General features: G+C 47.0%; 8 protein-coding genes across 15 annotated transcripts in view; 2 read left to right on the forward strand and 6 right to left on the reverse strand.

Annotated features, from left to right (window-relative positions):
- Window positions 1-3544: 3544 nt before the first annotated feature.
- Window positions 3545-9992, forward strand: il7r (interleukin 7 receptor). Of its 3 annotated transcripts, none has more exons than XM_047570758.1 (8): window positions 3545-3733; window positions 5050-5188; window positions 5289-5443; window positions 5523-5668; window positions 6235-6391; window positions 6458-6569; window positions 6648-6720; window positions 7774-9992. In XM_047570758.1, the coding sequence occupies exons 1-8, from the start codon at window positions 3625-3627 to the stop codon at window positions 8164-8166; spliced, it is 1284 nt and encodes a 427-aa protein (XP_047426714.1). In that variant the 5' UTR covers window positions 3545-3624; the 3' UTR covers window positions 8167-9992. The 3 variants fall into 3 exon arrangements, with proteins under 3 accessions (XP_047426714.1, XP_047426715.1, XP_047426713.1); XM_047570759.1 differs by having other exon boundaries at window positions 6464-6569; XM_047570757.1 differs by having other exon boundaries at window positions 6235-6569.
- capslb (calcyphosine-like b) lies at window positions 9993-18164 on the reverse strand. The gene is made up of 6 exons (XM_047570760.1): window positions 17282-18164; window positions 14748-14934; window positions 13006-13142; window positions 12374-12551; window positions 11046-11255; window positions 9993-10134 (listed from the first exon to the last, which is right to left on the reverse strand). The coding sequence occupies exons 3-6, from the start codon at window positions 13140-13142 to the stop codon at window positions 10033-10035; spliced, it is 627 nt and encodes a 208-aa protein (XP_047426716.1). The 5' UTR covers window positions 14748-14934; window positions 17282-18164; the 3' UTR covers window positions 9993-10032.
- Window positions 18165-19474: 1310 nt separating this feature from the next.
- hsdl2 (hydroxysteroid dehydrogenase like 2) lies at window positions 19475-24377 on the forward strand. 2 transcript variants are annotated; one of them, XM_047570579.1, is made up of 11 exons: window positions 19503-19807; window positions 20536-20699; window positions 21225-21323; window positions 21412-21526; window positions 21599-21702; window positions 22127-22225; window positions 22314-22508; window positions 22581-22652; window positions 22722-22871; window positions 23799-23927; window positions 24011-24377. In XM_047570579.1, the coding sequence occupies exons 1-11, from the start codon at window positions 19791-19793 to the stop codon at window positions 24124-24126; spliced, it is 1260 nt and encodes a 419-aa protein (XP_047426535.1). In that variant the 5' UTR covers window positions 19503-19790; the 3' UTR covers window positions 24127-24377. The 2 variants fall into 2 exon arrangements, with proteins under 2 accessions (XP_047426536.1, XP_047426535.1); XM_047570580.1 differs by lacking the exons at window positions 23799-23927; window positions 24011-24377 and adding an exon at window positions 23006-23145 and having other exon boundaries at window positions 19475-19807.
- Window positions 24378-28278: 3901 nt separating this feature from the next.
- Window positions 28279-34701, reverse strand: ugcg (UDP-glucose ceramide glucosyltransferase). Its single transcript, XM_047569914.1, has 10 exons — window positions 33674-34701; window positions 32208-32352; window positions 31543-31645; window positions 31359-31460; window positions 31123-31235; window positions 30410-30588; window positions 30233-30319; window positions 30042-30149; window positions 29589-29667; window positions 28279-29294 (listed from the first exon to the last, which is right to left on the reverse strand). The coding sequence occupies exons 1-10, from the start codon at window positions 33769-33771 to the stop codon at window positions 29124-29126; spliced, it is 1185 nt and encodes a 394-aa protein (XP_047425870.1). The 5' UTR covers window positions 33772-34701; the 3' UTR covers window positions 28279-29123.
- Window positions 34702-34850: 149 nt separating this feature from the next.
- On the reverse strand, window positions 34851-37966 carry LOC124996668 (molybdopterin synthase catalytic subunit-like). Of its 4 annotated transcripts, none has more exons than XM_047569917.1 (5): window positions 36597-37090; window positions 35906-36201; window positions 35606-35762; window positions 35218-35341; window positions 34851-34995 (listed from the first exon to the last, which is right to left on the reverse strand). In XM_047569917.1, the coding sequence occupies exons 2-5, from the start codon at window positions 36015-36017 to the stop codon at window positions 34963-34965; spliced, it is 426 nt and encodes a 141-aa protein (XP_047425873.1). In that variant the 5' UTR covers window positions 36018-36201; window positions 36597-37090; the 3' UTR covers window positions 34851-34962. The 4 variants fall into 4 exon arrangements, with proteins under 4 accessions (XP_047425873.1, XP_047425872.1, XP_047425871.1 ...); XM_047569916.1 differs by having other exon boundaries at window positions 34851-34949; window positions 36597-37084; XM_047569915.1 differs by lacking the exon at window positions 36597-37090 and having other exon boundaries at window positions 35107-35341.
- A 6721-nt stretch (window positions 37967-44687) lies between these two features.
- LOC124996804 lies at window positions 44688-46193 on the reverse strand. 2 transcript variants are annotated; one of them, XM_047570123.1, is made up of 3 exons: window positions 46035-46177; window positions 45013-45958; window positions 44688-44890 (listed from the first exon to the last, which is right to left on the reverse strand). In XM_047570123.1, the coding sequence occupies exon 2, from the start codon at window positions 45928-45930 to the stop codon at window positions 45109-45111; it is 822 nt and encodes a 273-aa protein (XP_047426079.1). In that variant the 5' UTR covers window positions 45931-45958; window positions 46035-46177; the 3' UTR covers window positions 44688-44890; window positions 45013-45108. The 2 variants fall into 2 exon arrangements, with proteins under 2 accessions (XP_047426079.1, XP_047426078.1); XM_047570122.1 differs by having other exon boundaries at window positions 45013-46193.
- Window positions 46194-50587: 4394 nt separating this feature from the next.
- Window positions 50588-63187, reverse strand: man2a1 (mannosidase, alpha, class 2A, member 1). Its single transcript, XM_047570435.1, has 24 exons — window positions 62971-63187; window positions 61813-61946; window positions 61451-61675; window positions 61233-61377; window positions 61062-61149; window positions 60763-60846; window positions 59332-59459; window positions 59054-59227; window positions 58788-58974; window positions 58279-58456; window positions 57845-58035; window positions 57576-57773; window positions 55836-55950; window positions 55651-55718; window positions 54158-54326; window positions 53845-54081; window positions 53628-53756; window positions 53029-53143; window positions 52816-52949; window positions 52256-52397; window positions 52049-52182; window positions 51726-51920; window positions 51284-51394; window positions 50588-51207 (listed from the first exon to the last, which is right to left on the reverse strand). Exons 2-24 carry the CDS (start codon window positions 61942-61944, stop codon window positions 51055-51057), a joined length of 3432 nt encoding a protein of 1143 aa, XP_047426391.1. The 5' UTR covers window positions 61945-61946; window positions 62971-63187; the 3' UTR covers window positions 50588-51054.
- Window positions 63188-65123: 1936 nt separating this feature from the next.
- Window positions 65124-67063, reverse strand: part of wdr36 (WD repeat domain 36) — a 7349-nt gene continuing 5409 nt past the window's right edge. The window contains exons 18-22 of the mRNA XM_047570413.1: window positions 66993-67063; window positions 66484-66603; window positions 66329-66404; window positions 65425-65612; window positions 65124-65330 (exon numbers count right to left, since the gene is read on the reverse strand). The exon at window positions 66993-67063 is cut by the window's right edge and continues 161 nt beyond it. Of these exons, the coding sequence (XP_047426369.1) occupies window positions 65181-65330; window positions 65425-65612; window positions 66329-66404; window positions 66484-66603; window positions 66993-67063 (605 nt within the window). The 3' untranslated portion in view covers window positions 65124-65180. The remainder of the gene's footprint in view (window positions 65331-65424; window positions 65613-66328; window positions 66405-66483; window positions 66604-66992) is intronic.

Genomic DNA, 67063 nt, shown 5'->3' on the forward strand with positions numbered 1-67063 from the left:
CCATCTCTACCACCATGATTTCATCCACCCTCTCTCCTGAAAACATGCTAACCACAGCCACCGCCCACGAACGCTGTTGAGTTCAGCTCTACACCCTCCAACCCCCTCCACCCTCCTCCTCCTCCCTACACCACCCTCCACCCCCCTCCCTCCACCAACCCTCATCCGCTCATGTACTCAACACATCACATCATTTAAAACATGATCCCAGTAGCTACCAAACCAGACGGAGCTGGTGGAAGGGTGTTAGCTAACCTCAGATAATGCTAATTTACGTTTTATTTCCTGTCAATAATGAACTTTTTTTTATTATCCCAGTTGAATACAGCGGTAGATGAATCTTGAAAGAAGATAACAGGAGAAGATTTAGCCGCTAAAAGCTAAACTTAGCACAAGCAGATGCTATCAACCTCTTTACAACGTGATTTAGCGAAACCACATTTTAACCACATCGTTCATCGTCTTTGAAATATTGATACAGAAAAAAAAACAACAGAAAACAGATTGAAGTGTTAGTGTGTTTTAGGTGGTTAAAGTTATCTGGTCAGATAGCCAGAGTTAGCCTTAGCTAAAGCTAATTTACATTAATCTCACCCAGATCAGATACATATTCATATGTAGTTTATTATATTAATATATACTCGTATATAATACAGAAGCTTCATCTCCACACAAAAAAACATATGATCATTAAATTTGTCCTGCTAACTAGCTAACTAACTAGCCTAGCTTAGAAGAGTAGCTGCTGAGAATGTCTAAACTCTTAGCCCTAAACGTTCAAACAAATATAAATAGAGCTAAGACCACGTTTAGCCTTAGCTAGGGCTAATCTAACTTCATCAATTATTATAAGAAAACTAGACGTGCTAGATGCTAACTAGCCTAGCTCATCAGACAGGTTGTCTCTCAGTGTGGACTCACAATAACCAGGTCCTTGTATTTATTATAGACTTCATCCACAGAGAAATGGCTCAGTCACAGTATCTCAACAAAATAAATAAATTCATTTTAATTCTCTTATTAACAGGTTTTATTAGTGGTAGTATTATTTCTGTATTTATGTGGCAGCTGACTGAGGGTCAGAGGTCGATGACGTCATCAGGATCCAGACGTTTGTTCATTTTAGTTTCTGAAATAAATGATAATAAGAGTCGGAGTCCAGTCAGACGGATCTCTGCCTCATCTGCTGACGTTCTTCTACTGGAACCTCCTCCTCCTCCTCCTCCTCCTCCTTCACCTCCTCCTCCTCCTCCTTCTTCTTCAACTCCTCCTCCTCCTCCTCCTTCTCCTTCACCTCCTCCTCCTCCTCCTTCTCCTCCTCCTGCTCCTTCACCTCCTCCTCCTCCTCCTTCTTCTTCAACTCCTCCTCCTCCTCCTCCTGCTCCTTCACCTCCTCCTCCTCCTCCTCCTTCTCTTTCACCTTCTCCTTCTCCTTCTCCTTCACCTTCACCTCCTCCTCCTGCTCCTCCTCCTCCTCCATGCTCTGCTCCTCTGCAGTACTCCTGTAGTGAGACGAGGAAGCAGAGCCGCTAACCTCAGAAACTACTCGCTGCTGCACATGTGCAGAAGCAGCGTCGCTGTGGTTCAAACCGTCAGAGGCGGCGGCGGCGAGGAGCTGACAGACGTCCTGCTGCTGCTCGATGGCCTCGTTTCCAACAAACCAGATCAGTCAGGCGTCAGGAAGTGGTTTGGAGGGCAGACTTTCAGCCTCAGGGTGAAAACATGAGGGCAGCTCTCTGAGATGGTTGTAAGAGATAAAGCCAGAGCTCTGACCTCCTGGTTCTTTACGGACTAAACCAGAACCAGAACCAGAACCCCTCCACCCCCACCCCTTTCCATGGCTCACAGAGGTCCAACACAACTGGGTCCTTTCATATATATATACTAGATTTATTAGAATTTGATCTGTTCTTTAGGTCTGAACATGAATCTGGATCAACAGTCGGATGTTCAGACTCCACTCCAGGGATCTGGATTCGTCTCTGAGTTTGTCTGGAGAAGAACCAGGTTTGTTTAGACCTGGACCTGAGTGGACCAGAGTGGACCAGTGTGGACCAGAGTGGACCAGAGTGGACCCTGGAGGACGGCTCATCCCGTTTCATAATTTAACGTCTCATCTACAACATGAAGCTTAGAAACAGTTCATTAATTTAAGTCGATTCAAATGTTCTCACAATGAAACTGTTTCCAGATAGAGTCAGAGAACCAGAGGGACCAGAACCAGAGGGACCAGAGGGACCAGAACCAGAGGGACCAGAGGAACCAGAGGAACCAGAGGAACCAGAACCAGAACAACCAGGTTTTCAGGTGAACATGTGATTCAAGTCTATTGGTTTAGTGCCTCAGAGTGTCTCTCAGTCTCTCAGTGTCTCAAAGTGTCTCTCAGTGTCTCAGAGTGTCTCTCAGTCTCTCAGTGTCTCTCAGTGTGTCTCTCAGAGTTTCTCAGAGTGTCTCAGTGTTTCTCAGTCTCTCAGTGTCTCAGAGTGTCTCTCAGTCTCTCAGTCTCTCAGTCTCTCAGTGTCTCAGAGTGTCTCAGAGTGTCTCAGTGTCTCTCAGAGTGTCTCAGAGTGTCTCAGTGTCTCTCAGAGTGTCTCTCAGAGTGTCTCAGAGTGTCTCAGTGTTTCTCAGTGTCTCTCATTGTCTCAGAGTGTCTCAGAGTGTCTCTCAGTCTCTCAGTGTCTCAGAGTGTCTCAGTGTCTCTCAGAGTGTCTCAGAGTGTCTCAGTGTTTCTCAGAGTGTCTCTCAGAGTGTCTCAGAGTGTCTCAGTGTCTCTCAGAACGTCTCAGAGTGTCTCAGTGTCTCTCAGAGTGTCTCAGTGTCTCAGAGTGTCTCAGAGTGTCTCAGTGTCTCTCAGAGTGTCTCTCAGAGTGTCTCAGAGTGTCTCAGTGTTTCTCAGTGTCTCTCATTGTCTCAGAGTGTCTCAGAGTGTCTCTCAGTCTCTCAGTCTCTCAGTGTCTCAGAGTGTCTCAGTGTCTCTCAGAGTGTCTCAGTGTGTCAGTGTCTCAGAGTGTCTCAGTGTCTCTCAGTGTCTCTCAGAGTGTCTCAGAGTGTCTCAGTGTCTCTCAGAGTGTCTCAGTGTCTCAGAGTGTCTCAGAGTGTCTCAGTGTCTCAGAGTGTCTCTCAGTCTCTCAGTCTCTCAGTGTCTCAGTGTTTCTCAGTCTCTCAGTCTCTCAGTGTCTCAGAGTGTCTCAGAGTGTCTCAGTGTCTCTCAGTGTCTCAGTGTCTCAGTGTCTCAGAGTGTCTCAGAGTGTCTCAGTGTCTCAGAGTGTCTCTCAGTCTCTCAGTGTCTCAGTGTTTCTCAGTCTCTCAGTGTCTCTCAGAGTGTCTCAGTGTCTCTCAGAGTGTCTCAGTGTCTCTTATTTCTGTGGAAACTTAACCTGCTGATGTTTTGTGATTTACATCCTGTGACACCTCCACTAACCAACAACACCTCCTCCTCCCCCTCCTCCTGTGGCCCCTCCCTCTTCTTCTGGTGGCCCCTCCCTCTTCCTCCTCTGGACCCTCCCCCTTCCTCCTCCACCTCTGACTAGAAACCCTCGGAGGAGTCGAGGCGGCAGCTCAGTGAGCCGAGGACCAGATGTTGAGCAGCTGGCCGGAGGAGACGGGTCTGGCTGGAGGCTCGCCATGACGACCACCATGATGCTGATGATGCTGATGATGGTGGTGATGATGATGTCGGCCGGAGCCGAGGCCGAGAGTGGAGACGGAGACGGAGATGGAGACCGGGACGAGGGTGAGGACATGTTCTAAAATAAATAGTTTAGATCCAGATCCACCAGGAGGACATGGGTTCTCTTAGACTTTGACTTGTTACAGTTTAACTCTCGTACAGATTCACAGTGAGTCAGAGGATCTGGTTCTCCTTCTGGTTCCGGTCCTCCTTCTGGTTCTCCTTCTGGTTCTGGTTCTCCTTCTCCTTCTGATTCTGGTTCAGGTTCTCCTTCTAGTTCTCCTTCTGGTTGTAGTTCTCCTTCTGGTTCTGGTTCTCCTTCTAGTTCTTCTACTTCTTCATCATTTCATTTCGTTTCGTCTGCGTGCAGCTCAAACTCATAACCCAGATCTTAACTTCCTGTTGTTTCCTGTGAAACGACTCGTTGACACCGATCAGCCACAACATTAAAACCACCAAAACTCATGACCTCATTAATGTTTTTGCTGGTGAAGCTGAACTCTCTGGTTCTGGTTCTTCAGACCAGGATCATGTAAATCACGTTCTGATGAAAGTGAATTAAATTTAAATTCAATTCAATTCAATTCAGTTTAATTTCTATAGTGTCAATAACAATAAAAATTGTCTCAAGACTTTTTACAAAACCTGGTCCAGAGCAGCATGAAGGAAAAACTCCAGAACCAGAACCAGTGTTCACACCTGGACGTCTAGAGAGACGTGGTCGGTCTCTAGTCTCCAGCCATCATCAACATGGCTTAAAAAAACAATAAAATTACTTTTAAAAAGCAGCAGCAGCTTACAGACACACAAACTTACAAACACAATGCAAGAACAGAAGAGACACAGTCAAGAAACAACACACACAGAGTGTGGAGGTGTGTTTCATATCAGAGCCATGAAACACACACCAGCTTCCCCAGCAGTACCACAACCACAATCACATGCTGCACATGACTACGCACAAACACAAACAGTTCCACATGAGACCAATAACAACACAACCAGATAGAAAACAAATCCACAGTTAATGTGAGCAGTGAAAGTGGAGAAGGTCTGGCTGGTTCTGGGTTCTAGTCCTGAGCTGCTGCTTCTCCTGAGGGGGACTAGCAGGCCCCCCATGTGGTCCACCTCGAGGTCCAACTCTTACTATTTCATTGCATTATGAGTGAGTTACGGAGGGCAGGAGCTGTACTGTGGCAGACTTTGTGGACAAGACAAAAGTTCCTGTATTTTATTAAATGTTCTCTGTTTAAGGCAATGAAATCAAATGAAATGTGACGTCTGTCCGGCCTTTAGCTCATAGCTGCTTCTAGAGACCAGATCAGTGGTCATAATGTATTGGCTGATGATCCTCTGTAAATGACCATGTTTCCTCTCAGAACCCAGAATCAGTTGCAGCTCTGACATCACGACCCATGAATGCAGTCTGACCTGCAGGCTGGTCCCCGAGGACCCTGAGGACCCTGAGGACCCCGAGGACCCCGAGGAGGAGGAGGACATTAAGAAGATGACTCTGTGGTAAATCTTGAAGCGTCTGGTAGCAGCTTCCTGCCGCTCAGAGGAGACTCTGACTCAGACCTCCGATGTCTCTGATGTCTCCGATGTCTCTGATGTTCAGTTACAGAGACTACTTCAGCGGTGACATGTTGAAATGTCTGGAGGCTCCAGGAGACACGATCCGGTCCAACCTGAGCGTCCTGTTGGACCTGAACGTGACGGTCTACCTGAAGACAGGAGAGCGGGTCTCATTCTGGGTCGACATGAAGAAGATCGGTGAGTTTGGCCGACGTGTCCTCCAGGGGGATGTGGTTCTGTTGGATAGGAGCTGACGTGTTTCTGGTTCTTTGCTCAGTCAAACCCAGACGTCCTCAGGTGTGGAACATCACCCTGGACCAGAACCAGGCCCTGATCCGGATCAAGACCCCGTATGACAAGGACTACCTGACCCTAGAGAACCAGCTGTTCCAGCTCCACATCAGCACCACAGGGAAAGACACGGTAACACAACACACTCACTCATTCACTCATTCACACATTCACCCTACACACACACACCGGTGCATTCTGGGTAGTTATTAGGTCCTCAGTCCTCCAGGTCCTGGTTTATATCCAAAAAGGTTTTAAAAACCATCTGGACCTGTAGAGTCTAGAGGAGACATAACTACTACACAACTACTACACAACTACATCCTGTGGTCTCTGGGGTTCAGCTGTTATTTAACAGTGGGACGGCTGAAGGAATAAAAGAGACGCAGACCTGTTGGTTCTGCTCACGGAGGTGTAACAGCGCCACCCAGAGGGCATCAACACAAACCTCATGATCCTCCATCCATTAAAACCATATAAAACAAAAAACAGTCTTTAAACTCTGGGGGTAAAACCACCAGAACCTGACTGGACCAGTTCCTGTTAATGAGTCTAGATCCTGACCTGGAGTTAAAGAGGGGGGGCTGTTTGTCCCTGTCCTTTGTCCCTATGGATGGTCTAGACCCATTATCAGTCCTAGGCTCCACGAGGTGGACCCACCACTCTCTAGGGTGTGACTGTCTCCTCCTGGTCCTCAGGTCCAGAACATCTCGTCCGGTGACGTCCTGCAGATCGACATGGACCACCTCCAGAGACCGTCCCGCTACCTGGTCCGAGTACGAGCCATCCCTCAGAGCGACTACTTCCAGGGAACCTGGAGCGAATGGAGCGAACCCATCCCCTTCAACACTCCTGGTAAGAACTTCGGGTCTAGAACCGCTCCAGAACCCAGAAGGCCTTGGTCAACTCATCCTCTTTCAGCTCCAGCCCTGAAGACCAAGGACAGCCCAGAACTGATGATGGTGGTGGTGGTGGTGTGCCTGGTCTCTGTGGTGGTGGTGACGTCCAGCGCCGTCTTCTTCTGGAAGAACAAGTAGGACATCTCTGGGGGACGACACGAGGATCTGAAGATGTTTCATTCACTCATTCATTCTTTTCTCCTCCCTTCCAGGATATTCACCTACGTCTGGCCCAGCATCCCTCACCCCAAACAGACCCTGGTCCAGATCTGCAAACCCAATAAAGTAAGAACCAAACTACTGCTGTGATCCAGGTCTGGTCTGACCCAGATCCGAGTTAAACATTTACTCTCGTTCTGAGCTGTAGGTGAGACTAGAGAGGGAGGAGCCAATCAGATCATCACAGCAGACAGGAAGTAAAGACAGGCTTACTAATAGTCCTGGTCCTGAGGTTAACCCTCTGGTCCACATCCCACAACCGGTTTAAGACGACATAGCATCAGGACTCTTCTCACTAGACTGGTTCTAAATAACTGAGTCTTTCTCCTGAATATTGTCGTCATGTTTGGTTCACAGAGGAAAACGGTAGCAAGAGGAGAGAGCTAGCAGGAGGAGAGAGCTAGCCAGAGGAGAGAGCTAGCAGGAGGAGGGAGCTAGCCAGAGGAGAGAGCTAGCAGGAGGAGAGAGCTAGCCAGAGGAGAGAGCTAGCAGGAGGAGAGAGCTAGCCAGAGGAGAGAGCTAGCATGAGGAGGGAGCTAGCCAGAGGAGAGAGCCAAGAGGAGAGAGCTAGCCAGAGGAGAGAGCTAGCAGGAGGAGAGAGCTAGCAGGAGGAGAGAGCTAGCAAGAGGAGAGAGCTAGCAGGAGGAGAGAGCTAGCCAGCTACACATGATAGAAAGAAACACAACATGACAGCCCCTTTCCTATTGGTGGAAACATGCATCCATCAGGACATGATGTGTCAGTGGTTGCTAAGCAACAGTGAGGCTATATTCAGTCTATGGAGACAGGAGACAGTTTAGAGACATTTAGACATTATTACTGGTTGGACACCTGATAGTTTTGGACATGGTCCTAAATAGTTTTAATGGAAATAGCTGAGCTGAAAAGAATGAAATCAAACAAAAACCAAGGTGAAACAGTTTTCACCAGGAAGTAGAGTCAGACTCTGGGACACTAGACTCTGGACCAGTAGACTCTGGGACCACTAGACTCTAGGACCAGTAGACTCTGGACCAGTAGACTCTGGGACCAGTAGACTCTGGACCAGTAGACTCTGGGACCAGTAGACTCTGGTCTCTGAGGGTCGAGGTCACATCTCGTCTCTCTGGTTCTTTTCAGGGTCTCTTGTTGAACTTCAAGCCCGAGGTGTTCAGTTCTCTCAACGTCTACCCTCTGGAGAAGACCAACCTGATTGTTCCTTCCGTGTCAGCTCCACCCCCATATGACCATAGCCCCGCCCATAGCTCCACCCCTAGCTCTGCCCACAGCTCTGACTGCAGCAGCGCCACCACCGAGGAGCTGGAGCTCTCCGCCCTCCTGAGTCAGAGCTCTGATGGCGAGGACGGCCTCCGGAGCGCCGGCCCCTCCCCCGACGACACCCCCCGGCTCCAGGAGAGGCCGGTGCCGCCCCGGCCGGCAGAGGGTGCCACAGGGGGTGAGGGGGAGGCATGTGGACCAAGTCCTCAGGAGGAGGCCTACGTCACCATGTCCAGCTTCTATCAGATCAAGTAAGGACAGAGATATCAAACTTCTAGACCAGGGGGGTCAGACTCATCTCAGTCCAGGGGCCACATTCAGACCGGTTTAGTCTCTAGGGGCCAGACCAGTAACACAACAGACTAATAACCTGTAAGTAACGACACTTTCACCACTTCATTATCAAAATGTTTTTACGTTTAATGAACTAGCCTTTTAAAAATATTTCATCCAGAACCTGAAATTTCTTCAGAAAAACCAGTGCTGCCACTTGCTGTTGAGTTCTGGTCTCAGTGTTGTGTTCTGTCCGTGACCCCTGGTGGAAAAACTCCAAATAGACCCCAGTTCCACAGAAAAATTCCTCTTAATAACTTCTCATTTCCAAACTCATGCGGGGGCCAGATTAGACCCTCTGGTGGGCCGGTTTTGGCCCACGGGCCGTATGTTTGACCCCCCTGCTCACAGACTCTAGTGCCACCATGAGGTCAACTCTCTTCCTTAAACATTTACTATCAGGACTCTGGGTCCAGCGCCTCCATCAGGTTGTTTGAATGTACTGACCATAGTTAACACCTGGACTTTATTATTATTATTTTGACTCTGAAAATGTTCTGTGAGTATAAATGTTACAGAAACCTGGAACTTTAATATGTCACATTCATCTGTTTATAACTTACTGGATGTTGTAACTGTTGCTAGTGAAAGGACTGTAATGACGCCATCTTGGCTCTAAGGAGAGCCGTCTCTGGTTTCTGGTAGTTACAGTAATCCAGAGAGAACTTCATGTGTGTTCCCACATTCACACTAACGACATGGAACCAATCAGAAACAAGGAAGATATGTCACATGTTCTTTGAAACGCTAACGGTGGCGTTAGAACCATCTGACAAGTCTTCATACGTCCTCCTGGATGAGAACCACACTTCAAACGAGAACCTCCCGAAGAACCACAACCATGTTTTTACACATTCACATATACACACATACACAGTGTACATGTACAGTGGTGTCACCGTGTTCCTCCTTCCTGGTTCCTTATCTTTTTACATGTTTGTCTCAGATCATCAAACTAATTTAAATATTAGTCAAAGTCTGTGATCGATTCATTTAAATGAAGTTTTTTATTATTGAAGAGAAACTAAATCCAGACCTTCGTGGTCCTGAAGTCCAGTTCCTCCAGCCCCACCCAGACCTGTTCTCAGTGTAGAAACCACCTCAACAGGACCTGGTCCTAGAGAGACCCTCCACAGCGAGACCTCAGGCCCAGATCCAGAGACATTCAGGAACACATGAGAAAGAACGTCAAAGAATGAGTCTGGAAAAGGTTCTAAAGCCATTTCTAAAGCTTTGGGACTCCAGAGAGTGAGAACCTGAAAAAAATAAGACCTCAGGAAGAACCGACACTTTGTCACACGCTGTACGATGGTAGAACCTCAAAAGAACCTCTGTAGCACAAAAGGTATTAACAGTCACTGCCTTCACTCTATAACGTGGAACCACTGTAGCATATAGCATGTAGCATGTTAGCTCTGAGCTCGTTGTTTAGAACCACCCAAAGGATCCTTTAGATAAAACTCCATTAGAACCCAAAGACGTCTGTAGGGAAGTGTTCTCCTCTGTTCTATAACTAACCTCCGTCTTTAGAGGAAGGAACCTTGACCCGACTGGTTTGTGTTTGCTGTCGTCATGGAGACGCCGACCACAAAATGCTGCTTCTCATGTTTCCTCTCCGCGAACCCAGGAATGTAGCTTCGTTTCACCCACGAACTGTATATAGACCTCACTATATAAGATAATATATCAGTATATATGTATGAATGTATCAGCATGTTTCATCTCATTAATAAACCTCATCATCCAGACACGTCTCCATGTTTCATTTATTTAATAAATTTCATCCAGTCACAGTCTCCAGGCGTTTGTCATCATCAGGATGAAGTAGACGTCGCTGTCAATGGAGGCGCTGACTCCACAGTAATAGTTGAGGAACTCCTCTTTGGTCACCTGGAGGAGGAGGAGGAGGGAACAGGAGGAGGAGGAGGAGGAGGAGGAGGAACAGGAGGAGGAGGAGGAGGAGGAGGAGGAGGAGGAGGAGGAGGAGGAGGAGGAAGAGGAGGAGGAGGAGGAGGTCAGTGAATCAGAACCAGCTGATTTCAATCCAAACAAGCACAAAGAGGAAAAACTGAGGAAATGAATCATGGAACTAGAATAAATGATTAATTAATCAATAATTCACAATTAACGATTAATGATCAATAATTAAAGATTAATAATTAACAATTAAAGGTGGAACAGACGCTCATCACAGAGACAGGACTTGATTGGATACAGGATGGAGACTGTGGACAGGAAGACATCACTTCTGACCTCTGACCCCATCACCTCTGACCTCTGACCCCATCACCTCTGACCCCATCACCTCTGACCTCTGACCCCATCACCTCTGACCCACCAGAACTCTTTACCAGGCTCAGTCACAGTTTCCAGGCGTTTCTCATCATCACTATGAAGTAGACGTCAGTATCGATGGAGGCGCTGACTCCACAGTAATAGTTAAGAAACTCCTCCTGGGTCACCTTCATCATCATCATCATCATCATCATCTTCATCATCATCATCATCATCATCTTCATCATCATCATCATCATCATCATCATCATTAGTCTCTCATCACATCTAATCATATCATCACCATCATCATCATCATCTACATCATCATCATTCATCATCATCATCATCATCATCTTCATCATCATCATCATCATCATCATCACCTTCATCATCATCATCATCACCTTCATCATCATCATCATCATTATCATCTTCATCATCATCATCATCATCATCATCATCACCTTCATCATCATCATCATCACCTTCATCATCATCATCATCATCATCATCTTCATCCTGACCTGTCCATCTTTGTCGTATGGGGAGTCAAAGTTCTCCAGGAACTTCCTGAACACCTGGTCCTCGGTCCACTCCCCGTTCTGGTACTTGGGGTGGTTCTTGGCGTTGTAAACCCCCCTCAGGTCCTCGATGGTGATCACCCCGTCCCCCGTCTTATCCAGCTTCCTGAACGCCTGCATCACCACCTCCTTCCTGGCCTGGGACATCTGTGGCTGCAGAGAGAACAGGGGAATAAAGATGGCCGCTCCAGCCTGAAGTGGTTCTGCCCGGTAGGAGTGAGAAGCCCCATAACACCACTTAGACCAGCTGACATTTAGCCAGAGCTAGCTAGCTCGTAGCTAGTTCCCTTGCTTGTTAGCTACATAAACTTATCATGCTTTTAGCTTGCTAGCTCCAATATTAGTGTTTCCTTAATGAAAGTCGAACACAATCACAGCTTCATGGTTTAAGAAGCATCAAGAATCAAGAGTCCATCACTGTGGTTATGTGAGAACTAACATTTTAAGCAGAAGCTCCTGGTTTAAAAGGAAATGAAACGTAACTCTGTTGGTCCTTGTACTGAACTCTATCTGAAATAATAAGAAGACGTCTGCTAAAGTAAAATATTAAACAGATTGAGTTGGTTTATTTCTGGGCCTTTCCTCCTGGCTGACCCTCCTAGAGAGTCTCATTTAGACGTGAGCCGATGGAACAGGTCACAGGGTCCTGTTGGTTCTGCTTTAGAACCGACAGGAAACAGAGCAGTGGAACCACTGACACAGGAAGACGTGGAGAAAGGAGGCGGTGGTTTGGAGTGGACCGTCTAGTCCACCGTCTGTCCTCTACTGTCTTCATTATATGTTGGACGTGTCAATGCTTTCACTGAAAGAAGCCTGAGCAGAAACACTGCAACAACCTGTGAGCAGCTAAGCTAAGCTAAGCTAAGCTAAGCTAAGCTAAGCTAAGCTAAGCTAGCTGGAACCACCACGCTACATGGTGTTGGACAGATGTCTCTGTCTCTGTCCAGCTCTAAGTGAATCCCCAACCAAGCCAGTGATGTCACAGTACGACCAGATGGCAGCGTCCATGCTAATAAACACATAACAGCTGCATTTCCTCCTAATGTGCGAACTTCGGTCTGTGTAGTTCAGATGTTGTTGATAAGAGCAGAACTTACTGGACTGAGAGCTTCGTCCTCTTTAATGAGTCCAGAGACGCTACCAGTCCAAAGGACACATTAGAATGAATGAGAACGTGTGTCCAAACGTTTCACTGGTAGCGTCTACAAACAACAGAATGAGCTCTTCGGTTTCTTTGGTGAGGGGGCGGAGCTTATGAGGCGTGACCTCACCCTCAGGGTGATGAGGAACTCGTCAAAGTCGATGGTTCCGTTGCCGTCGCGGTCGAAGCGTCGAAACAAGGCGGAGGCCTCGTCCCTCTCCACCAGCAGACCGTAGTCATTCAGGCCTTTTAAGAACTCCTTGAAGTCCAGAGAGCGGCTGTTGTTGTCATCCATTATTTTGAAGGTCCTGACAAACAGGAATCAACATCATTACAAACTGAAGGAAACTAAGAGCTGAAGGAAACTGAGTCCGGCCAGAATCTGATCTATGAGACTGAAGAGAAATAAATAGTAGATCTACTTTAGAACCATTGTTGCTCTTCATCCATGTGGTATTAACCAGGTAAAATGATTCCTGCTCCATCCAATCATTCAGTGTTTGGAGAACATCTCTCCTCCTCTTCTTTCCACCATGTTCTCCTCTCTAAGCCTCTTAAAGTTCTCCTCCCTGCTCTCAGCACATCTCACTGCAGAACCTTCTTTAGGAACCTTTCATCTTTACCTCCATCTAGGAACAACTCTGAGAGAACATCAGGGTTCTGATCTTAGAGTTCGTCCACTAGGAGCAGCTCTTCATACTAAGAGTCTTTAGGACCACGGCCCAGGTGTTAATCCAGGTGTGTGAGGTGGGCGGGGCTCACCTGCTCAGCCCTTTGATCCCAGAAGATCCTCTGGCCAGACACTGTAGCCTGAGTCTCTCCACTGGGTCTGAACACTGAGTCAGTCTCTGCTTAGCGCTCGCAGCCATGTCTCTGTCATGTCTCGATGTCCCAGCCATCTGTCACAGAGACACGCAGAGACACACAGAGACACACAGAGACACGCAAAGACACACAGAGACACACAGAGACACAAACAGACACAAACAGACACACAGAGACACACAGAGACACGCAAAGACACACAGAGACACACAGAGACACACAGAGACACACAGAGACACACAGAGACACGCAAAGACACACAGAGACACACAGAGACACGCAAAGACACGCAGAGACACGCAGAGACACACAGAGACATACACAGAGACACACAAAGACACACAGAGACACACAGAGACACACAAAGACACACAGAGATACACAGAGACACACAGAGACACGCAGAGACACGCAGAGACACAAAAAGACACGCAAAGACACAAAAAGACACGCAGAGACACACAGAGACACGCAAAGACACACAGAGACACGCAAAGACACGCAGAGACACGCAAAGACACGCAAAGACACAAAAAGACACGCAAAGACATGCAGAGACACGCAGAGACACGCAAAGACACAAAAAGACACGCAGAGACACACAGAGACACGCAAAGACACACAGAGACACGCAAAGACACGCAGAGACACGCAGAGACACACAGAGATACACAGAGACACACAGAGACACGCAGAGACACGCAAAGACACAAAAAGACACGCAAAGACACGCAGAGACACGCAGAGACACGCAAAGACACAAAAAGACACGCAGAGACACACAGAGACACGCAAAGACACAAAAAGACACGCAGAGACACACAGAGACACGCAAAGACACACAAAGACACGCAAAGACACACAGAGACACGCAGAGACACGCAGAGACACGCAAAGACACACAAAGACACGCAGAGACACGCAAAGACACACAGAGACACACAGAGACACGCAAAGACACACAAAGACACGCAAAGAAACGCAGAGACACGCAAAGACACGCAGAGACACGCAGAGACACGCAAAGACACGCAGAGACACACAGAGACACGCAAAGACACACAGAGACACACAAAGACACACAGAGACACGCAAAGACACCAGAAAAACACACAAAAACACACAAAGACACGCAGAGACACACAGAGACACGCAAAGACACGCAAAGACACACAGAGACACACAGAGACACGCAAAGACACCAGAAAAACACACAAAGACACACAGAGACACACAGAGACACACAAAGACACACAGAGACACGCAGAGACACGCAAAGACACACAAAGACACACAGAGACACGCAGAGACACACAGAGACACACAGAGACACACAGAGACACACAACGTCACAGCTCCATCCTGAGAGACTCAGAGCTGCATCAACAACAACCACTACTACTACTACTAATAATAATAATAATAATAATAATAATAATAATAATAACAACAACAATAATTATAATAATAATAATAATAATTTGATGCAATAATCCAGTCTTATGCACCTTATCACTCTATCTATCTATCTATCTATCTATCTATCTATCTATCTATCTATCTATCTATCTGTTTATCTATCTATCTATCTATCTATCTATCTATCTATCTATCTATCTATCTATCTATCTATCTATCTATCCATCTATCTTTCTAATAATAATAATAACTTTTCTCACCGTCTAAACCTCGGAGTTTGTCGTTTTTGTTTTTCTTCTTCACTCCCCTGTGGCCCCGCCCCCAACGAGACGCCGTTACCATGGGGACCCGCAGCCCTGCGCTGTGATTGGTTGCTTGGTTCCTCTACCGGAAGTAAACAGGAGCTACGTGGTCAGGTGACCACAGGGCGGGGTCTGCAGCAGGTGTCTCGGTTTATTAAGACAGGAGGAATTATTATATGGCCTCAAATTTAATACAATTTGTGCATAAATTTGACTTAATTGATACATGGAGAGAAAAAACCCTGGTGTGAGTTCTTATACTTGGAGCAATAAAACAAATACTAATTTATCACGCACAGACTTTTGGTTGATTTCTAACTGTTCTGACCTTCTTCTGCTCCTTTTACAGACCACAGAGCGTCAATGCAAATCCCTCTGAATCCTGATACCACAGAACTGAACAGCTCTATTCTGAAACATGACACCGCCTCTAAAACTGTCCAATCATTAACTGAACACAATTTACTGCTTACTTTTCAGACACAACACAAAAATGAAATATTGACGGAGACATTACAGTAAAATAGATAAATATTGTTCAGATTTTTATTCCAAATTATATGAATCTAAATACTGTGAAGAATCAACCTGACAATTTTTAGGGTCTCTCACAGAAACAAAGTCAACTGATATTGACTTAAAAGAATCTTGTGACAAACAGGAAGTTTCACTGGTTAGTTCCATAAATCTCCTGAATCTAATAAAGCGTTCTCCAAACAGCTCACACCTTTCCTCTGAATCCCGTCCTCCTGCCTTAACCCACGGCCTTATATCTCTAATACTGAAACTAAAGTCTGACTGACGCCCAGTTTCTTTACTGAATAATGATTAAATTTATTTGCTGAAAGAATTAAACTTGTTTTGGACTATATAACTAATGAAACTCAACCAGGCTTCATGAGAAATAGACATAATGTCAGATTAGTACTTGATTTAACTGATTATTCAGATTCATGCCTTGATGAGAGTTTCATTCTTTTTTTGGATTTTCCACATTCATATTACATTTTCTAGAAAAGTTTGGTTCATACTTCAGCAGTGGCATCAGAACAATGTATAAAATGGAAACTGCCTCCTGGTACTTCTCCTCGTTCCCTCCTCAAACGCAGGGTGAGGCAGGATTTCCTATATCTCCTCATCCTTTTCTCCCACGTACACAGACTCACAGACTCTATGAAGCTGAGTCCATTAAAAGGTGTCTCAGTGGCAACAAAGTTATCATCAGTCAACTGATACGACCTTATTCTTAAAAGATGAAACTAATCAGCTGGTTAAACTCCAAGCGCCTTAAAGACATAAAGGCTTGGATGACCTGTAACTTTCTACTTTTAAACTCAGACAAAACTGAAGTTATCGTATTTGGCTCTAAACATGTCAGAGATTCATTATCTAATCACCTGCTTTTGTTGGATGGCGTTACCTTGGCCTCCAGTACTACTGTGAAAAACCTTGGTGTTATATTTGACCAGGATATGTCCTTTAATTCTCACATAAAGCAGGTGACCAGCACTGCTTTCTTTCACCTTCGTAATATCATCAACATTAGGAGCATCCTTTCTCAGAGTGATGCAGAAAAACTAGTTGATGCATTTGTGTCTTCCAGGCTGGATTATTGTAACTCGTTACTGTCTGGCTCCAAATACTCTTTAAAAAGCCTCCAACTGATTCAAAACGCTGCAGCAAGAGCACTGACAGGAATTAGCAAGAGAGATCATATTACTCCAGTATTAGCTTCTCTTCATTGGCTCCCTTTAAAATGTAGAATTGAATTTAAAATCCTCCTCCTTACATACAAGGCCCTGAAAGGCCGAGCTCCATCATATCTGAAAGACCTCATAGTACCAGACTGTCCCAACAGATCACTACCATCTCTAAGTGCAGGTCTGCTTGTGGTTCCTAGAGGTTCTAAAAGTAGAATGGGAGGTAGAACCTTCAGCTATCAGGCTCCTCTCCTGTGGAACCAGCTCCCAGTTTGGGTTCTGGAGGCAGACACAGTCTCTACATTTAAGGTCAGGACTAAGACTTTCCTTTTAGACAAAGCTTATAGTTAGAGCTGGACTTAACCATCCCTTAGTGATGCTGCTGTAGGCCTAGGCTGCAGGGGGGCGATGCACTGAGGACATGTCCTCTCCTCTTTGTCCTCTAATATCTCATCATTTTATTTTCTATCTCTTATAATTTACTAACCACTGTGTCTCCCTCTCTCCCTCCATCTTCTTGTGAGGGTCTCTGGTCTGGAGGCTGAATATCTGACCTGTGGAGTTCTAAGCTACATCTGCTGCCGTGGCCTCATCAACCAGCCCAGTCTTCATGGTCTGGAGTCTGTGTATCAGACCTGTGGAGCTCCATAAACTACATCTGTCCCAGTCTTCATGTCCTCCTCCAGGTGTCCACTCCTACCTAGATGAACAATTCACCAACATGATTCCTGTTATACTCACAAACTGTCTCAGATCATCAGCTGTGTGTTATATAAAGAAACCTCAAGTCACCTCATTCAGTGATTACCGGCCTGTTGCGCTGACTCTTATCATGATGAAGTGCTTCGAAAGGCTGGTGAGAGAACACATCGTCTCCAGACTCCCCTCCACATTCGACCCGTTCCAGTTTGGAACCGGTGGAAAAGGAGAGGAAAACCCGTGTGCGGATGCTTTTCCTGGACTTCAGTTCAGGGTTCAACACGATCATCCCTCATCTTCTGGTAGGAAAACTGGGACACCTGAGCTTCAGCACCTCCCTGTGCAACTGGCTGCTGGACGTCCTCAGGCCTCAGTCAGTCCGGGTCGGACAGCAAACCTCAGCGCTGCGTCCTGACACGCACACGACTGCGTCCACAGGTTCACCAACAATCACAGTGTGAAGTTTGCAGACGACAGCGGTGGCGGCTTCATCGAGAGGAGGTGCAGAGACAACAGCCTGATCCTGAACGAGGACAAGACGAAGGAGCTTATGGGCGACTTCAGGAACAATGGGAACAATGGGACCAGCAACGCTGCTCATCAGCAGCTCAGCGGTGGAGCCGCCCCCCTTTCCCCGCCCACCCTCAGGACGTTCTACAGGAGCACCACAGAGAACGTTCTGACCGGCTGCCTCCGTGTGGTGTGGAGGCTGCAGCGCCTCCCGCTGGAAGAAGTGAGGATCATCGTGGCCCCTCTTCACAGCGCTGCATGTCCCCAGTGACCCCCCCACCAGGGACTGTTCTCCCTGCTGCCCTCTGGGAAGAGGCTCCGCAGAACCCGGTGCAGGTCCACCGGGTTCTACAAGGTTCTTCCCATCAGACTGTTGAACTGTTGAACTCGTAACCGGACTTCACACATGTACATAACTGAACATACTTTCTTTTACTGACATTTTGCACTGATATTTTAAATGTTTTAAACAGTTTCTTCTTGCACTATGACACATTCCTTTATCACTGCTGCACTTTGTATTGTACTTTCATCTTATTCATTGTAATTTTATTACATTGTCCTGAGCCGTGTGCAACGATATTTCGTTCTGTATTCAACGTGCACACACAACAATAAACTTAGTCTAAGTCTAATATTACTAGATCCTACATGTTTCCTTCAGCTTGATGTTTGAAGTTAGTTTATCTTGTTTCTCCTGTTCTTCTTCTCTCTCTATCTTCTCTGGTTCTACCCAGCTGGTCTTCAGCAGATGGTTCTTCCATATGAGCTGGTTCTGGTTCTGGTTCTGCTCCAGGTTTCTTCCTGTTAAAAGGAGTTTTTCCTTCATGCTGCTCTGGAGGTTTCAGGCCGGTTGTTGTAAATTTGTGTTGTTACTGACACTATGTAAGTAAAACTGAATTGAAGTGGATTGTATTTGTTTCCTTGTTCTCTGTTTTTAGTCATGTTCTACGTGGAACAACGGAGAGACCAGTTATCCTGGAGTAAAGCTGCTTTGAGCTGTAGCATCGTCTCCTCTGGTCACATGAAAATAATCCGGACTCTTCCTCAAAACCTTTTATTTAACAAAGAGAAAGAAGTTTCATACAAAACAATCCTCCACGTTTCCCTGTCAGAGCTTTTATGGAGATTCTGATAGAAATTGTGTTTTTTAATACTGAACATTCATGTGTTCATCTAATTAACGATATGTTATGACTTGTTAATAAAAAGGTTTCATTAAAAAAAAACACTAGCAATTCCTCTTTAGTGACGTCACAACATGGCGGCGCTCGGTCACGTCTCAGATAAATAAATAAATAAATAAATCTTAGCTCTATGAATGAAAACTTAAGTGAGTGTGTTAGTTTGTTTACAGATGAGTATTTATTCAAATAAATATATTTATTCGTTAAAATACGTGTTTTTACCCAGTGTGTTCTGTCAGATTCTCACTGAGATGAATAAATGTGGAATTATTACGGGAGTAATAATAATAATAATAATTTGGCTGCAGGAACTAAAGCAGATTTCCCTGTGAAATGAACATGTGACAAATAAAACCTCATCTTATCTATTATCTATTTTTTACTGGTGCAGACTCTGTGCAACAAACACCAAGACGAATTCCGTCTGTGTACAAACATACTTCGCAATAAAGTCTTTTTTTAAAAAAAAAAACTTTATTAACAAATACAACCCCGTTCAATAACAACCTCCAGAGGGCCACAAACATTTCAGAGACAATATTTGAGAACGTTTTATTACCAGAGAAACGCTTTCAAAGAGTTTTAACGTGTTGTTTAACAGAGGAGTGGTTTACATTAGTGGATCTGATCTATTTGTCTAAATTTATTATAACCAGATTGACGAATAGTCTCGTTTTAACACATGTATATTTAATGGAGACTTTTCTGGTTCTGATTCCGAATCCGGGGAAAACTTTACCGACACACCGGAAAGACCAGGCCGGTGACTTCCTGCTGAGGATCTGAAGTGGGTGAAAGGTGAAGACAACCTGCAGGAGACCACATATCTGCAGGAGACCAGATCTCTGAGGTTCGGTTCGGTTCGGTTCGGTTCCTGGTCGCTTTAATCTCACCTGAGAACCACGATGCTGCAGAACACGGGGTGAGTGATCGCAGCCCGAGGTCCGTTCAGAAAAGTCGGTCAAATAAGAACCGAGCGCTCGTTAGCGACCGAGCAGCAGCTGGAGCAAAGTTCATGTTTTACCGGAGCAAACGGATTCAGTTCCGAGTTTCACTGCAGCCGATTAGAAGAGGGAACGTCTCCGGGGCGGAACCCGGACCCAGATCTGTCCTGGTCTCTCTGCCGCGACGCCTCTGAGCAAGGCATTCACAAGTTGAAGGTTATTCAGTGGACTTCGTTAAGAGCTGCCTGTCCTTTTGTCGTCTCACTGAATGTGCTGTGAAGTATCAACAACGAATAATAATAATAATAAGAAGAAGAAAGTTGTTCTAGGGAATTAATAGCTCATCAAAATAAACTCGTTTGTATTTGAGATGTTTTAGACTCAGAAACATTAAACTGAAGTTTAAAGAGTTTGGTAACAGCTGACTTCCTCCACATAGTTTAGCTTTTAAATGTTAAATGTTGGAGCAGAAGTGTCGTGTTCAAAACTACAGCTGAGTGGAGAAAATTAAGTTAATGTCTTCAGTGTCATTCTTGCACTTTATAAATTCATCCCACATGGACCAGATTAGACCCGGGTTAGAACATTATGTTCAGTTTTATCTTGACTCGTCTACATTAGCGCCACCGTCTGGACTGAAGGGTAGTTTATCTTTTATCTGGGTGGAAATTAGCTCGCTAATTAGCGTGATGCTACTGTGTTTCAGGAAGCTAGCTGGCTGCACTCTGTTCATCACCGGAGCGAGCCGAGGCATCGGGAAAGCTATCGCCCTGAAAGCTGCCAGAGACGGAGCTAACATCGTCATCGCCGCCAAGACCGCGGAACCTCACCCGAAGCTACCGGGAACCATCTACACCGCGGCCCAGGAGGGTGAGGGGCTAGCAGGCTAACAGGCTAACTGCTAGCATTAACATTAGCTCAGGAGGGGGAGGGGCTAACAGGCTAACTCCTAGCACTAACATTAGCTCAGGAGGGGAGGGGCTAGCAGGCTAACAGGCTAACTCCTAACATTCACCTTAGCTCAGGAGGGGGAGGGGCTAGCAGGCTAACAGGCTAACTCCTAACATTCACCTTAGCTCAGGAGGGTGAGGGGCTAGCAGGCTAACAGGCTAACTCCTAACATTAACATTAGCTCAGGAGGGTGAGGGGCTAGCAGGCTAACAGGCTAACTCCTAACATTAACATTAGCTCAGGAGGGTGAGGGGCTAGCAGGCTAACTCCTAGCATTTACATTAGCTCAGGAGGGTGAGGGGCTAGCAGGCTAACAGGCTAACTCCTAGCATTAACATTAGCTCAGGAGGGGGAGGGGCTAGCAGGCTAACAGGCTAACAGGTGAACAGGTTAACTGCTGTTATTGTGGAGGCTACTATTGGTATTTTTCTCGTTATTCCTCAGTGGAGGCGGCCGGGGGGAAGGCGCTGCCATGTGTGGTCGACATCCGGGATGAGCAGCAGATTGGAGACGCTGTTCAGAAAGCTGTCGACAAGTTTGGAGGTGAAGCGGCTCATTGGTTCAACCTGCCAAACATACAGTGCCCCGCCCCCGCAGTGACATCATCACACCTGTGGTCTGTAATTGGCAGGAATCGACATCCTGGTGAACAACGCCAGCGCCATCAATCTGACGGGGACCCTGGAGACGCCCATGAAGAAGGTCGACCTGATGCTGGGGATCAATCTGAGAGGAACATACCTGACGTACGAAGTTAACGAGCTGTTCTTAACGAGCTGTTCTTAACGAGCTGTTCTTAACGAGCTGTTCTGTTTCAGGTCCAAGCTGGTCATCCCTCACCTGCTGAAGAGTGGCAGACCTCACATCCTGAACTTGTCGCCTCCGCTGAACCTGAACCCTGTCTGGTTCAAGAATCACACAGGTAACCATGGCAACAGCACAGGTAACCGTAGCAACTGTGTGAGCAGGTGAGTAGCACACCTGTGCTGGTGCAAACTCCGGACCTGCCCTTTTAGTTTGGTCTTTAATTGAGTCTATTTATTTATTTATTGAGTATTTAAACATGGTTCCACTGGTTTAGCGTTTGATTCTGTATCAACGTGTATCAGTGTCTCATTTGTTTGACTTTTAGCGTTTTGCGTTGTCAGGTTTTTGTTTTTGTTCACCTTGTGCTCTTATGTTTTTATTCATTGACCGGTTTTATCCTCTGGTGTTTCTTCACTTATGGTAGCGTCTCCAGATTTTAATGAAAGCTTTGTGTGTGTGTGTGTGTGTGTGTGTGTGTGTGTGTGTGTGTGTGTGTGTGTGTGTGTGTGTGTGTGTGTGCGTGTGTGTGTGTGTGTTAGCGTACACCATGGCTAAGTACGGCATGTCCATGTGTGTCCTGGGAATGGCCGAAGAGTTCAGAGGTCAAATCGCCGTCAACGCCCTGTGGCCCAGGACAGGTCAGTGGCTAACGCTTAGCAGTGGCTAACATTTAGCATGCTAACAGCAGCGCCTCATGAAGCTACCTCTGCTGTGTTGTTGCCGTAGCGATCCAGACGGCGGCCATGGACATGCTGGGCGGGGATGGCATCGGGAAACAGTGCCGCACCGCTGACATCATGGCAGACGCCGCCTACGCCGTCCTGTCCCAGCCCAGGGACTACACGGGACACTTCCTGGTGGACGAGGACGTCCTCAAGGAGCAGGGAGTCAGAGACTTCGACCAGTACGCCGTCCAGCCAGGTGACTGCCAACGTTAGCCTAGCATAGCCGCTGGTTACGTGATGCTCATGGTGGTCTGTGATTGGTCGACAGGTCACCCTCTGCTGCCGGACTTCTTCCTGGATGAGACGCCCGAGAACCTGGCCCAGCAGATGGAGCAACACGGTAAATACCTTTAACCTTTAACCCCCCTCATCTCAGCCCACACTTATTTTTATTTTCTACCGTTGCTAGGGGCAACGCCAGCCTTCAAACCACCACCATCCTCCACGGCCACGCCCCCCTCAGGTGGACCAATAGAGAACACGTTTGAGGCGATCAGAGGAGTTCTCAGCGAGGACGTGGTGAAGTCGACACAAGGAATCTATCAGTTCGACCTGTCAGGTAAGAGGAGAGCACGGGGGCGTGGCATTAAGCACAGGGGCGTGGCTTTAATGGACCTGTGTGTCCTTATAAGGAGAGCATGGGGGCGTGGCATTAATGGGGCGTGGCTTTAATGGAGCATATGTCCTTATAAGGAGAGCACGGGGGCGTGGCATTAATGGGGCGTGGCTTTAATGGAGCGTATGTCCTTATAAGGAGAGCACGGGGGCGTGGCATTAAGTGTGGGGGTGTGGCTTTAATGGAGCGTGTGTCCTTATAAGGAGAGCACGGGGGCGTGGCATTAATGGAGCGTGTGTCCTTATAAGGAGAGCACGGGGGCGTGGCATTAATGGAGCGTGTGCCCTTATAAGGAGAGGATGGGGGCGTGGCATTAATGGGGCGTGGCTTTAATGGGGCGTGTGTCCTTATAAGGAGAGCACGGGGGCGTGGCATTAAGCACGGGGGCGTGGCATTAAGCACGGGGGCGTGGCTTCAATGGAGCGTGTGTCCTTATAAGGAGAGCACGGGGGCGTGGCATTAAGTATGGGGGCGTGGCATTAATGGAGCGTGTGTCCTTATAAGGAGAGCACGGGGGCGTGACATTAATGGGGCGTGGCTTTAATGGAGCGTGTGTCCTTATAAGGAGAGCACGGGGGCGTGGCATTAATGGGGCGTGGCTTTAATGGAGCGTGTGTCCTTATAAGGAGAGCACGGGGGTGTGGCATTAATGGGGCGTGGCTTTAATGGAGCGTGTGTCCTTATAAGGAGAGCATGGGGGCGTGGCTTTAATGGGGCGTGGCTTTAATGGAGCGTGTGTCCTTATAAGGAGAGCATGGGGGCGTGGCTTTAATGGGGCGTGGCTTTAATGGAGCGTGTGTCCTTATAAGGAGAGCACGGGGGCGTGGCATTAATGGGGCGTGGCTTTAATGTAGCGTGTGTCCTTATAAGGAGAGCACGGGGGCGTGTGGTTCCTGGACCTGAAGAGCGGTGCTGGCAGCGCGGGACCCGGCGAGCCCCCGGTCAAGGCGGACGTTGTCATGGCGATGGACTCCAGTGACTTCAGCAAGATGTTTTCAGGTGAGTGGTCGCGCCGTTACCAGGACGCCGGCCTGTCTGCGCGGGCTATGTGGTTGCCATGGTAACGTGTCCTGTGGTTGCAGGGAAGCTGAAGCCCACGATGGCCTTCATGTCAGGAAAGCTGAAGATCAAAGGCGACATGACGCTCGCCATCAAACTGGAGAAACTGATGAGCCGCATGGGCAAGGCCAAACTGTGAGGCCCCGCCCACTGCTCTGTCAGGCCACGCCCACGGACCCTCAGGCCACGCCCACGTCTGTAGCTGTACATGTTGCCTTATAATAAACTACCATGTGACCAGGAGAGGACGCGCTCAGACCGATGCAGGCTGGGTAATGAAGTTTAACTGTGTGTAGTTAGAGGAACTTCAGGTCGGACTCATTAATTAAATGTTTTTCAGATTAATGATGAAATAATGAACAGGTATTAATAATAAAGTGTTGGTGCTGATTCTGTGTTCTCAGTCTGTTTATTGATAAACAGCTGATGTGTGATACATCGGCTTGTTTCCGTGGAGACGGACTGTAGCCGCCCACCATCGCCCAGTAGAGGGCGCTGCTGAAATAAACATGAGCCCTGGTGTTACATGTTATATATTCACTAGTGTCGATGCCTTTCTCAGGAGGAAACCAGAGTTAAACACATTGATCCATGGGCTAAGTTAGAACCACCAAGGGAGGACGGGGAGGAGACAGAGGAGGAGACAGAGGAGGAGACAGAGGAGGAGACAGAGGAGGAGACGGAGGAGGAGACAGAGGAGACAGAGGAGACAGAGGAGGAGACAGAGGAGACAGAGGAGGAGACGGGGAAGGAGACGGAGGAGACGGGGAGGAGTTGTTTTAGTGTAACGACGTTCATGAACACGTCCTCTGGCTCAGTGTGAATGAGACTGGTGATGTAGTTTATTAAAGTTTACATGTTCGGGGGCTGTGGCTCCGCAGGTAGAGCTGGTCGTCCATGAACCGAAGGGTTAGTGGTTCCATCCCCTGAGCGCCATGTGCCGAAGTGTCAATGAGCAAGACACTGAACTTCCAGTTGCTCCCAGTGCAGAGTGTGTGTGTGTGTGTGTGTGTGTGAATGGGTGAATGTGTGTGTGTGTGAGTGAATGTGTGTGTGTGTGTGTGTGTGTGTGTGTGTGTGTGAGTGAATGTGTGTGTGTGTGTGTGTGTGTGTGTGTGAGTGAATGTGTGTGTGTGTGAATGTGTCTCAGACTGTAAAAGGTAAAAGGCTTGAGAACCTCTGAGTAGGTAGAAAATAAGAGCGAGACCATTTACCAAAGCACAGGGAAAAGAGGTTCACCTGAAATCAAGTTACTATATTTTCCCATAACTTTGTTGAGACAAGGACAAGACCGAAATAAAAGACAAACGTCTTCAGAGTGTCCTACACACGAGGAGACGCTTAAATCTGTATCTTTCTTAAAACGTTGTGAAAAAGCTTCTGTGAATCATATTAAAAGATTCTTCTTTTACCTGATTATTAATTATTTATCCAGCATCTTTTTCCAGTCACGGTTCATTTTTCTGACCTGCGTTGATCAAACGTCATCTCCACCACATCTCAATATACATAATATACATCTGATATTTGATTAGAAATAACTTACACCGCTCTAGAATTGTCTGAGACCCTTTCTGTACAACTTTTTTATTTTTTAATAATGTACAATACTCATATATTTATAAATGAAACAAATTAAATCTCTTAAGGACCAACTGCTTAACTTGCTTTAATCTTGCTTGCGTTGGTGCTTTTTAGAAAAGAAATGACTTGAGTTATTATGTAAAGTGGATTGTGACCTTATTTTTATTTTGGTGAGAACTTTTACAATATTTTTTAAAAATATCTGTGGTGGTGGAAATGACAAAGAACTCGTCAATGTGTAATTCATGTTAATTTAAAGTGTAATATTAAGAAGTCTAACACATGATCTACTTTCACAGTCCTCATCACTCCAAGCAAAGATTGAGTTTCCACAGAGTGATGTGGTGGAAATGATTTGAATCTTATACTTAATGTGTGCAAAAAAACAAAAATACAGTTTTTCAACTAAAAAAAAAAAAAAAACTTTTTAAAAACATGTGAAGGTGCAACATGATATATATATAAAAATATATAAAATTTGTCTCACATTAAACACTATAATGTATTTTAATTATTTTACTGATACTTAATTCAGGTACATTAATAGTTTTCAAATAAATCACATTTTTATACTTTATTTTCATTGTTGAAAGTCTGGGTGTGCGACAAGGAGGAAACTGTGATTTTGTATAAAAAATAAAAAATAATAGAAAGGTGGTAATTTTTTTAAAGTGGTTTTATCGTTAGATTGACAAAGAAAGTGGAATTTGTACAAAATGATGTGTATTTTTAAAAATATGACCAAGCGAAGAACATAAAAGGCCACAAATGTTTGAAACGCGCTGACGGGATGTAAACGGGATGTAAATGTAAACGGGATGTAAACGGGATGTAAATATAAACGGGATGTAAACGGGATGTAAACGGGATGTAACCGGGATGTAACCGGGATGTAAATGTAAACGGGATGTAAACGGGATGTAAACGGGATGTAACCGGGATGTAAATGTAAACGGGATGTAAACGGGATGTAAACGTAAACGGGATGTAAATATAAACGGGATGTAAATATAAACGGGATGTAAATATAAACGGGATGTAAACGGGATGTAAACGGGATGTAAACGGGATGTAAATATAAACGGGATGTAAACGGGATGTAAACGGGATGTAACCGGGATGTAACCGGGATGTAAATGTAAACGGGATGTAAACGGGATGTAAACGTAAACGGGATGTAAATATAAACGGGATGTAAACGGGAATAACGTCGGGGGATTATGAACCTGTTGCTGATGGTTTGGACTCAGAGTGAAGGAGGAAATATTTCCTGAAGGGTTGATCAGTTGTGTCTCTGCTCGGACGTGTGGCGGACTGACACCGGGACGTTTTATTTCCCTCCGTTATTTCTGTCGTGTCTCCGTTAAACGGTGACGTGGTGTCGGATGCGCGTGCAGGAGGAGACGGTGATGCTGACATCAGATCGCTGCTCTGTGCACTGACTCATGTCACCGGTCGGTCGAAGCCGCTCGTCCTGTTTGTTCGGTCGTTCTTCCGGTGACGCCTGCCAGGCTGCGCGCGCAGCTCCTCTGTACTAGTCGCCAGTGAGTCATGATAAGTGAGTTATATCAGAAATGGATTTTATTTCATGAAGCGTTGTTTAACAGACATTCAGTTTTCTTCGTTCACATACTAATATAGTTTAGAAACAGGCTAAAAAACAAAGCATGACACCTTTAAAGATGACATCACTTCCTGTCAGATATTCGGCCCCGCCCAGGCCACACCCCCTGAAAATAATATTATATGTAGCATGCTTAATATAGCATGCTACATGCTAAGGGAGCTCTTGTGTTGGGAGGCGGGGCCATGTTACAATGATGCTAGTTCCGCTGGATGGTAAGGCTCTTAGCATGCTAGCTTTAACATTAGCATTAACACGAACTTCTTTATGTACCAGTTAATGCAGAAGGGGCGGGGCTTATTATATACCCAGCCACCAGGTCATGTGACCTCGCCATCTGTCAGGTCGGCCATCTTGATGAATCACATGACTGACCCACTGAATAAACAATAAACTCCCTGCAGGCTCCGCCCACTCTGTAGCCTTTCAGCCAATCACACACAGACGACTCCGACGCGTTTGTTTTCCGCTTTGAAAGGATAAAACTTTATTGTTCTTGTGTTGACACAACCCTCAGCTCTGATTGGTCACAGACGACAGCAGAAAAGTCAGTTTAAAAAAAAACAACAACCACGATAAACAAATCAGAATCCTAACGATCTGATTGGACGACAGCGACGGGTTCATCCGACAAGACTGATGATGTCATCAACTAAACCCTGGTGGCTACGCTAACAGCTAACAGTGAGGCAACACGGCTTTAAGAAACACACACACACTCACACACTCACACACACACATACCACACACACACACACTCACACACTCACACACACACATACCACACACACACACACTCACACACACAGTGTTCAGACTCAACCTAAAGTGTTCAGAAATGTGGAGTTGTTCTCATTTGTTTTGGTCCTGTGTTCTGTTCTATGTTCTGTGTCTTGTACGTTATGTTCTGTGTGAAATGTTCTTTGTGTGAAATGTGTTCTATGTGTTGTATGTTCTGTGTTGTATGTTGTGTTCTATGTGTTGTATGTTGCGTTCTATGTGTGAAATGTTGCGTTCTGTGTTCTATGTTCTATGTGTTGTATGTTGCGTTCTATGTGTTGTATGTTGCGTTCTGTGTTCTATGTTCTATGTGTTGTATGTTGTGTTCTGTGTGTTGTATGTTGCGTTCTATGTGTGAAATGTTGTGTTCTGTGTTCTATGTTCTATGTGTTGTATGTTGCGTTCTATGTGTGAAATGTTGTGACCATAGCGTCACAGATTTGAAGTCAGTGCTGGAGAGTTGATCCGATCTCTCCGTTGGGAACTGATCCTGGTTCTGGTCAGACCTGGTTCTAAGTAGAACTAGTAGATTTCAGACCGGAGGTCATCAGATGATTCATGTTTTCAGTTTTAATTTAAATCAAGACAAAGCCTCTTTAGCCTCTTTTAGCTCCTTGTTCTGTTTCTGGAAGCAGTCGTCCCGTCCTGTAGCGTTAGCTGTGTAGCGTTAGCGCTGAGGCTACATGCTAACACTGATGTCCATGAGTTTTAAGATGAATCGATTGTTGAGTTCGAACAGTTTCCTCAGAAAAGGACGAAGAGAAGAAGATGGGTTTTCATTTTGTTTCCTTCCACCACAGAAGAAGAAAACAGACGTCCAGCTTTTCACCACAACCCATAAACTTTGTTATTTCCTGTTTGTGTGTTTGTTCCAGTCAGGAGCTTCTGGGTCCTGACTGGCTGATTCTCTCTTCTCTCCCTCCGGTGGGCGTGTCCCTCCGGGGGGGCGTGTCCCTCCGGGGGGCGTGTCCCTCCGTCCTGCGCTCTCATTGGCTTGTTCTGGCGTTTAAGTTTTAGCACCAAAAGGAACATAAATAGTTAAAAAGACGCTCTCAGTTTATTCTCTAAAAAAAAAATTCACATCGGTCTCTGCCACTGGGGCGTGGTTGCCGCGGCGACTCCGCCTCGGGGCGAGGTTGCCGTGGCGACTAGACGTCGAGGATCTCCTCGGCCGTGCCTCCACAGCGGAGGCGGTAGCGTCCGGTCCTCCAGCTGATGGTCGGGTCCCAAAGAGCCGACAGGAAGATCTGAACCGCCATCGACTCCCGGATGAACCAGGCCACAGCGAAGTCCAGCTTAGAGAAGCAGAGAGGACCCCCCTGTGGGCAGAGACACCCCCATCAGTAACCACCATTATGTTCTATGTGTTGTTCTATGTGTTGTTCTATGTGTCTATAAAAAGGAAATGTACACACACAAACAAACAGCCATGAAAACCTCATACATCAATATTATTTATGCTTTTTTTCATAAATCACTTAAACAACTTGTTTAGAAATATTTCATCATTTTTTACAAACATGTAGAAAAACACCGGAGGACGATATAAAGGTTAAAGTTTTGTTTACTTCACATGTAGAATGAAAGAGTGATTAGTGAGAAGCTGCCGGTACCTGGACCCCAGTGAGCTGGATGTAGTCAGAGATGAACCAGGCCAGACAGTGACACATGAAGAACACCATCATGTCCCACCTGCACACAGACACACACCGTCCTGCTTTTATTCTGAAAAACCTGATGCTGTTCTCTGATTGGCTGCTCTTCTCTGATTGGCTGCTCTCTGATTGGCTGCTCTCTGACTGGCTGCTCTTCTCTGATTGACTGTTCTCTGACTGGCTGCTGCTCTCTGACTGGCTGCTCTTCTCTGATTGACTGTTCTCTGACTGGCTGCTGTTCTCTGACTGGCTGTTCTCTGACTGGCTGCTCTTCTCTGACTGGCTGTTCTCTGACTGGCTGTTCTCTGATTGGCTGTTCTCTGACTGGCTGCTCTCTGACTGGCTGCTCTCTGACTGGCTGCTCTCTGATTGGCTGCTCTCTGATTGGCTGCTCTCTGATTGGCTGCGTACCTAAAGACGTGATGAGCCGCCCAGCCAATGATGAGGCTGGCCAGGAAGCACTCAGAGATGGGTTCAAGGACGGTTCCAGGAAGCATGTTGACCCTCAGCTTGGTCCACCTGAACATGCAACACACGCGTTAAAACACACACACTAATACACACTAACACACACAGCCAATCAGGACTCGGCCTGGTGTCACCTGATCATGCGGGACTGGAACTGGCCAATGGAGTAGGAGCCAGAGTTCTGCAGCGCCACCTGAGTCGACATGGAGAACTTCCATCCTCTGAGGAGACACAAGCTAACATGTTAGCCACACACTAACAGGCTAACAGGCTAACAGATTAACAGCCTGCTACCAGGCTAACAGGCTAACCTGTCTGCGATGGCTTTGGCCATGAAGTAGTCCTCTGCGATGTACTGTGCGAAGGCCACGAGCCCCCCAGCCTGATCCAGGACGTCCTTCCTCATCAGACACGACATCCCAGTCACACACTTGATCCCGGTCACGTTGGCCGAGATGTAGGAGCGGGGGTGGGACGTCCCGAAGTACACCTGGAGACACACTTAGCATGTTAGCACCTGCGTAACCAGCCACCTGCTAGGAATGGCTGTTAGCGGCTACGTAACTAGCCACGATGATAATTTACTATCCTGCAATAAATGTGATAAAGTTGATGACGAACTCAACGTCCTAGAGACGTTCTAGAGACGTTCTAGAGACGTTCTAGAGACGTCCTCTCAGCTGTAGCTCACCTGTAATAAGCTACTAATCTAATGAGCAGAGTAGAAAACAAGTCTGGAGGAAGGAGGTGAAGCAGACACAGAAATCTAAACGAGGCTCCTCATCAATAACATGGAACTGGTTCAGAGACCAGGAGGTGGAACAAACTAAGGTCTAAGAACACAACACATTTATTCAGCACCTGAACAACAACCACAAGACACACGGAGAACGACCAGAGAACATGAGTCTCCTCCTCTGGGAAAATAACAACTAATGAGGAGAAAAGCCAGAGATGGAACTGACTGAGTCAGAATATTTATGGGGGTCAGTGTTTCAGGCCGTTAGCCTGGTGCTAGCCTCACCTGCTCCAGCGTGGCGGCGAAGCCTTGGCGGTCGGCGACGTACGGCAGCCCGTGGACTAGCCCCACCCCCTCTGTCATCTGATTGGTCATATCTGTCAGTGTGTCGGGTTTCACTGCCAGACACACACACAGGGAGTTAGCATTAGCGCTGACTGAATGCTAGGCTAACAGACTAACACGCTACCATGCTAACAGACTAAAAGACTACCATGCTAACAGGCTAATAGCAGGCTAACCTCTGATGCCGCTGTCACAGATCCACACCAGGCTGTACTTAGCCGCCTCGTAGCCCGGCATCAGGTTGTTGATCTTGGGGTTGATTCCAACTTTCTTTCCCCCTGAGAACCACAGAACCAGACATGAGCAGGAGGGGCTAGAGGAGAGCTCAGCCAATCAGGCGTCAGGTGGGCGGAGACTCACCGATGAAGAGGCGAGCGTCCACGTTGGGATATTTCCCCAACAACTTCTTACAGACGTCAACAGCCGGATCGTCCTGGTCCTGAATGCAGAGCAGGACCTCGTACTGGAGCACAGGGGGCAAATACAGGGGGGATTAGAGGGGGTAGGTAGGGGGGGGGTAGGTAGACGGGTAATTAGAGGGGGTAGGTAGAGGGGTAATTAGAGGGGGTAGATAGACGGGTAATTAGAGGGGGTAGGTAGAGGGGTAATTAGAGGGGGTAGATAGACGGGTAATTAGAGGGGGTAGGTAGAGGGGGTAGGTAGAGGGGGTAGGTAGAGGGGTAGGTAGAGGGGGGTAGGTAGAGGGGGGTAGGTAGAGGGGTAGGTAGAAGCTGATCTTGGGGTAGTTAACCTCTTATTATTCCAGTCTATTTAGGACACAGACATGGGTCTCCAGGTTGGAGATGAGGTTGGGGGGTAGTTAGGAGGGTAGTTGGGGGGTAGTTGGGGGGTAGTTGTACCTGGGGGTAGTCCAGGGTGAAGAAGGTCTCCAGGTTGGAGATGAGGTTGGGGGGTAGTTAGGAGGGTAGTTTGGGGGGGGGGGGGGGGGGGGGGGGGGGTAGTTGGGGGGTAGTTAGGAGGGTAGTTGGGGGGTAGTTAGGAGGGTAGTTGGGGGGTAGTTGTACCTGGGGGTAGTCCAGGGTGAAGAAGGTCTCCAGGTTGGAGATGAGGTTGGGGTCGACGCCCTTCAGAGGCTTCAGGAGAGAGACGCCGGACGTCTGGATGAACGGCTGCTTGACCTCTGACCTCTTCTTGTGGAGGTGGAGCCTCCTGAAACACACAGGGTCAAAGGTCAGAGCATCACATGACCACAGGCTGGACAAGCCCCGCCCCCGTCACCTCCACCTCTTCTACAGTTACCAACCCGCCAACACACCAACAACACGCCAACTACACATCAACAACACACCAACTACACATCAACAACACACAACTACACATCAACAACACACCATCAACCCGCCAACACACCAACTACACATCAACACGCCAACAACACACCAACTACACATCAACACGCCAACAGCACATCAACAACACACAACTACACATCAACAACACGCCAACAACACATCAACACACCAACTACAGGCCAACTACACATCAACTACACATCAACAACACACCAACACGCCAACTACATGTCAACAACACACCAACTACACACCAAATACACATTAACAACACACCAACTACATGTCAACACAACAACTACACATCAACACGCCAACAACACATCAACAACACATCAACAACACACCAACTACACGTCAACACATCAACACGCCAAAAACACGCCAACACACCAATGACATGTCAATTACATGGCAACAATGTCAACAACAACTGCTCTGATTCAAAATAAAGGAGCAGGACTGAGTCCTGGTGTCAGGTCGGGTCTGAGGAAGGGTCTCGTGAGGGACATCAGCTGACCTCTAAACTTCTATTGATCAGACCAATTTTTTTTAACATCTCGAATGAGGCGGATTACTAATATTATGTTATAAACGGATTATCGCCGAATTAAAAATCGAGCCAGAACACCTGGAGACCGGCAGACACCCCCTGCCTGGCGGGACTCAGAGACCTGGATCCGGACCGGAGATGCTAAAAACGGACGATTTTTAAACGAGGTTCGGCGTCAACGCAGGAAACAGGAAATATGTCTTGTAACCAACCATGACAAAACCGAACCCGGACCCGGAAACCGTCCGGTACACAGACACACGGCACCCGACCTAACAGAACCGAACCGGAACCCAGGAACCCTCCGGTACCGGGACCCGTATCTTTTTCTTTCTTTCAGTTATTTTGTTTCCTAGAGTTTAGCTGCGGGGCTAACGGCTAACGGCTAGCGGCGAACCAGGAACACGCCCATCGGCTGCCCGGTGACACCCGGACTTCTACCCCGCAGAAACCCCCGAGAAATCCGCACGAACGAGCCACAAATTACGAGTTTATTCCGATTAATCCACAAAGATTCAAATACGATAAACCCGAGCTGGAGGCTAGCTCATAGCCCCATTAGCTGCTAGCCTCGTTAGCCCCTAGCCCTGTTAGCTGCTAGCGCCGTTAGCTTAGCTACACTCACACGTAGATGATGGACATGAAGTGCATGAGCCACAGAACCAGGAACAGGATGAAGCCGAACACGGCGAGGCCCTGCATGGCGAGGTCCAGCACGGCCATGGCGGTCCGCGGGTCCCCGGCCGGGAGTCACACAGCCTCGGGGTGGAGTCGACCAGCTGACCGGCCTAGGAGAGAGACCGCGTCCGGCTCCGGGAGCGTCGAGTTCGGAGGTTGAAGGCCACAGGTCGGTCTGGAACCAGTCCGAGTCAGGAGCTCCGCTACCTGGGCTCAAAGACCGGTGTCGGTCCGCGAGGCTGGTCCGAGTTTCGGTGAGAGTTTACGGGGTTTGACAGTCAGCAGACCGGGACACGGTCAGCTGATCTACCGGAGATTCGAGACTTCAAAATAAAAGCTCACAATAAATACAATTAGTTATTTGGTGTTTTTTTGATTTTAAAATAAAATGTGATGTCAAGGTGAAATACTGTTAGATGAATAACACGCGTTAGGTTTATATTTGTGTCTGGATGCTGCTTACAGCCCACGATCAATAATTAATACTGAGGCCCCGCCCACACAGGTGAGTCATGGCGATGAGGAAACAGCTCACATGGAAACTGTTGAGAAATCCACAAGGCGTTCACAAGGAAACTCTACAAGGTGCTTTTCTGAAATGCCTTTGGGATTACCAAGATCTGGATGACTCCGAGCTTCCACAGACAAACTATGACAAAGATATATTAAAAAAAAAGCAGCTCCACCAGTAACTCGTCACATGACCTAAAGGTGTGTTCGCCACCAGGTGACATCCACACAACTCCATTCAGATATTCTAATCTCATGTGTATACGAGCTACCACCTTTAAATTTACAGTTTATACCTATTTATCCAATTTGAAATAAATACACAATCTGCTCGTCTGTATATGTTTAAAGTAGCTCACTCACCTGTACATATGTTTCCATCTGTAAATATTGTCCATGTGCTATAAACTATATAAACTATAATCTGTGCTCCAGCTCTGACTTCTGACTGAACCTCTGGTTGATGATGAACTGGATTTAATTGATCTGGACCTGAACATGTGGAATGGCAATAAAGTTGAACCTAATCTAACCTAATGTGATCAAATGTCTGATGTGATCTAATGTCTAATGTCTAATGTGACCCAGGATGTTGATGAACAACACGTCCAGAGTTTCATTGATCATGGTCTTTATTTGGTTGTGTGTTCTCTGGATGACCAGGAACACTCTGCGTTCTCCTTCCAGACCTCCTCCTGCGTGTCGTACACTTCCTGTCAACAACAATCAGCTGATCAGTAACCACGGTGATTTTATTACCTGGCGTCAGGACAAACAAAACACAGGAAATGATCAGAACAAGCTGCAGAAAACAGGTCGGTTTTATTCCATTAACCTGAAAAACATCACAAAAGTCTAAAGAACCAGAACCTTTAGGACCAGAGCTGCTCACAGGACCCCTGCCACAGAAGACCAGAGTCTACTAGATCGGACTGGACTGGACTGGGGCCCGTGGACCAGAGACCAGAGCCTGGCTCCTACCTTCTTCCAGATGGGGACGTGGGCCTTGAGCTGCTCGATGCATCGCTGGATCGCCTGCAGGCCGTCACCGCGGTGAGGAGACGAGATCGCCATGACGACGCTGGCGTCGCCCACCTTCACCCACCTGAGGGGGAATCACAGGGGAGGACATGAACTCCTTGGGAAGATGTTTTTATTTATTCTGTTCTTTCTCCATCAAACGACGGGAACGTGTCAGTAAGTTTCTACTCGGACTGAGCCTCGTGTATTTATAGTATAAAGAGCTTCTATTACTGGTGGCTGTCATTGTACTGGATTGTGGTTCTTAATAAAGTTTAAAAAGACTAAAGTTCTCAGGTGAGTCAGAGAAATGTGGCGTTAGCATTAGCGTTAGCATCAGAGCCCTGACCCGAGCCGGTGGTGGATGCAGATGTGGGCGACGGTCGGCCAACGCCCTCTGATGTCAGCACACAGCCTGGTGAACTCTGATTGGACCATGAGCTCGTACGCCTCGTACTCCAGACCAATCACCTTCCTGCCCTGGAGCTCATCCTCACGGGTCGTACCTGGACACAGACACTATGAGGAGGAGGAGGAGGAGGAGGAGGAGGAGGAGACTCCTCCCTGCCCTCTACTCTGAACCTGAACCCGTCTGACTGCGTCGGGCCGCGGGTCCGATCTCTGCTGATACTGAGACATGAAGACGAACCTATGAAGAGTGAAATGGCTCCACACGAGGAGCTGCCGACGGCGTCGACCACGTCCTGCACACACAACGAATCACGGCTCAGCCTGAAGACGTCTCTGGGCTCCTCCTCCATCTCTGGAACCGACAGGACGGGGTCAGAGTTCACCGGGCTTCCCCCTGTGGTTACCCTCTATCCTCCGCTGAGAGGCGGCACCACGGCAACCTCGTCTCCGTCTCCCAGGGTCACCGCCTGGTCGCCGATGGCAACGTACTGGTGACGCACCGCTAGGACCACCTGACCCTGCAGCTCACACAGCCTGCACACACACAGTTAGCACAGTTAGCACAGTTAGCATAGTTAGCGTTGTTCATTTAGCTCACGTATATATGGGAACCATTCACCACCAATAACCACAGACGAGATAAACACAGGTTGATGCTGTAGCTGCTCTGAGGCCGAACGAGGCTCCTCATCAATAACATCACAACAAGCTAATGTCCAAAGACAGCGACACAACAGCTGAACAACAACCACCAGACACAAGGACCAGAGCAGCCGATGAGTCTGGAGGAAGCAGAACGTCCTGTGGTGGATGAGAGGACCAGACGCTTTGCACAGACCAACGTTATTACGGACGTAACAGTTTAAACATGAATGAACGAAACCATCTTTGTTTCTATGTTTCATCCTGACGACTTTACTTCCTTTTACCTCTGAGCTGAAAACGTCCCGTGGTTCTTTACGTAAATTAGATAAAGGATCCTCAGATGACGTGTTGAGTCCGTTCAGTGTGAGAACAGAGAAGAACAGGTGGCGCTGAAGGTCTGTCTTTACCTGGAGGAACACGTTCCCTCTGCAGCAGAATCATCTCAGACTGGACCTACACCTCATTAACACGTTTATATCCTGCAGGAAGTTTCCACAGAACGAGACGAGAATTCACGTTTATCATGTAGCATCAAGAACAACAGCAAGAACCAAGAACCAAGAACTAAGAACCGGCTGTACCACAGCAGACAGAAACACAGAGACCCTGTGAAGTCCTGGACCTGGACCTGGTCCTGGTCCTGGTCCTGGAACAAGCTGAGACCAGTTTTTATCCATCCACAGTCCATCTACTCAACGACAACATTATGGTATAAATGATCTGAACCTGGGTCCTGGTCCCACAGAGGTCCAGAGGCAGACCTGGTCCAGAGACAGACCTGGTCCTGGTCCCACAGAGGTCCAGAGACAGACCTGGTCCAGAGACAGACCTGGTCCAGGGAGAACCAGACTCTGTGGGTCTGGAGGGATGGAGCCAAGCGTCGCTCTGTGGCCTCATGAATGATGTGTCCTGTGTAACTCTAACCCGAGTGAGTGGTACCTGGGGTGACGCTGGACCAACACCTGCCACAGGTCCTGGCTGCTGATTGGTGTAGGTATGGCCACGCCCCCCTCCTCCTTGACCCCGGTCAGCTGGGCGCTCTGGGCGAAGTACAACACAAACACCTGAAGAAGAAGAAGAAGAAGAAGAAGAAGAAGAAGAGACACTTCCCTGGTCATTTAGTTCAGAGTCTCTGCTACAGTTATTATTATTATTATTATTATAGTTGGTTCTGTCATAGAAGAAGAAGAAGTTTTTATTGTTTAAACTATAAACTATAGCAGCACCGAATGAAGGGAACTGGTCCAGTGTAAAACAGAAGGAAAGAATTAAACTACAGAGTAAATGTGTGCGGGGACAAATATAAATATAAACCTGGAGGTTGGTTTTACTTTGTTTAGTTGAGATTTTGTTGTTTGCTTGTTGTTCTGATCTGATGTTACTGGTGAATATTCGAACTTTTATCTCAGCTGCGTCGCGTCTCCTCAGCGCAGAGCGGCGTTAAAATCAGACAGAAAATGAACGGAGTCTGGTGGAGACGTGGAGACACTCACCTGAGCGGTCATGGAGGAACCTGCTGCGCTTGGTCCAGGAACCACTGTGATTGGCTCCTCCTCCTCCTCCTTCTTCTTCTTCTTCTTCTTCTTCTTCTTCTACTACTACTACTTCCACTTCTACTACTTCCGGTCAGTGAACTGGAGCTTTACTGCCCCCTCCTGGTGGTTTGAGGGACTTTCGGTCACATTTGAGTTGTTCAGTTGTTTTTGTCTTATTTGTTTCAAACTAATAATAAAACAAAAATACGTCACAAACAAACTAAATTGAACCCAAACGGCCACCGAGGCTCTCAGGGAGAAAATGATGTAGTTTGGTTTATTTCCTGGTGAAGAGAAACACAGCAAAGACCCTAACTCACCTGTCCCTTTCTTCCTGTGTTTCTAAACTCACCTGGTGGACCAGTTACCTAACACCTTCAAAATAAAAGCTAATAGATAGAAATACTAAACATACTCATCTGAGCTTGAAAAACAAATTACTAATATTTAAATAAGATCACAAAAGAACAAATATCTCCAACACTCACTCTTGTTTTCTTTTATTTAATCTACGCTCTGCTCCACCTCCCCCAGATACAAGGAAACACACTGAGCCCATTAAAAGAGTTGTCACAGGTCTCTGGATGGAGCCGCTGGCATGTGTGGACATGTGAATGAATGAGGAAACTACAGTCAATAAATGAAGCCTGGTCTCTGTGGAGCCCATGATAAGTGAATCTGGCTCCAAAATGCTACTGATTCACTACAGGAGGCAACGTTCACACAATCCAAAAAAGCGTTGAATAAGGTCAGCTGGACTTGTATTCAACTTGAGATGCAGACAACACAAGATTATTCCCACCAGCCTACACATAGGCTCCACCGTAAAGGGCTTCAAAGCGGAACAAATTCTCCAGAAAGCTCAAGCCCAGCTGCTCAACGAGAGAGTGAGACAGGTCCATTTCACCATCGACGCTCTCAAATCCGAGGCCGAACACTGCTTCTGCAAACTAACTTCGCAACTACCTGAGGACATTCTGGAGAAAGTCTCCAAATTTGTGGAAAAGGCCCAGATCACACAACACACAAAAGGTAAGGAACGACAGAAACGCAAATTCCAGGTTTTGCAAACTAGACACAACAGAAAACACAAGTCGGAAGAACTGACATGGAGGAAGAAGGATGACCACACCACGCAGCAGGGCATCCAGAAGAAGTGGGTCCAGAACCTATCGCACAGAGAACTCACGCAACCAGAGAATGAGATCCTGGCCAAAGGACTAAACTTCGCCATAACACCAGAACAGATTCCAGTGGTAGACCTCATCACTGCTACAGAGTCTGCCATCAAGAACAACAAACTGACAAACACAGAAGCCGAACAACTCAGACTGGAAATAACATCAGCCCTCGCCAGTGCAAAAACACCACCATCGAACATCACCCCCCAGGAAAGGAAGGCGCTAGTATCACTGCAGAAAGACCGGGACATCACGATCCTGCCAGCAGACAAAGGGAGATGCACAGTGGTGTTAAACACGGTGGACTACCAGGCTAAAATGAACAACCTCCTCAACGACCAAGACACTTATGAGACACTGAGACGCGACCCAACCAACATCTACAAAACCAGAATAATAAACTACCTACAACAACTGGAAAAGGAGAAGGTCATCGACAGACTCCTTTATTACCGTCTGTACCCAGGGGAAGCCACACCGTGTATTTATGGTCTCCCCAAAATACACAAGGAGGGAGCCCCACTCAGACCCATTGTCAGTAGCATCAACTCTGTCACATATAACATTGCCAAGCATTTGGCATCCATCCTCTCTCCATTAGTAGGCAACACCCCACACCACATCAAAAACTCCAGGGACTTTGTGAACAAAGTCAAGGACGTCACACTGGACCCAGAAGAAACCATCGTGTCCTTTGATGTCACCTCTCTGTTCACCTGCATCCCCACGAGAGAAGCCACGGATGTAGTAAGGAAAAGACTACAAAAGGATGACATCTTGGCCTCAAGAACCAACCTCACCCCAGAACAAGTCTGTGTGTTACTCGACCTGTGCCTGACCACACCTACTTTCAGTTCAATGGAGGTTTCTACAGGCAAAAACACGGCTGTGCGATGGGGTCCCCAGTGTCACCGATCGTGGCCAAACTCTACATGGAGGAAGAAGAGACCAGAGCTCTGGACACCTTTGCAGGTTCCACCCCCACCCACAGGTACAGGTATGTGGACGACACCTGGGTTAAAATCAAGACAAAGGAGGTGGAATCTTTCACTAAACACCTCAACACAGTGGACAGCAACATCAAGTTCACCAGGGAGGACATCAGCGGGGCCTGTCTGGCCTTTTTGGACTGTTTGGTGCGTGTTGAAGAAGATCGAAGCCTCAACATAGAAGTATATAGGAAACCCACACACACAGATCAACACCTGTTATTTGACTCACACCACCCCCTGGAACACAAACTGGGAGTCATCAGAACCCTCCAGCACCGAGCACAGACTGTCCCCACCAGACAGGATGGCAAGGACAAGGAGGGAACACACATTAAACAAACCCTCCAAACATGTGGACATCACAACTAGGCCTTTGTCAAAGGCTCAAAAAGATATCCCAGGAAGGACAGGGAAGAGGAACAAAACAGAAGGAAGAACATCACCATCCCCTACATAGCTGGTGTATCAGAGAAACTAAGGAGAATTTTTGGTAAACACCGCATCCCAGTTTATTTCAAACCTGGAAACACCCTAAGACAGAAACTGGTCCACCCCAAAGACAAAACACCCAGACAGAAACAGAGTAATGTAGTGTACGCGGTTCAGTGTAGCGAGGAATGTACAGACTTGTACATTGGGGAAACCAAACAACCCATACACAAGCGCATGGCCCAACACAGGAGAGCCAGCTCATCAGGAAACGACTCAGCAGTCCACCTCCACCTGAAGGACAAAGGACACTCCTTTGAGGACACCAACGTCAAAGTCCTGGCCAGAGAGGACAGATGGTTTGAGAGAGGAGTTAAGGAAGCCATCTATGTCAAAATGGAGAAACCTTCTCTAAACAGAGGAGGTGGCCTGAGATTTAATTTACCAACTATTTATAATTCAGTTTTGACTTCTGTCCCCAAGAAGTTTCAACAACATTCACACATTGAGCCTCCATGTTCCCATGGACAATAGCCTCGTTAGAGCTCTATTCATAGGGTAAGTTAGCCTAGGCACTCAGTTCCCCCCATTCAAGGACAGGTAAGTATCAGCCATTATGGTAATTAGTGACCCCAGTTTCTGGTCAAGCAAGTTTCTGGTGGGTGCTACCCACAGAGTTTTTCCTATTTAAACCTCAATTTCCCACTAGTTTATCAGAACTGAAGAAGCTACTCGGATGAGTGGCGAAACGTCTTCAAGAAATTGTACAAGTCCAGCTGACCTTATTCAACGCTTTTTTGGATTACCATGACCTGGATGACTGAGAACCTTCACAGACATATTGCTACGCACTTTGGGACCAGCACCCTTCGACTAGTGCGGGAATATGAGAGGACCTCAAAGAAACTTGCAGACTACAGGAACCACCTTCGATTCAACTTGAGATGCAGACAACACAAGATTATTCCCACCAGCCTACACATAGGCTCCACCGTAAAGGGCTTCAAAGCGGAACAAATTCTCCAGAAAGCTCAAGCCCAGCTGCTCAACGAGAGAGTGAGACAGGTCCATTTCACCATCGACGCTCTCAAATCCGAGGCCGAACACTGCTTCTGCAAACTAACTTCGCAACTACCTGAGGACATTCTGGAGAAAGTCTCCAAATTTGTGGAAAAGGCCCAGATCACACAACACACAAAAGGTAAGGAACGACAGAAACGCAAATTCCAGGTTTTGCAAACTAGACACAACAGAAAACACAAGTCGGAAGAACTGACATGGAGGAAGAAGGATGACCACACCACGCAGCAGGGCATCCAGAAGAAGTGGGTCCAGAACCTATCGCACAGAGAACTCACGCAACCAGAGAATGAGATCCTGGCCAAAGGACTAAACTTCGCCATAACACCAGAACAGATTCCAGTGGTAGACCTCATCACTGCTACAGAGTCTGCCATCAAGAACAACAAACTGACAAACACAGAAGCCGAACAACTCAGACTGGAAATAACATCAGCCCTCGCCAGTGCAAAAACACCACCATCGAACATCACCCCCCAGGAAAGGAAGGCGCTAGTATCACTGCAGAAAGACCGGGACATCACGATCCTGCCAGCAGACAAAGGGAGATGCACAGTGGTGTTAAACACGGTGGACTACCAGGCTAAAATGGACAACCTCCTCAACGACCAAGACACTTATGAGACACTGAGACGCGACCCAACCAACATCTACAAAACCAGAATAATAAACTACCTACAACAACTGGAAAAGGAGAAGGTCATCGACAGACTCCTTTATTACCGTCTGTACCCAGGGGAAGCCACACCGTGTATTTATGGTCTCCCCAAAATACACAAGGAGGGAGCCCCACTCAGACCCATTGTCAGTAGCATCAACTCTGTCACATATAACATTGCCAAGCATTTGGCATCCATCCTCTCTCCATTAGTAGGCAACACCCCACACCACATCGAAAACTCCAGGGACTTTGTGAACAAAGTCAAGGACGTCACACTGGACCCAGAAGAAACCATCGTGTCCTTTGATGTCACCTCTCTGTTCACCTGCATCCCCACGAGAGAAGCCACGGATGTAGTAAGGAAAAGACTACAAAAGGATGACATCTTGGCCTCAAGAACCAACCTCACCCCAGAACAAGTCTGTGTGTTACTCCACCTGTGCCTGACCACCACCTACTTTCAGTTCAATGGAGGTTTCTACAGGCAGAAACACGGCTGTGTGATGGGGTCCCCAGTGTCACCGATCGTGGCCAATCTCTACATGGAGGAAGTAGAGACCAGAGCTCTGGACACCTTTGCAGGTTCCACTCCCACCCACTGGTACAGATATGTGGACGACACCTGGGTTAAAATCAAGACAAAGGAGGTGGAATCTTTCACTAAACACATCAACACAGTGGACAGCAACATCAAGTTCACCAGGGAGGACATCAGCGGGGACTGTCTGGCCTTTTTGGACTGTTTGGTGCATGTTGAAGAAGACCGAAGCCTCAACATAGAAGTATATAGGAAACCCACACACACAGATCAACACCTGTTATTTGACTCACACCACCCCCTGGAACACAAACTGGGAGTCATCAGAACCCTCCAGCACCGAGAACAGACTGTCCCCACCAGACAGGATGGCAAGGACAAGGAGGGAACACACATTAAACAAACCCTCAAGACATGCGGATATCCCAACTGGGCCTTTGTCAAAGGCTCAAAAAGATATCCCAGGAAGGACAGGGAAGAGGAACAAAACAGAAGGAAGAACATCACCATCCCCTACATAGCTGGTGTATCAGAGAAACTGAGGAGAATTTTTGGTAAACACCGCATCCCAGTTTATTTCAAACCTGGAAACACCCTAAGACAGAAACTGGTCCACCCCAAGGACAAAACACCTAGACAGAAACAGAGCAATGTAGTGTACGCGGTTCAGTGTAGCGAGGAATGTACAGACTTGTACATTGGGGAAACCAAACAACCCATCCACAAACGCATGGCCCAACACAGGAGAGCCAGCTCATCAGGAAACGACTCAGCAGTCCACCTCCACCTGAAGGACAAAGGACACTCCTTTGAGGATAACAACGTCAAAGTCCTGGCCAGAGAGGACAGATGGTTTGAGAGAGGAGTTAAGGAAGCCATCTATGTCAAAATGGAGAAACCTTCTCTAAACAGAGGAGGTGGACTGAGATTTAATTTACCAACTATTTATAATTCAGTTTTGACTTCTGTCCCCAAGAAGTTTCAACAACATTCACACTTTGAGCCTCCAGGTTCCCATGGACAATGGCCTCGTTAGAGCCCTATTCATAGGATAAGTTAGCCTAGGCACACAGTTCCCCCCTTTCAAGGACAGGTAAGTACCAGCCATTATGGTAATTAGTGACCCCAGTTTCTGGTCAAGCAAGTTTCTGGTGGGTGTTACCCACAGAGTTTATTCCTATTTAAGCCTCAATTTCCCACTAGTTTATCAGAACGGAAGAAGCTACTCGGATGAGTGGCGAAACGTCTTCAAGAAATTCTACAAGTCCAGCTGACCTTATTCAACGCTTTTTTGGATTACCATGACCTGGATGACTGAGAACCTTCACAGACATAAACGTTCACACAATTCAACCTTTGGACATTTTATTTCTCCTGGACGTCATCACATTCTACCATTGAGCTCATTATACGATCCAGAAGAAGATGGAGATTTACACATGGAACTCCCCAGGACCCCAGCCACCAAGGCTACATGCTACATAGCAATGCTAAGCCACCAGCTACCAAGGCTACAGGCTACATAGCAATGCTAAGCCACCAGCTACCAAGGCTACATGCTACATAGCAATGCTAAGCTACCAGCCACCAAGGCTACATGCTACATAGCAATGCTAAGCTACCAGCCACCAAGGCTACACGCTACATAGCAATGCTAAGCTACCAGCCACCAAGGCTACATGCTACACAGCAATGCTAAGCTAACCAAGGCTACATATGTGAGAGGAGCAGAGAGGATTATGGGTAGTGCTCCATTGTGTCTGTCCCTATTTGCGCTGCTCTGCTGAAGCTGAAGCGACAAAGAATCAGAGTAAATCCTCTCGAACAGTAGCTGTTTAAATTCTGATCTTTACAAGACATTAAAAGACCAAATGGTTTAATTAACGAGTGATGTTTCAGAGTTTCTTTGACTTCAGATCAGATCAGACAACGAGCAGAAGAGTGAAGAGGAACAGTTACTTTAAAACCTAAAGGCTTTATTTAGTACAAAACAAACTCAAAAGAGAAACTTTCAAAGGGTTCAACTAAGCAAAACTTGACTCATATCAGACACAACCAGGTTATGACACAATTAAATGACATAACAATATACGGACTGAACCAATGCAGACACAAAGATGAACCAGCATCAACAACACATGAAAAACACTGCAAATATGAACAGTAAATATACACTGTATCAATGTATATATATGAGTAAATAAAAAGCGTAAATAAAAACAGGCTCTTTCAGTTTGTTGTGTCTGTAACTGAAATGTTGTTTAGAAGAAGGAGGAGGAGGAGGAGGGTCTGTGTTGTGTTCATGGCCCCTGTAAATCTCAGAATAACTGGTGTAATGTGTTTGCTGAGTTACAGGAATGAACATGACCTGGTGAAAGGTTTAAGTCGATGCTCTGGATGTTGTAACTGCAGCTCCGTCTCTTCCTGTAAATTCTCTGAGAGCCTCCTTCATCCTCTTAAAGTCATTCAGGACCTTCTCACTCTGATCAGCTGACTGGATGATGGCGTCTCTTAACTTCTGATCCTTTTCAGGAGTCGAAGTGAATGTGAACACAGCCACGATCACTGCCAGCAGATCTCTGATCATCTGGATCATCATCACAGTTACATCCAAAACTTCTCCACTCGTCTCCTTTAGGTCAGGAACTCGTCTGAGCATCTCCTTAAACTCCTCCACGTCTCTCAGAGTGATTTCAGTTCGAGCTTCAGCTGATTTTTGTTCCAGTTGTTCACATGTCGTCTTTATTTCCTGCAGAGTCTCTTTCAGTGGTTCAATGATCTTCTTCAGTTCTTCTCCCAGATCTTCTACCTTCTGCACACTTTCCTTCTCTCGTTTTTGTTTTATGATGTTTCTGTAGACAACACGTGCACCTCCTCCTTCACCAACAGCAGCAGCTCCAACAACAGCAGCAGCGAAACTCAACCCTCCAGTAAATGGAGCAGCCAGGATCCCGACCCCAGTTAATACAGCACCAGCAATAACACGAGCACCGATCCTTCTGTCTCTGTCCTTCGTCTCCTGCATCTGTTTCAGTCTTTCAGAGATCGTCCTCATCTTTCTAATAATCTGCCACATCTGTGGTTCATTGTTGTCAAACTGTTTGATGAATGAAGCTGCAGCTTCAGTCAGTTTGTTCATTAGTTCAGAGAAATTTGGTGGCAGGTCTTTGCTATTTCTTCTTCTTCTTGGTCTTGGGTCCATGTCCAGGAGGTTTGTGTTGAGATGTTTCCTGTGTTGGAGACAGAAAGACGTCAGAGAGAAGCTGCTCTGAGCTGATGTCCTCCCTTCAGTTCGTTGGTTCTTACCTGTTGGTCCCAGCAGCTCTCAGTCGTCTCTCATCAAAGTGTTGGAGCTTCCTGCTTCACTCTCACTCTGAAGTCTTACTGTAAATCACGTGGTCTCAGCAGAACAGGAAGTGTCTTTCAAACTAAAACAGGAAGTGTGTGCGCTCAGCTGTGGTGTTTGGCCTGCTATGAATCGTATTTCACAGGATGTGTCTATTCAAAGCGTTACGATAAACACATGCAGTAAATAATGAATGAATTAAAATATAGAGTCGAGATGTTAAAGTATGAAAACAAATTTCAAATGATAGACTTTCAGTAACTCTGTTAATCAGCTTCTGTACCATCAGCTTTAAGCATCATGTGGACGAGTCTCTGATCATGTGACAATAAAACATGGCCGCCTCCATGAGGACATGTTTATTTTTCAAGAACTTTATTCAGAACTTTAAACAAATACAAGGACATTGTCCTACAGACCACATGAAGCCACACATTCAAAATACGACCAACCACTCGACATACGACACACACACCAGGAGCTTCACAACACGTCCAGTAGTTTCAGGTAAGATTTAGTGTCGCCCGCTCTGGCCCCTGGAACGCATCTAACTATGGTCGCTGGTTTCTCTAACTTCACGTTCCGCAAAATCGAGTCGCCAATTATCAGAGTTGGCTTCTCAGCGGGTGTGTCGCCGAGTGGGAAAAATCTGTTAGAAACGTGAAGCGGTTGGTGGAGCTTCGTGGGCCGGGTAAGACTATGCTTCCTTCCTACCGTCACCCAGCCTCCCTGGTTTCCTGGCTGCTCGGGAGCTGCAGGGGGACAGCTAGCAGGAGCTACGCTAACGGGAGCTGCAGGGGGACAGCTAGCAGGAGCTACGCTAATGGGAGCTGCAGGGGGACAGCTAGCAGGAGCTATGCTAACAGGAGCTGCAGGGGGACAGCTAGCGGGAGCTATGCTAACGGGAGCTGCAGGGGACAGCTAGCGGGAGCTATGCTAACGGGAGCTGCAGGGGGACAGCTAGCAGAAGCTACGCTAACGGGAGCTGCAGGGGGACAGGGCGCTGGCTAGCTATTGGGTTTTGCATGGTGCGGAGCCGTGCTTCCAGTTCAGAGAGCCTCGCCTCCAAAGCTACAAATAAACTACATTTATTACAGGTACCATTACCACTAATGGCTGGTGGCTAGTGGCTAATGGAGGCATCACAGTTATCAGTCTCTGCATGTTAATGTAATAATTAATGCTGCATGTGATGCATAAAGGCCACAAAAGATTTGTCGGCAACACTTTTAAAACGGGGAACATATCAGAATGATGGGACGTTTGATTAAAGGGTTGAGTGATGGATCCAGACAGTCAATGTCTGAATGGTGGTTATAACCATATACCCCTATAACCATATACCCCTATACTCTATACTCTATACTCTGTGCTCTATACTCTATACTCTGTGCTCTGTGCTCTATACTCTATACTCTGTGCTCTATGCTCTATGCTCTGTGCTCTATACTCTGTGTTCTGTGCTCTATACTCTGTGTTCTGTGCTCTATACTCTGTGCTGTGCTCTATACTCTGTGCTCTATACTCTGTGCTCTATGCTCTATACTCTGTGCTCTATACTCTGTGCTCTATGATCTATACTCTGTACTCTACACTCTGTGCTCTATGCTCTATACTCTGTGCTCTATACTCTATACTCTGTGCTCTATGCTCTATACTCTGTGCTCTATACTCTATACTCTATGCTCTATACTCTGTGCTCTATGCTCTATACTCTGTGCTCTATGCTCTATACTCTGTGCTCTATACTCTGTGCTCTATACTCTATACTCTATGCTCTATACTCTGTGCTCTATGCTCTATACTCTGTGCTCTATACTCTGTGTTCTGTGCTCTATACTCTGTGCTGTGCTCTATACTCTGTGCTCTATGCTCTATACTCTGTGCTCTATGCTCTGTGCTCTATACTCTGTGCTCTATACTCTGTGCTCTATACTCTGTACTCTACACTCTGTGCTCTATACTCTATGCTCTATACTCTGTGCTCTATACTCTGTGCTCTATACTCTATGCTCTATACTCTGTGCTCTATACTCTGTACTCTACACTCTGTGCTCTATGCTCTATACTCTGTGCTCTATACTCTATGCTCTATACTCTGTGCTCTATGCTCTATACTCTGTGCTCTATACTCTGTGCTCTGTGCTCTATACTCTGTGCTCTATACTCCGTGCTCTATACTCTGTGCTCTATACTCTACACTCTGTGCTCTATACTCTGTGCTCTATACTCTATGCTCTATACTCTATGCTCTATACTCTGTGCTGTGCTCTATACTCTGTGCTCTATGCTCTATACTCTGTGCTCTATACTCTATACTCTGTGCTCTGTACTCTGTGCTCTATACTCTGTACTCTACACTCTGTGCTCTATACTCTATGCTCTATACTCTGTGCTCTATGCTCTATACTCTGTGCTCTATACTCTGTGCTCTATACTCTGTGCTGTGCTCTATACTCTATGCTCTATACTCTATACTCTATACTCTGTGCTCTATACTCTATGCTCTATGCTCTGTGCTCTATACTCTGTGCTCTATGCTCTATACTCTGTGCTCTATACTCTGTGCTCTATACTCTGTGCTCTATACTCCGTGCTCTATACTCTGTGCTCTATGCTCTATACTCTGTGCTCTATGCTCTATACTCTGTGCTCTATGCTCTGTGCTCTATACTCTGTGCTCTATACTCTGTGCTCTATACTCTGTACTCTACACTCTGTGCTCTATACTCTATGCTCTATACTCTGTGCTCTATACTCTGTGCTCTATACTCTATGCTCTATACTCTGTGCTCTATACTCTGTACTCTACACTCTGTGCTCTATGCTCTATACTCTGTGCTCTATACTCTATGCTCTATACTCTGTGCTCTATGCTCTATACTCTGTGCTCTATACTCTGTGCTCTGTGCTCTATACTCTGTGCTCTATACTCCGTGCTCTATACTCTGTGCTCTATACTCTACACTCTGTGCTCTATACTCTGTGCTCTATACTCTATGCTCTATACTCTATACTCTATGCTCTATACTCTGTGCTGTGCTCTATACTCTGTGCTCTATGCTCTATACTCTGTGCTCTATACTCTATACTCTGTGCTCTGTACTCTGTGCTCTATACTCTGTACTCTACACTCTGTGCTCTATACTCTATACTCTATACTCTGTGCTCTATGCTCTATACTCTGTGCTCTATACTCTGTGCTCTATACTCTGTGCTGTGCTCTATACTCTATGCTCTATACTCTGTGCTCTATACTCTATGCTCTATGCTCTGTGCTCTATACTCTGTGCTCTATGCTCTATACTCTGTGCTCTATACTCTGTGCTCTATACTCTGTGCTCTATACTCCGTGCTCTATACTCTGTGCTCTATGCTCTATACCAGGCATGTCAAACTCAGTTTGGCTCTGGGGCCGGATCAGTAAAAGAATGTCAACTCCAAATATTTAGCTTTGTTTTTCAGTACTATGCTTTATCATTCAGCCTACATTTGTAGCCTACCCTACATATTATAATCACGGATGACAAGGGATCTTTTCTAAGCACAACACATTTATTCAAAAACAATGGGAAAAAATGGTTTTTCATGTTTGGCCGTGAATGTGTTAACAACTGGTTTATTTTAACAGTTGAGTGAATGCAGTTTTACACCTGAACCAACTCACCACACTAAACAAACTCAAGTGGGAGCTATGAAAAATATATTTTCGCCTTAATTATCATACTGCTTTGAAATAAATGAAAAAAGAAATACAAAATAAAATAAATAAATAAATAAAAAAGTTATAGCAGTGCATGGGCAATAGGATTAGACTACATCAGATCAAACTACTAGGCTGGGCCTACTGAAGCTGAGAATATACTGCACAATATTAATTGTCTTTAATATGACATACTTGTCTTTATGATGAGTGGCGCCGAATATTAAACTCTTTGAACACTGCAACTTGCTGATTACATACCAAGCACACTGGTTTTGCATTCACTTCTGTGAATAAATACTTCTCGGTCCATTTCTCCTGGAAAACTCTGCACTCCGTGTCCACTCTTCTTTTTTTTGACAGTGCCATTTTGGGAAGGGTGTGTTGACCGATAACTTGTTTAGTAGGTGAATGGTGAAGCAAGATTGCCGGTTTATTTTACTTGGACACATCACGTTGCGAATGTTTATTTCCTGTGACTAACTCGTGTCAGTGCCGCATGCTTGACGTGAGCGCTTTTACACATTTACTGCCCTCTAGCGGCCGGAGGGAGCATTTGGTTTGTATTTATTTTAAAAAATCACAACTTTTAATAGAAATTAGCTAGAGACTCGCTTCTTTTTTTGACATACTCAGAAATTTATGCCGGGCCGGATTAAATGACCCAACGGGCCGGGTCCGGCCCGCGGGCCGCATGTTTGACATGCCTGCTCTATACTCTGTGCTCTATACTCTATACTCTGTTCAGGACTCTTTATTTAGCAGAAGAATCAGTGTTGACGTGGACAAATTGTTCTGGGTCACTCAGTGTTTTCACAGATAAATTCATGGTTTAATTGACACAAACTAAACAAAGTCACAGACACAAACTATTTTATTTTATGTTTTAAATATTTTCTTCATTAAAATAGAAAATAAAGAGAATCTCTCAATTATAAAAAATACCGTCTCCATAATTTCCCTTTTCACAGCAAAATCAACCAATGAATGAATGAATCAGTCATTGATCAATAACATGTGCATTTATAAACAGTTTCAACAAAAAACGGATCAATAATCAAATCAAGTCCTTTTACCCATAATTCCACACTCACTCATTAAACAGCAGTAACAAGATGGCCGCACAGACCATCGTCATGGAAACACGCACTCACTGACAAACATTCGATTGGTCCCTTTGTGATTCATCTTCAGTGTTTAAAATAAATAATTAGATCTTTGACCTTCTCTCTGATTGGTTCCTCAGTGTTCCAGACTCTCAGCTCATTGGCTGCGGTTCAGTCTATCTGAACGCGGAAAGCACTGATCTCCATCGGCCGAAGCTGCTGTTGCCGTGACGACTGGGGCTGGTCGTGGCGTCGCAGCAGCGTGAGACCAGAACGTCGGACGGAACGAAACCGAAGAGGAGAGAAAACGTCGTCCAGATTCACCTGAAACAAGGAGAATACAGAAACCTGAACGTTCCACATCCACAGGGAAATCGTTCACTACCGCGCAACGACAAACCTCCTCATGCACGTTCCACGTGCACGTCGGCCGAGGGTCGGGGGCGGAGCTACAGTCAAAGCCCTTCCTGTGGAGGAGGAGGCCAACTTCCTGTGATGGGCTTCCTGGTTCCTGTTTAAAACAATAACGCTCGTTAACTTTATGTAGTTCCAAAATCTGACACGTACGTTCTCATGTGTTCTCCCATGTTCTCAGTTCTCTTATGTTCTCGTACGTTCTCTTATGTTCTTAAACATTCTCATACGTTCTCCTATGTTCTCGTATGTTCTCAAACGTTCTTGTACATTCTCCCATGTTCTCGTACGTTCTCCTATGTTCTTGTACGTTCTCGTACGTTCTCGTATGTTCTCAAACATTCTCGTATGTTCTTCTATGTTCTCCCATGTTCTCGTACGTTCTCCCATGTTCTCGTATGTTCTCGTACGTTCTCGTATGTTCTCACCTGTGCGTCCTCCAGTGTTCTCAGGTTCAGCAGGTGAACGTCGCATGGGAGTGACGAGCGGAGCGGTACGAAGTCTCGGAGCTTCGGCATCTGCCCGTCACCGGGGGCGACCATGTTGATTGGCGGGTGGCAGAGGGAGAGAGAGGTCAGGTGGGCGAGCAGCGACAGGTGTTGAACCGAGGCTCCTCCCACTTCCTGTTTAACAAATGCAGGAAGAACTGAAAACAACAAACTAGCATCCAACGATTCACTGTAGCTGTTGTTAAGCCCCGCCTCCTAATGTAGCCCCCCGCCCCCGCTTGCTGTCTCACCCGCCCCCTCACCTGGGCCCCGCCCCTGCGTTCCTCCAGCAGCAGGTGGTAGAGACTCGCCGTCAGCTTGTTGTCGGTGACGCCCTGACCGAGGCCGCGGTTGTCGTCCTGCTGCAGCCGTCGGTCCAACACCAGCTCCAGCTCACCTGCACAGGTAGACACCCCGTCAGCTGACAGGCCTCAGGTAACACGTCACAGTTTACTGAACAGGCGAGTCACCTGGTCTGAGGGACGCCACCGCCTGACTCTGAGCCGCCAGCACCGACAGACGACTCGACGAGTCCTGGAGAAACGCCGCCGAGCTCATCGGGTAAAAGTTCGCCTGCAGGGGAAGTTTCTCCAGAGTCCGACGCTGCTGCATCTGCACGACAACCACCTGTCAGTCACCTGTCAGTCACCTGGTAACCACCTGTCAATCACCTGTCAGTCACCTGGTAACCCCCTGTCAGTCACCTGTCAATCACCTGGTAACCACCTGTCAATCACCTGTCAGTCACCTGGTAACCCCCTGTCAGTCACCTGTCAATCACCTGGTAACCACCTGTCAATCACCTGTCAATCACCTGGTAACCACCTGTCAATCACCTGGTAACCACTTGTCAATCACCTGTCAATAACCTGTCAATCACCTGTCAGTCACCTGTCAGTCACCTGGTAACCACCCGTCAACCACCTGGTAACCACCTGTCAATCACCTGTCAACCACCTGTCAACCACCTGTCAATCACCTGTCAATCACCTGTCAGTCACTCATCGATCACTAATAAAGGGATGAAAACCTGGAACCCGTTGAGGTCGGAGTAGAAACGGTTGCCGTTGGCGACGTCGCTAACGAGCCGCATGACGAGCTCCCGGTTGACCTCTGACCTGATGTCCACCATGTTGGAGATCTGCACAGATTTCCCAGCATGCCCTGCGACACATGTTGACATGTTGTTGCTGAATACGCTGCCCTGCTGAATCATGGGATGGCAGTGTGTTGCCGTGGTTACCGTCCAGGTGGAAGAGTCGCAGCGTGTGCGTGAAGTGGCGGAAACAGGAAGTGATGTCAGAGTAAACCGGACCCCTGGAGACCCGGATCAGTGGTGGTTCTGAGGACGAGTAGAGCTGAGGGGGAGAGACACCGAGTCGTGATTTAAAGGCAGAGAATCGGATTAATCTCAGGGTTGATGTGGATTAAATCTCCTTCATGTTTAATCTCTATTGATTCGTTTCATTGTTGATGATCAAACTCCAGGACGAAGAGAATAAATCTGCACTGAACGAGTTCATTCAACAGCTTCAACAGTTTCAACTCAATAACTTGAAACAACTCAAACAAACTTTACAAAGTGACAAAATTACACTGAAGACGCTAATAAAAGTATCTGATGTTTCCTGGACACAAACTCCTTCTTTCATTAAATGTTTCTAATGGTTCAGTTCATTATATAAACACGTTCATAACGTTCTTCTCTGCACTAAAACAAAGACAGGTCATCATCATTATTACTGGTCTGGACCCATTAAACCAAACTGGCTCCTGAACTAAAGTGAGTCAGACCACCCTGGTGTAGATGAGGTTCCGGCTACTATCTGGTTCTGGTCTTACCTGCCCCCCCTCCTCCCCCGGTAGGAACAGGTAGGCTCCGCTCTTGTCCTGGTTTGCTGCAGTTCTGGTTCCATACCAGAGGAACTGGACCTGGACCTGACGGACCAGACCGGTGTGTAGGCGGAGCTTCTGAAGGTCAAAGGGCAGACACCTGACTTAATAATGTCCCTGTTTTTACTTTCCTCTCTGGACTGACTCTTATTTTGAAAAGCCTGACCTGCAGCAGCCCGGTTTTCTCGGAGCTCCAGATCTGGACGTGCTTGTTGCTAAGTGACAGAGGGGCGTCGGCCTCCTGTCCTTGGGGGTGGGACACCAGGAAGTGCTCAGAGTGGACGGTCAGTGCATTGCCGTGACGGTACACGGTGTAGCGTGCCCGAGGGGTGGAGCCTACTGGCGCTTTGGTCACATGATACACGACGAGTGACAGAGGAGGAAGTTCAGCTACGAATGAGAGCTGGAAGGAAAGAAGAGAGGAGGAGAGAGGACGACGTCAACAAACCAATCACCCGCCTCATCTGTCCAATACTCACCTGGAACGACTCGGAAGACGCCCGGCTTGGCTCCGCCCACACTGCAGAGATCTGAGCAGCCATTGGTCGACCTGTTTCTGCGTCGACAACACGAGCGTCCGGAGAATCGACGACGACGCTGATGACGGATGTACGGAGCTGCTCGGTCGGGTTAAAGACGACCAGCGACCTGGATGGAAATCACCAGTCAATACCACAGCTAACAATGCTAACAACGCTTATTATTAACAACAACGCTAATACACTGCCCGGCTGAATGCCATCTGATTTCACCAAACGTTTCTCCATCAGTCAGGATTTATTTCTTCCCGGTAGACCATGGTTCTCCACTGTCCTTCCAGTCTGGAATAAAGGTCTTAAGCCAGTTTCAGTAGTTTCTAGATGTTTGATTTGACCCTTCTCCACCAGACTAACATCTCCTCCTCCACCAGACTAACATCTCCTCCTCCACCAGACTAACATCTCCTCCTCCACCAGACTAACATCTTCTCCTCCACCAGACTAACATCATCTCCACCAGACTAACATCTCCTCCTCCACCAGACTAACATCTCCTCCACCAGACTAACATCTCCTCCTCCACCAGACTAACATCTCCTCCTCCAGACTAACATCTCCTCCACCAGACTAACATCTCCTCCTCCACCAGACTAACATCTCCTCCACCAGACTAACATCTTCTCCTCCACCAGACTAACATCTCCTCCTCCACCAGACTAACATCTCCTCCACCAGACTAACATCTCCTCCTCCACCAGACTAACATCTCCTCCACCAGACTAACATCTCCTCCTCCACCAGACTAACATCATCTCCACCAGACTAACATCTCCTCCACCACCAGACTAACATCTTCTCCTCCACCAGACTAACATCATCTCCACCAGACTAACATCTCCTCCTCCACCAGACTAACATCTTCTCCTCCACCAGACTAACATCTCCTCCACCAGACTAACATCTCCTCCACCAGACTAACATCTCCTCCACCAGACTAACATCATCTCCTCCTCCAGACTAACATCTCCTCCTCCTCCAGACTAACATCTCCTCCTCCACCAGACTAACATCTCCTCCTCCATCAAACTAACATCTCCTCCACCAAACTAACATCTCCTCCACCACCACGGGATGTGGAGGAAATGAGATGCTCCTCATTGCATCAGTTGATCTTAAAATAACCTGTTGAACTAATGATCCACCAGGAGGCGCTGGACTATGAGCTCAGTTACATCCAGGAGGAGACTTTATTTGACTAGGTCATGTAGCTAACAACGCTAACAAATAAAAGACAACAATGCAAACAGCTGATGGTGCTATTTCCTCTGTGAGGCTGCCCATAGCTAGAGTGGTGGTGTTCGCCTTATGTTTATCTCCTAGTTAGCCTGTTAGCATGCTAACTTTACATCAATCTGAGGCAAGTGGGAACGCAGCACGAGCCCCTGACATTTCACAGCAACATGAAGAACTGGCTTCTAGCCCCGCCCCTTTACCTGGGCTCATCACTGAGCGTGAGCGGCGTCTTCTGAGGCAAAGCATCCTGCGCAGAGATCACGTCGTCCTGAACAAACATCACATGTTAAAACACAGACAAGAGCAGCATCACACCTGAGGACACACCTGCTCTAAAAACATCTGCATTAAGAAACATGAAAGAGGGGGTGAGGTCGGAGGTCACCATTTGTAGGAAGGGTTTTGATTGGTCATGGTGGTACTGGCTCTTGTCCAACAGGAGCAGCCAGTGGGCGGAGCTCTGCAGCACCTTGCGAAGGTTGAGGATTGAGTGAAATAACCTGTGGAGACAAACGTTCCTTTAGTTTGGTTCCTGAATTTAAAGAGATGGTGTTTATTTTTACCACACTGTAAAAAAAATTAGCACACGCTTAGTGCATGTCAGTGATGGGAAGCTAATGTTAGACGCTAATGCTAAATGAGGCTCTAGGATGGGAGGCTAACGCTAAATGCTAACGTCTCACACTGAAGGAGGTGGTACCTGATACCGTTTCCAGTGGTGACGCCGTCCTTCAACAGAAAGCATGGAGGGAAAAATAAGACAAAAAACAAGCTAATGCTAAAGATGCTAAAATGTTCCAGATGCTTTGAATGTAAATAATATCTTCAGATAAATCCCAGGAACAACATACAGTCATAAACAATAAAAACATTCTTACATATTTATATATTACATTTAGTGTCACATCTTAGCTTTTATTTCCTCTACATTGCTAAGAGGCTAACAAGCTAGTACCTGGTTTGCCCTCTTATGTTAAAGTGCTATTTTGCTAATGCTTTTAGCCTCTTATTCATGGTAATTCCAGTCCAGTCATGCTAGCACCAACACATTAATATTAACTCAGAATTTGCTCCATTTCACACCATTGTTGTAAAACAGATGTGCGTTGTTAGCTTTTCTTTGACCTCGACACCGCTAACACACCGCTAATAACGGAGGTTTGTGTTAGTTCAGTGTTTAACTGGTTCCAACCTGGTGCCTCCAAAGAACCGGCCACATCATTAATAAGCATAAAACAGCACAATAAACATGGAGGAGCTCATGGTGACCGTGCAGACCAGAGGCCTGTATCAGGATCATTTCATTTAGGACAACAACCCGATGTATTGATATGATGTAACTCTGGCATCAGCTTCCAGCTTTATTGTCGCCCAGGTGACATGATAGAATGATGTTTTTATCTTTTTACTCCAGAGGGGTCACATCTGGGGGAACGACACTGATTCATCTCTGCAGCTCAGTGGTTGGGATTCGCTTCAAATCTAAACTAACTGAACCACTGATGTGTAGTTTACACATTTCTCTCTCTTCTCGTCTCTTCGATGCAGCCGCGGTGTTTGACTTTTCTCCTTCATATCTGAGGAGAATCAGTCTTTGTGGATCAGCCTCATGGTTGTGATGGTTCTGCTGCCTTGGAACCCGCCCTCATACGATTCACAACAACACAAACCCGTGATGCCACTGATCCAGATCATCACTGTTCTGGATAAATCCAGCTGGATAAGTTTGAGGAACCTGGGTAAGTTGAGCTACTTCCTGATACAGGCCTCAGGACACTGTTGGCTAGCGAGAAGAGACTTTATCTTAAATGAACCTGGTGTTGCTAATGGTGGACTCCACTGACCCAGAGAGTCGATCCAGTTCATCTGGATCAGACACTGATTTCCACTAATGTCCCAGTCCAAACGCTTGTTTTGGTCTGAAACCCCACCCAGGTTCTTAGCTCTGGCCCCTGATTGGCCCAGCTCCTTGTTGGTGCCTGGAACCAGTTTGGAACCAGTGCCGAGGTGTTGGAAAAACCAAGAACCAGTGCTAAGTGTTAAAGGGTCTGTGTGACTGCCCTGAAGTGAAAAGCTGACCATGTCATCATGCTAACATGCTAGCGTGCTAACAGAGCGTAGCCACCTGGTGCCGTAGTCGACCACCACAGGGTCGCGGGCGGTGCCGGTGACGGCGTCGTGGTGCTGGAACAGCGCCAGGCTCCGCCTCCCCGCCACCAGACGTTGGAAATGTTCACGCGCCGGAAAATCTGCAACCAGACGCCCATCACCATGGAAACGCCGCATTTCGGCCAACGCCAAGCTGAAGAGGATTTCTGTCGCTCTGCGGAGAGGAAGAGGACTTCGTTAAAACCCGTCGTGAAAAGAAACGTGAGAAGAAAAGAGTCGTGTCACCTGAGCGTGGCCTCCAGCGTTCGGTCGAGGCGTTTGTAAAACGGCCGGGACGTGAAGTATCCGCTCCAGTAGTGATCGTCTCGGTCGGCGTACGTGAAGAAGTCGCCTTGAACCGTCGGCAAAGAGGTTCCCGACGCGCTGAGACGTCGATGAAGAGCCTGGAAGTAATCAGCCAAAGTCCCGAAACGAGCCTGAAAGCACACGAAGAAGAAGAACTTCAATGTTTCTGTCATTAGTTCTTCTTCTCTGGTCTCGTTTATTATTTAACAAGAACCACAGGCTGAATAAAGATGGACCAGATCCTCTAAAGTGAAGCCAAAGCCAGTAGAGCTCCCCCTGGTGTCCGGCTGAAGTACAGGTCATAAGCTCCACCCCATGCACGTTAGTGGGCGGGGTTTTTGACAACCAAAACACTAAACACTGTTTGTCCTCACCTTGATGTGCAGCTCCGGGTGCTGATCGAAGTAGTCGAATAGTTTCTGGTAGTTGTTGAACTGAGCGTCCCATTCACTCGACTCCACGAAGCGAAAGTCGTCTCCGAGAGAAACGAGAAGAACCGAAGAACGGAAGAGACGGGACTTCTGACGGTACTGGTCCAACAGGAGGAGAGCTCTGAGAGGACGAGGAACCAGGTCATTCACACCAACTTTTCATTTAAACATCTACAGCTTTATTTTCATATTAATGATCATTAACCCTCTGGAGTCTAATCGTCTGTCCAAGCTCTAAACCGTCTCCTGTCTCCATAGACTGAATATAGCCTCACTGTTCCTTAGCAACCACTGACACATCATGTCCTGATTGGTTGATGGATGCATGTTTCCACCAATAGGAAAGGGGCTGCCATGTTTTTTTTTCTTTCTATCATTTGAAGCTGGCTAGCTCTCTCCAGAGGGTAACGTTTTCTTAATGGTTGTTCTCTTTGGCCCCGCCCCCTGCTCACCTCTCCTTGACATTCTGCTCTGTGATTGGCTGTGGCGGGATCCTCCAGGGACAGAAGACCCGCCCCCCTGGGAGGCGGTGGAAGTCGAACTGACAGCAGACGGCCGGGTTCGGACCACACGTGTGCGGTACATCGTAGCTGTAGAACGGCATCATGTGACATAGGATGTCACTGCGGGTGGAGGAGTCTGAGACAAGAAGTGGGCGGGGTTAGATCAACAGCAGCTCAGCATTACTACTGGCCTATTATTGGTCCATTCCTCTCACCCCAGCTCTGTCGCCATAGAAACTCGAGCGTCTGTTGCTGCGCAAAGTGCTTCTTGACGGCGTAGTGAACTCTCTGGATGACCATGTTGCTAAGCCCCGCCCCCTTTAGCAAGTACGTCATGGATGGGGAGTGGCCAAACGGATCCACAGCCCAACCGCTGCTGGGCTCCACACCTGTAAAGACCAGGATCACACAGGTGAGACAGGTGAGACGTGATCATGTGAGACAGGTGAGACGTGATCATGTGAGACAGGTGAGACGTGATCATGTGACCCACCCAGGTGAGTCTGCAGCCACTGGTGTCCCTCCATCAGCTGATCCAACAATGCGTAGTAGTGGGCGTTGGCCTCGTCGGCCATCACCCAACCACCCGTCACCAGCTCCAGTTGCCCCGCCTCCACCAGGCTGACCAATCACAGAGCAGGAAGAGGAACAGGAAGCACATTCAGAATAAAAGGACAAAAACAACTTCCTGTTTTATTATTAATCCTCTGGACCAGATTCAGACCACGTAGCATCAGGACTCTTCTCACTGACTAAATCCCATAGATCAGCTTTTACCTAGTGTTTCTAGACCAAGTAAAACTAGACTGGTTCTAAATAACCGAGTCTTTCTCCTGAATATTGTCGCCATGTTTGGTTCACGGAGGAAAACGCTAGCAAGAGCAGAGAGCTAGCAAGAGGAGAGAGCTAACCAGAAGAGAGAGCTAGCTAGAGGAGAGAGCTAGCATGAGGAGAGAGCTAACCAGAGGAGAGAGCTAGCAGGAGGAGAGAGCTAGCAAGAGGAGAGAGCTAGCAAGAGGAGAGAGCTAGCCAGAGGAGAGAGCTAGCTAGAGGAGAGAGCTAGCTAGAGAAGAGAGCTAGCTAGAGGAGAGAGCTAGCATGAGGAGAGAGCTAGCAGGAGGAGAGAGCTAGCAGGAGGAGAGAGCTAGCAAGAGGAGAGAGCTAACCAGAAGAGAGAGCTAGCTAGAGGAGAGAGCTAGCTAGAGAAGAGAGCTAGCTAGAGAAGAGAGCTAGCATGAGGAGAGAGCTAACCAGAGGAGAGAGCTAGCAAGAGGAGAGAGCTAGCAGGAGGAGAGAGCTAACCAGAAGAGAGAGCTAGCTAGAGGAGAGAGCTAGCTAGAGAAGAGAGCTAGCTAGAGGAGAGAGCTAGCAAGAGGAGAGAGCTAGCAAGAGAAGAGAACTAGCTAGAGGAGAGAGCTAGCAGGAGAAGAGAGCTAGCAGGAGGAGAGAGCTAGCAAGAGGAGAGAGCTAGCAAGAGAAGAGAACTAGCTAGAGGAGAGAGCTAGCCAGAGGAGAGAGCTAGCAAGAGGAGAGAGCTAGCAGGAGGAGAGAGCTAGCAAGAGGAGAGAGCTAGCAAGAGGAGAGAGCTAGCAAGAGGAGAGAGCTAGCAGAGGAGAGAGCTAGCAGGAGGAGAGAGCTAGCAGGAGGAGAGAGCTAGCCAAGGAGAGAGCTAGCAAGAGGAGAGAGCTAGCAGAGGAGGAGAGCTAGCGAGGAGGAGCTAGCAAGAGGAGAGAGCTAGCAAGAGGAGAGAGCTAGCAAGAGGAGAGAGTTAGCAGGAGGAGAGAGCTAGCAGAGGAGAGAGCTAGCAAGAGGAGAGAGCTAGCAAGAGGAGAGAGCTAGCAGGAGGAGAGAGCTAGCAGGAGAGAGAGCTAGCAAGAGGAGAGAGCTAGCAAGAGGAGAGAGCCAAAGTGAAACCAGCCGTCACCGTTTGGCCGCCGCTCTCTTCTGTTCATCGATGTCGTTCCACCATTTAGAGAAATAACTGATCTCAGCCCAGATCATCTTCCTCCTGCAGAGCAACACATTCAGGTCAAAGAAGAATTAAAATGTCCATGAGAGGAGGTTGTATAAACATTTGAGGTGTAAAATTCCCCTTGTTTGGTGAATGTTTTTCAAATAATTTCTAATATTTGTTCATTTATCTCTTTTCCTTTTAAAATCTAAACATTCAGGTCATACGACACATGCTAACTAGCGGCTAATGCTAATCCGTCCACAGGGTACCTGGAGTCCTGTCCCAGGTGCAGCAGCATGTTGTCGAGGATGTGTCTCGTCTGGTCCTCGTAGTATCTGTCAAATGTCTTCAGCCAACCTGGAACAAGGAGACAGTCAAAGCCAGGCCAGTCTTTCTATCTCAGCGTCTCAGTGTCCCTCAGTGTCCCTCTGTGTCCTCACCCGGGTCATTGTGTGAATGAGGGACCAGAACCAGTTCCAGGGGCTGTTCGTCCCACTCGTCTCCACGGTAACTGATGTCAAATCCCTGCTTCCAGACGCCTCCGTCTTTATTGTCAAAGGTCAGGAGGTCGTACACGTCCAACAGCTAGAGACAGACGGCACAAGTAAGCTGATTATTTGCTAGCATGCTAAGCTAAACTAAGCTAAGCTAAGCTAACCTGCACTCCGCCAGCTCCGCCCTCCTTCTCTTCGGCCAACTGGCAGCCGGACAGCGGCTCAGCAGGGATGTGGGCGTGTTCTGAGCTGCTGTTGGCTCCGCCTCCTTCCTGTTTCCGTGATGCTTTGTGGTGCAGCAGAGAGTCACGTAACCTAGCAACCAGGCGGTTGTTGTTGCTAAGGAGATACTCCAACCTGTCAATCTTCTGCTGGAGCAGGGACAAATCCTGAGGGGAAGATATGACTGGTTAATTATTGGTTTAATTATTGATTATTGAGGTAACAAACAAACGAAAACCAAGCATGAAAGTGTATTTTAGTTTAGTGGATTCTTATTGTGAAAGAATAGATGCATTTCATCCACCTGTCCAGCAGGTGTCTCCCAGTCTCGCTGAGGCTCCTCCCCCTGCATCTGCTCCAGCTTCCGGTACAATGACATCACGGCCAGGCAGAAGACTCCACCCACCAGGACTGCCAACACCCGCCCCCTCTTCATCACTGCCAATAACAAGACATCATCATCATCATCATCATCATCATCATCACCATCATCATCATCATCATCATCATCATCATCATCATCATCATCATCATCATCATCATCATCATCATCATCACATCATCATCATCATCATCATCATCATCATCATCATCATCATCATCATCATCATCATCATCATCATCATCATCCTCATCATCATCATCATCCTCATCATCATCATCACCATCACCATCATCATCCTCATCCTCATCATCATCATCATCCTCATCATCATCATCATCATCCTCATCATCATCATCATCCTCATCCTCATCATCATCATCATCATCCTCATCATCATCATCATCATCATCATCATCATCATCACCATCTGGAGGCAGACACAGTCTCTACGTTTAAGGTCAGGACTAAGACTTTCCTTTTAGACAAAGCTTATAGTTAGAGCTGGACTTAACCGTCCCTTAGTGATGCTGCTATAGGCCGAGGCTGCAGGGGGACGATGCACTGAGGACATGTCCTCTCCTCTGTCTTCTCTGGCTCCTGTCCTCTAATATCTTATCATTTATTTTCTATTACTAAACGCTGTGTCTCGCTTGTTTCTCCTGTTCTTCTTCTTCCTGTTAAAGGGAGTTTTTCCTTCAGCTCTGGAGGATTCAGGCTGGTTTGTGTGAAGCGTCTTGAGACAATTTGTGTTGTTATTATATATATAAATAAAAGTGAATTAAATTGACTCATCATCACCATCATCAGCTGATGAAGATCTGATTTATTTTTTAAACTAACTTCATTAAACACATCACAATAAACAGACTGAGTAAACTCCTAATTATAGTTTGAGTTGATGTAAAATGAACCAGATGTTATTAAACCAGATGTTAAGTTCTGTATCCTGGTGTTAAACAGATGAATTTCCTTTCCTTTGATTGATTAATTTATTTCTAATATTTCTTTTGTCTCCGTAGCTTTAACGAGCGAAGAGAGAAAATTCATCCAACTTTATATTTGAATTTAAACTCAGACCTCTGCTTCTTCACTTCCGGGTAGGAAGAACCACCGCAAGTCTCGCGCTCCTTTGGTCTCGTGCTGTAGGTTTAACGCGCTGAGTCAGTTCCCCGGTAAAAAAACAATAATAACAGTAACTATAAAACAACAACAATAAAATGATCAGAAATAAAGTTCAGACTTCCGGACCCGACAGTGCAGGAGCCCAACCTGCCGATGCGCATGCGCACTTCGGTTTGTTTTGCTTCCGTTTGGTTCAGCTGACTCAGCACTGCGGTGACGTCACGTCCGTAAGTTTCTTCAACGTCAGAAAAAAAGTTTAATGAAATAAACTAAATAGAGGAATGAAAAACATAGAGTTCTTCCAGAAAGAGTCCAAAAGAATAAAATACATAAACTGGATCATTTATTTTGACTCGTGAACAGTAAAATAATTCCCTCACTCTGATCTCTGATGAGCCACAGAATAAAAGAATAAAGGAATAAAATCTCCAGCTCCTCCTGGTTGTTAAACGACAGCGTTAAATTTACTCCCTGATCAAACACGACATGAAAACGCTCTGAACATGAACAATAATGATGAAAGTTTAAGTCCAGGTTAAAACTATAATAATGTTTGGTTTGTATTTGGAACATTTCTGTTTTATTTCAGACTGAAACACTAACGTCTGTGTCTCTGAACATAACATATATACACACACTACCAGTCAGAAGCTTCAGAACATCACACTTTTCCCCTTTTTTACTGAAAATGATTCAGTTTATTGTGTCATTGGACTCTGAAATAAAAGCATAGAACAAATAAACACTTTGAGTTGAAAAATAAATCCTGGACCAAACTGTTTTCTAACCTTTGACTCATCAGAGCAGCAGCTTTGGCAGATTTAACAGCTGAACACACTCGTGGCATTCAAATCAAATGTTGTTCAGAAAGTTCTTCCTGAGTCTGTGTGAGAAGTTCCTATAAATGTGAGGTTCTGGGCGGCTGCATGTTCTCACTCTTCTGTCCAGTTCATCATAAACCAGCTGGAGACTGTGGCTCCATGTTCTCCAGCTTTGTTCCTGAGGTAGCGTTAGCGTTAGCGTAGCTTGGACTTGTGTTCTGGGTCATTATCTTGCTGTAGGAGGAACCTCTGACCATCCAGGCGTAGACCAGAGGGTTCTGCACGGCTGCAGATGCTGTGGTTCTGTTCTGGTTCTGGGTCACTCTGTACAAGTCACCGACTGGATCCAGACCATCACACGTCCTCCTCCATGTTTGACAGTGATGTCACACACTGTGGAACCGTCCTCTCGCCTACTCGACGCCGTACAAACATCCTGAGTGATGAACCAAAGACTTGAAATCTTGTTGCATCAGTCCATAAAACCTCCTCCAGTCTTCAGGAGTCCAGTGTTTCATGGCCCAGGAGAGTCTCTGTGTCTTACTCTGACGTCTTAGCAGCGACTTTCTGCTGCAACTCGTCCTGTCAGACCTGCAGCTCCAAGTCTTCTTGTTTACTACGACTGCTACTAAGCTGAGCGTGAAGCTGTCGTCATGTTGCCGCCATCATTCAAGCTGTTAACTCTCAGAAACTCTGGCTTTGGGTCTGTCAGACGCTTCCTGTCAGAGTTTCCTCCAGTTTCTGCAGAAACCTGTTCTCACTGACACCTTGACTTTCTTTGCAGTTTCCCTGTAGGAAAGACCTACATGTTTAAGTGTTATTATGGTCTGTCTCTACTTCCTGCAGCACAGTCCTGTTCCCCTGATGCTCATGGAGTCTGGTACCATGTGTTTTCCATCACGGCCTTTATGCAGACAGAGCGGGAACATCTGTAGGAATCAGTAGCAGCAGCTTTCAAGGCTGATTCAACCTTCACTGCTGCAGAGCAGAAGGCTGGTTCTGGTCCTGATTCTGGTTCTGATTCTGGTTCTTGTCCTGGTTCTGGTTCTGATTCTGGTTCTGGTTCTGGTCCTGGTTCTGGTTCTGGTCCAGGTCTCTTCCTGTTAGAGAGAGTTTTTCCTTCATGCTGCTCTGGAGGTTTCAGACCAGGTGCTGTTTTGTGTTGTTATTGACGCTATAGAAATAAAACTGAATTGAATCACGTCTGAGACTGTGGAGGCTGGATGAGTCCAGCAGGGGGCAGAAGACCAGTCAGAGGTCACTTCAAAATAAAAACACAAACACGAATCAACGTCAACAACTTTAATAAAAAAAATAGTGTGTGTGTGTGTATTATTGTGTGTGTCACAGTAGTGCACTCTTGGTGTACGACAGCAGACACAGTGATTGGTCAAATGATGCACGAAGCTCCGCCCACCGAGCCTCCAGCCGGGAGGAGAGGCGGAGCAATGCTGCCATGGCGACAGCGTCCTGCGACAGCGAGCGGAGGTGGAGCTAAAAAGAATAAAACAAAACAAGGTTGTAAACAGGAAACCAGAATTTCACAATAAAAGAGCAGTGTCTTAATGCTGCGCTCTGATTGGCTGACCTTCAGGAAGAGGGCCAGGTAAGCCTGAGCCAGCTCGAAGTCCCGCCCACTGGCCAACATGCTGTCAATCATCAGAATGAAGGCGAGCAGGAGGCTGCTGGCTCCGCCCCCTTCTGATGTCAGACCGGTGAGCTCCACAGAGAGCGCCGACGGCCCACAATCCTTCAGGAGAGACACCGGCCGGTCAACTGCAATAAAAAAAAAACACCGCAACATTTTAAACACAGTGAATCCACTGACCCTAACCCAGAGAGAAAGTTTGGGATGAGACTCAGACTCTGACGTCATCAACACAAGATCTGAACTAAAAACACTGGATGGAAGAAACTGGAGACACCGGAGAAGCTTCTTATTGAACCAATGGAGTCAAAGATAGAGGAGCTCCGCCCACAAACTAGAGGGGAGGAGCTCCTCCCACAGACTAGAGAGTAGGAGCTCCACAGATTAGAGGGGAGGAGCTCCCCCCACAGACTAGAGGGGAGGAGCTCCGCCCACAGATTAGAGGGGAGGAGCTCCACAGATTAGAAGGGAGGAGCTCCGCCCACAGACCAGAGGGGAGGAGCTCCACCCACAGACTAGAGAGTAGGAGCTCCACAGACTAGAGGGGAGGAGCTCCGCCCACAGATTAGAAGGGAGGAGCTCCACAGATTAGAAGGGAGGAGCTCCGCCCACAGATTAGAGGGGAGGAGCTCCACAGATTAGAAGGGGAGGAGCTCCGCCCACAGATTAGAAGGGAGGAGCTCCGCCCACAGACTAGAGGGGAGGAGCTCCGCCCACAGACTAGAGGGGAGGAGCTCCACAGATTAAAGGGGAGGAGCTCGTGTGTTTCACAGAAATGAAAACAAAAATGAAAATAAATATTTAAAGCTCATTTAATGGAAGTTAAAAGCTGAAGGAGACTCACAGGAAGTGGAGGCCAGAGCTTCCTCCAGGGCCAGACTGACCTCTGACCTCTGAGACGTCCTCACCAGCAGCTTGGACTAAAACACAACTCAGCGTTAGACTGTTGCTCAGCAACTGCACTGCGCTCTGATTGGTCCATTAACCTGGCGGCTCTACCTGTACTTCCTGGTCGGTTGCCGCGGGCAACGTGAATCTGGGCGTGAGACCGGGAACCGTCGGCAGGAAGAACGGCGCCGCCACCGGAGCAGCAGGGGGCGCTACCGGTTTATTCCTCCTCTGAAAAAAAACAAAAACACAGGTCTGGTTAAGTTGACCTGAGCTCGTTAAAGACATTCTTTCCTTTCTAACATGTTACTGACTCTTAGTAAAGAGCATGTGGTGGTAAAGAGAAGGTGGAGGTCCAGTATATATATGTTTATATAGATAAATAAACACATGTCCTGCTGGTCTGACCAGCATTTCTTCTTCTTCTTCTTCTTTAAATGTCACATTGGACAGATTTTATGTCTAAGTTGAAGCAGAGGTCCTTAGATTAAAGACATTTTAATGTGTATGAGTTGCACATGTCAGAACTGACAATGAACCTGAATAATTAAATAATTAAATTTAAATTAAAATAAAGGTGTGAATGTGTCGGACAGGTGAGACGTGCGTTGACCTCTGACCTTGATGTGGTCCAGGTGAAGCAGGTTTTTCCACCGAGACTCAGGCAGCAGAGACAGAGTCACAAGCTCCG

Source organism: Mugil cephalus, chromosome 19, assembly GCF_022458985.1.
Source record: "Mugil cephalus isolate CIBA_MC_2020 chromosome 19, CIBA_Mcephalus_1.1, whole genome shotgun sequence".
Lineage (NCBI taxonomy): Eukaryota > Metazoa > Chordata > Actinopteri > Mugiliformes > Mugilidae > Mugil > Mugil cephalus.

What these genes read in the sequence shown, in the direction of transcription:
- il7r (XM_047570757.1), top strand. Translation starts at nt 3,625, where the DNA reads ATGACGACCACCATGATGCTGATGATGCTGATGATGGTGGTGATGATG. An exon ending in AGATGGAGACCGGGACGAGG is followed by an intron (nt 3,734 to 5,049) that starts GTGAGGACATGT and finishes GTTTCCTCTCAG; the next exon opens with AACCCAGAATCAGTTGCAGC. An exon ending in GTCTTCTTCTGGAAGAACAA is followed by an intron (nt 6,570 to 6,647) that starts GTAGGACATCTC and finishes CCTCCCTTCCAG; the next exon opens with GATATTCACCTACGTCTGGC.
- capslb (XM_047570760.1), bottom strand. Translation starts at nt 13,142, where the DNA reads ATGGCTGGGACATCGAGACATGACAGAGACATGGCTGCGAGCGCTAAG. An exon ending in GGGATCAAAGGGCTGAGCAG is followed by an intron (nt 12,552 to 13,005) that starts GTGAGCCCCGCC and finishes CCTGTTTGTCAG; the next exon opens with GACCTTCAAAATAATGGATG. An exon ending in CATACGACAAAGATGGACAG is followed by an intron (nt 10,135 to 11,045) that starts GTCAGGATGAAG and finishes CTCCTCCTCCAG; the next exon opens with GTGACCAAAGAGGAGTTCCT.
- hsdl2 (XM_047570579.1), top strand. An exon ending in CTACACCGCGGCCCAGGAGG is followed by an intron (nt 20,700 to 21,224) that starts GTGAGGGGCTAG and finishes GTTATTCCTCAG; the next exon opens with TGGAGGCGGCCGGGGGGAAG. An exon ending in CGCCCTGTGGCCCAGGACAG is followed by an intron (nt 22,226 to 22,313) that starts GTCAGTGGCTAA and finishes TTGTTGCCGTAG; the next exon opens with CGATCCAGACGGCGGCCATG.
- ugcg (XM_047569914.1), bottom strand. Translation starts at nt 33,771, where the DNA reads ATGGCCGTGCTGGACCTCGCCATGCAGGGCCTCGCCGTGTTCGGCTTC. An exon ending in GGACGCTCGCCTCTTCATCG is followed by an intron (nt 31,461 to 31,542) that starts GTGAGTCTCCGC and finishes TGTGGTTCTCAG; the next exon opens with GGGGAAAGAAAGTTGGAATC. An exon ending in TCCAGCTCACTGGGGTCCAG is followed by an intron (nt 29,295 to 29,588) that starts GTACCGGCAGCT and finishes CTCTGCCCACAG; the next exon opens with GGGGGTCCTCTCTGCTTCTC.
- LOC124996668 (XM_047569915.1), bottom strand. Translation starts at nt 36,017, where the DNA reads ATGGAGGAGGAGCCCAGAGACGTCTTCAGGCTGAGCCGTGATTCGTTG. An exon ending in AGCCATTTCACTCTTCATAG is followed by an intron (nt 35,763 to 35,905) that starts GTTCGTCTTCAT and finishes GTCTGTGTCCAG; the next exon opens with GTACGACCCGTGAGGATGAG. An exon ending in TGCATCCACCACCGGCTCGG is followed by an intron (nt 35,342 to 35,605) that starts GTCAGGGCTCTG and finishes ATTCCCCCTCAG; the next exon opens with GTGGGTGAAGGTGGGCGACG.
- LOC124996804 (XM_047570122.1), bottom strand. Translation starts at nt 45,930, where the DNA reads ATGGACCCAAGACCAAGAAGAAGAAGAAATAGCAAAGACCTGCCACCA.
- man2a1 (XM_047570435.1), bottom strand. Translation starts at nt 61,944, where the DNA reads ATGAAGAGGGGGCGGGTGTTGGCAGTCCTGGTGGGTGGAGTCTTCTGC. An exon ending in TCTATGGCGACAGAGCTGGG is followed by an intron (nt 58,975 to 59,053) that starts GTGAGAGGAATG and finishes TTCTTGTCTCAG; the next exon opens with ACTCCTCCACCCGCAGTGAC. An exon ending in CCGACCTCAACGGGTTCCAG is followed by an intron (nt 52,398 to 52,815) that starts GTTTTCATCCCT and finishes GTTGTCGTGCAG; the next exon opens with ATGCAGCAGCGTCGGACTCT.